Consider the following 53171-nt stretch of genomic DNA (forward strand, 5'->3'; position numbering starts at 1 on the left):
GGTTCAGCCATGTCTTTTGGGGGCTTGATAGCACATTTCTTTTTTGGAACTGAGTAATATTCAATTCACTTGGGTTAATACCAAGACATATGGTTGGTGAGTCATATGGTAAGGCAGTTTTTGCTTTAAGAAAAAAAAAACAACACAAAAAAAAAACTGTCAAATTTTCTTCCAAAGTGGCTTTACCAATTTGATTCACACAAACAATGAATGAGAACCTCACCAACATTTGGTGTTGTCAGTATTTTGGATTTTAGTCATTCTAGTACATATGTAAGAGTGGTATCCCGGTGTTTATTCAAATTTGCAATTCCCTATAATGGTGAGCATCTTTTCACATTCTTACTTGCCATCTGTATCTTCAGATGTTTATTCAGGTATTTTGTCTATTTCCTAATTAGGTTATTCCTTTTCTTAATTGTTGAGTGTTTTTAGTTGGCCCTTAAACAAGAGGTGGGGGTGTTGGGGAACCCACCACCCAAGCTGTCGTAAATGTGGGTATAACTTAAGCCGCCCTCCAACATAGAAATACACTTGACCCTTTAACAAGGTGGGTTTGAACTGCGTGGGTCCACTTAAAAACAGCTTTTTAAATCCCATATTAGTAGTCCCACAAAGTACAAAGCCAAGTTAAGGGTCAAATGTATTTTGGATAACAGTTATTAGACATATCTTTTTCAAATATTTTCTTTCAGTTTGTAGCTTCTCATTCATGTGACTATCTTTTTACCATATGTGATCATGCAGTATGTATAATTGACTTTTTAATACAGCACTATAGCAAGCATTTTCCATTTTGCTTGAGACTTCCCCATCACCATTTTAAAAGGCTACAAAATAAATAATTACATTTCTCCCTCCACAGCCCCAGAGATTAGCCTCAACTTACAAGTGAAGAAAGAAGAGGGTAATTTGCCTGAGGGTCTAGGTCTGCTAAACGAAGAGCTCAGAATCCTACCCTCTGGTTAACCCACCCCCCGGGTAACCCATCCTCTGGGTAACCCCCCCCCCCCCGCCCCCCGGGCAACCCACCGGCGCTGTCCACTCCGCCGAGCGGCCTCTCCGGTGGCAGAGGTTTCTAGGACCAGGTAACATTTCCTCTTTCCTGGCCTCCCAATCCGCTTCAGAGTGAGGCTGGGATGCTAACGGGGAACGGAGCGCCGCGGCGCAGGGCGGGCGCTCGCCTCGTCTTCCTCCACCAGGGGGTGGAGGCAGAGCGAGCAGTCCACGCCCCGCCGCCCGCCCCGGAGTTTCGCTCACTTGAGGCGCGGGCAGCGCGGACACCGAACCCCGACCCCTGGGCGGCTCCAAAGCGCGGACACCGGACCTGGACCCCTGGGCGGCTCCGCAGCGCGGCGGTCCCGGCCCACACCCGCAGGTGCCGAGCGAGCTGCCCACTGGGCGCGGGAGCGCGGCCCACCGAGCCGGGGGCGGTGAGCGCGGAGCGGCCGGCCGCTGCGGTCCAGTCTCCGAGCTGTCCCTGCGGACTCCGTCAGGCTCCGGCGTCCTTCCCGGGTGCGACCCTGCGAGGCGGCGCGAAAACAGAGTAACCGGATTCCATCACTGTTTCCTTCGGCCTCGAACGGGGAGAGATTTGCCGCGAAAACGAAAGTACATAACTATCTGGTACGTCTGCGCGGAGGCAGCGGCGGCAACGGGCAAGTTCCGCGAACTGGGATGCCGGAATGGGGGGGGCCTGGGATGGGCGGGGCTCCAGGTGGGCTGGGGGCGGGGCCCCGAAGTCGAGCGGCGAATGGCCCATCGGGTGGTGGGTGGGGCCCGCGACGTTCCCGGAAGTCGTTGTGAGTGAGCCGGGATTCCCGGAAGTCGGACGAGTTTCCCTTCCCCGCTCTTTCCTGCTCCGGAGGATTAGGTCGCGGGCTCCCCGAGATCTTCCGGCCAAAGGACCCCAGCTTGACTCTTAAAGCGAGTTGGGAGGACACAGGAAAGGAAATGTTACCTAGTCCTAGAAACCGCCGCCCGCGCTCCCGGAATTCGGGCGCAAGGCCGACTGTCCAAGGCTCAGCCACTTGCTCCTCGGAGCTTTTGGCGTAAAGCCGTACGAGGGCGGAGACCTCCCCTCCGGCCACGAAAGCTGTGTGACGTTGGGACAGGACCTGGGTTTTATTATTTTGGTGGCAATGATGAGCTTTCATTGCGGTTTCAGTAAGTTACAGTCGCCTTTGCTGTTGCCATAATAGGGTTAGTAGGTGTGTCTGCCTTGGACTTCTTACCGATCTCTGAAAGGACCTTTTTGTTGCACTCGGGGACACAGCGGGTTGCAAACACAATCAAAAGCATTTCCGCATAATTTTAGGCGTGAACTAGCAAATGGGAAAGAAGAGTCAACAGCCCCATTGCCCAAAGCGGCTGATGGCATAACCCTAGGAGACCTCTTCGGTGGTCAGTGGCATTTGCTTTTATGAAGAAGATTAGTTCCATCCTTAAAAGCATTTGACAAAAACCCGCCGGGAGTGTTTGTGTGTGTCGGGGTGAGTAGGGGGTGACGCTCCTCTTTGTGTCCTGCTGATGGTTTGTCTCTTCCTTGCTCAGAACTTTTATTTCTAATAAAGCCTGAGGCTGTTATAATCAACCAGCTTTGCAGAAGTCCCTTTCTTCCCTGGTTTACACTTGAAGAAATCAAGGCTCTGAGTCAACTTTGGAATGTAGAGTGACAGTACTTGATTTGCAGTTTGTAACCACCTGGTTAGTGCTAGATTAAGGAAGAAATGGTAGTCAATTAGAAATGTGGAAAACCGAAGCTCTTCTGAACACAAAAAGTGGAGACTATGCCTGTTCAAAATTTAGGGTGTATTGTCATCGTTATTATTACTAATAAAATAGCAATAACAATTATTTAATTTTCATTTCCCTCAATCTGCCCTATATTGACCACTAGAGATACGTTCCACTTTCAGGATTGTGAATATTATTAATAAAAGCTAATAAAAAGTCTTAAAATACCAATTTCCAAAATGGCAAACTATTATTTGGTGCTTATTAATCCATAACATGTTAATACCATTAATATGATCTGGGAATTTGAAAAATATACCTTTGTATGCTTTGGTTGGATATTATACTCTGGCAAAAGTGATTGAATTAACCTGTAGAATATTTATTTTGAACCATATATTTTCATGTTTTTAAAATTTAGTCTATATTCCTCATATTTGTGATTTTAGGATACTGATTTAATATAGGTGAGCAGGATTACAAGATTGGGTACTTGCATCTGATTTTTAACAAGTACAGATTATAGTTTGCTGTCTAGATGAAGTAGCATGTTGTTAGTGAATTAACAGTGGAAGTTTGAGTGAAGAGTCAAAGGCTCTGCCACTTCAGGTGACTCATTCAACTCCAAATTTTAGTTTCTTTGTTTGTAAATTGGATTAATGAGACTAAAACTTATTTCACGGTGTCACAGTGTGCTAATGGACATGGTAATGTGGCTAAACTTCTTCAGCCTTGTCTCGTGTTCATCATTTGGCTCTTCCTTGCTCAGAGTTCTCATTCATCTGGGGAAAGCATTAAGCTATATAATCATAAAACTTTAGAGAAGTCCAAGTTAGATACATGAGTAAAGTCAGAGTCTTATTAGCAGGGAAAGGGCAGTGGGTGGGTGGGGGCAATAATAGGTAAGCAACCAACATTTTTTTGTCAGACTCATTACGGTCATTGAATTGAAAAACTCATCCTCTACCCCTGAAAGGTTAAATATATTTTCTAAAGTCTTTAAAAAACTTATTTTTTGTTAATCCTCTCCTGAGGATATTTTTCCATTGATTTTTAGAGTGGAAGGGAAGGGGAGAGACCAAGAGAGAAACATCGTTGTGAAAGACACACATCGATTGGTTGCCTCCACATGTGCCCCAACGGGGGCGGGTATCAAACCTGGATTGAGGTATGTGCCCTTGACCAGAATTGAACTTGGCCCTTCAACCACTGAGCCAAACTGGCCAGGACTAAAAAACTTCTTTATTGATGTATAACATGTAAGGAAAGATGTACAAATCATAATTGTACAGCTGTATGTAGAATCACAAAGTGAACATTACTCAAATTAAGAAAATAGAGCATTGCTAGGCCTCCTGAAACCCCCCTATACCTCCTCTCATTCACTATCTCCTGTCTCCCACCTGTTAATACCATAAATTAATTCTGCCTGTTTTGGGGGTATTAATTATTTTTCATTTATATTTTTCCCTGGTTTTATTGAGATATAATTGACAAACATTAATTGAATATAGGTCTGAATAATTTAATATACAGACTCCACTGCCTTATAGACAGATACTTCATGAAATTTCTTGGAATTTTTAATCAATATCAGTGGAAAACTTTTGCTTCTCTGAGTCCCTGAATCAATATCCATTTATCCCACTACAGTGGACACAATTAGTTGTCATAACATGAGATAACAGGCCAGTGTGCTTTCCTTAATTGCTGTGTAACGTGGCTTTATAAGGTGGTTTATACCTGCCTACTGGCAGTGTTTCTGTGACTCATGGGTGTGTAAACCACTGACAGGGCCTTCCTAAGATACTCAGTGCTTATAAAGTTGAATTGTTAATGGAAGAAAAGGGAGTAAGGAGTAAAAATTAGAAATCATTGGAAACAATGCAAAAGTTAATAGATTAAGAAAGATCAGACTAAACCAGCAAACTGCCGGACTTATAAGGAGAATTGACTTGGGACGGGAACCAGCCTCACAGAGTGCAGTGGACTCACCTGGAGGCCTTCACGAGAGCACCATGCTCACAGGAGACACTTCAAGTCTTAGTTGTCTTGGCAGATTTGGGGAGGTAAGACCTGAGCTGAAGGAGAGTTCCAAATAGAACTCAGAAAACTGAAGTTTTATACCCCAGTAGGTGTATTTCAGGACATGTTTCCTTAATCTGAGTTTTTCTTAAATGTTTTTAAATATTCACATATAAAATCATTTTTGAAGCCTGCTAGATGTATTTCAGAGTGTGAATGGGCCATAACTTATTCTTTCCTCTGTATATGTAAATTGTTCTACATGGTTTTTTTTGTTCTCTGTAAGGCTACTGGGAACATCCTTGTATGTACATAATTTTTATCAGCATCTCTGATTTGATTCCTCAGAATAAAGAACTTTTGAGTTCCTTTAAAAATTGTCATTATTAAAGTAATTTGTATTTATTATAGAAAATTTATGAAATCTAATAAAAGTGTAAAGAAGAAAATAAAAATCATCCTGCCATCCAAATATATGCCTTGCTAACATTTCGGTATCTTTCATTACATATGTATATCTAACTTACAGCCTACAATTTTGAATGGTTAAATAATATTCCATTTTATGAATGTGCCATAATTAACTATACCGTTTATTTTGGAACAATTAAAGAATTCTTTAAAAAAATAATTGTCCATTCAATGATCAACTGCCACATATCAGGTTCTGTGCTAGGCACTGGAGACAGTAAGTAAGTGTGTCCTACCTTCTGTGAGGTTTCTTTTTTTTAATTTCTTTATTGATTAAGGTATCACATATGTGTCTTTATCCCCCCACTACCTCCCCATTATCCCCCCAAACCCCCGCACTCATGCCCTCACCTCTGTGAGGTTTCTTAGAAATCTCAAATTACAGCTGTCTTAACTCTTTCAAGGGAGAAATACAGGGTTCTGTGGAAATGTCTAATGGGAAGACTCAGGCTGGCTTCCCTGAGGTATGATAAAGTCTGAGACCTGAAGGATGAGTAGCATGTAGCTAGGAAAAGACTGTACCTAAAGGGGTTGTAATGGAAGAGTGGGGTAAAATACCCTCCTAAGATGGTTTCTGTGTGCTGCAGAGGATCTATAGAAATGGAAAAGGAGGCCTAAAACAAATGCTGAAATAGGTTTTATTTCTTACACCAATTCACAAGGATTGGTCAGTGGAGAACTGCTGAGCAAAGTGATGTCAGCTGCCTGTTGCCATTTGCAAAGCCTAGAAAATGGGATGAATGTGGATGAATGTGGGCAGCTGGGCCAACCAGAGCCAGAGCCATAAAACAGGCGACAAATGTGTTTTCAAATGTTTGTTCTTATATAATCCTTATTGGTCCTGTGACACCGTCATTATTTCCTTTTGAAAATGAAAAAAGTGAGGCTTATGTGAAGTGCCCAAGGCACAGAGCTAATAAACTGCAGAACTAGATTTCAGTCACGAGAAAGGAAGGCCAGTGCTTCCCCCATCACGATGGCCTCCACTCCCTCACCTTCAGTGCCTGCTTGACCCTGTGTCCTCTCAGTCTTCATGAGTGAACAGCCTCCCTCCTCCCCCACCTCTGACCCACAGATGGGCTACTTTTTCAAGGGTGCTTCGTCTTGTTTGGTGATGACTCATATTACAGATGATGACTCACATTACAGGAAGGTGCCATGGTGTCCACTACTGTTCTGATATGTGCACGTGGTTGTGTGGCAGGGCCCACCCACAGCCTTTGTACAAGGTGTAGAGGCTGGTGACCTGAGCCCAACTGCAGCCGGCCACCACACAAGACCACTGTCAGCCCAGGCATTTTCAGAAACCCTTCCAGGTACTTTTATTTTTTAAAATTTCCCCACTCCTCAACATCTACACAAATAAAAGAGAAAGATGCAAATTGACCATACCTTCACAATGCCCACCAGCCAATCAGGGGTGAGTATGCAAATTAGCCCAACAAAGATGGTGGGTTAATTTGCATATGCAGTTGCTGAGTGCCAAGAACGGGGTGGGACGCTTGCATTCTGCACCGCCCCAGCTGCTCTGGGCCTCTGGGCAGCGTGGGAAGGCGGAAAGGCGGCTCTGGGCGGAACGAAGGCAGAAAGGCTGCTCCAGGCCAGAGCGAAAGTGGTACCAGCAGCCAGGGGAAGGAAGGCTCATTCTTGCACGAATCTTCATGCATCGGGCCTCTAGTTTTATTATAAAAACTTCAAAGTTAAAAAGTTTTTACAGTGAACTCACACATATCCACCATTAACATAATTTTACTCTGCTTGCTTTATTGCATAGGCATCCATCACTTTTCCCTTTCTCTATCCACCAGTCTGTCTGCAAAGTAAGTCAGAGATATCAGTATACTTCCCCCTAAGTATTTCAGCATGCATCCCACTTGCCAGAGTTCAATATGTTTACACATTTTTCTTTTGATGTAAAGTGTACCTGCAGTTCCGAAGAGTATTACCCGCTGAGTATTGGCCAATGCTTATGCCTGTATAACCCTAACTCCTTACTGAGATGCTAAAACATTGCCTTCACCCCAGAAAGTCTCCCATGCCTCATCCCACTCAATCCTTACTCTGGCCCCGGCAACCAGTGTTTCTTTAACAACACAGATTAATTTGACTGTTCTAGAACTTTATATAAATGGAATTATGTAGTATACATTCTTGTGTAAAAGGCTTTACTCAGCACAATGTATTTGTGATTCACTCACATTGTTGTGGGTATTGGTAGTTTGTTTCTTTTTATTGCTGGCTAGTATTCCATTGTACGAATATACCACAGGGGCTTTTTGCCCATTCTCTTATTGATAAATAGCTGTTTGCAGTTTGGGGCTATTACCAATAAAGCTGCTATGAACACTGCACAAATCTTTTGGGACATATGTTTTCATTTCTCTTGGCTTGGAATTGCTGGGTCATAGTGTAGGTATATGTTTAGTTTTATAAGAAACTGCCAGACCTTTTCCCAAAGTGATTGTACAATTTTATACTTCTACCAACACAATGGGAATTCCAGTTGCTTCATATTTTCGCCATTATTTGTATATTCTGGTGAGTGTGTAGTAGTGTCTTGTCCTGCCCCATGGATTTTTATTCTTCATTTCAATTTAGGGAAACTGAATGAATACAATGAATGGAAGAAGAGTAGAAGGATGAAGCAGATAGTTGTTCTTTGAAATTGTATGCATTGTATACTTCATAGCATTGATGTACAGATTCTCCAAATCCTCATTTTTTTCACATCTTCCTGTTCTTTTTAGATAGTGCATCGTTTTTTTGATACTCTTATGTTCATAATTATCTTAGAGCTATTCAGCAATTTAATTACCTGTAATGCCTAATATTCAGCTCAGTCTGGTTCATGATGAACTTTTTCTTTGTGTTTTATAATTTTGGAAAGGAAGCCTACGTTAACTTAGTTCTTTATTTCTGGGAATCTTGTCTGGCCTGGCTGGATTGTGTTGTGTTTGCTTTAGGATTATAATCCAGGGATGCCATCAGTGTGTGACTACTTTCTATGTAAAAGTTCTTGGTTTGGGGAGTCATGGCTATAAGAATCCTGGCTACATTCAAAGCTCAAGTCTATTTGAGGACAGCCCCAAGGTAATGAATTCACATTTTTTATACCCCAGGCCCAGTGTAAGATGAGTTCCTTTGCTAATGGGCTGCTTTTTTTCTAGTCCATCCTTTCATGGAAGAGTAGGGGAGCACACCTAGGAGTGCCGCGTTAAGGGAGATCTTTCTTTCAACCCTCTTCTTGCATTTCCTGACCTCAGCTCTTGTCCCATCTGGGTTTTCGTCCCTGGCTTATGGATAGCGAGTTAGTTGTGCCCAGGGGGCCACTGTCTTAGTCATTTCGCTGCTAGGACAGATTTCAGACTGGGTGTCTTAAACAAAGGACATTTATTTTTCACAGTCCTAGGGCCTGAGAAGTCCACCATCAAGGTGCCAGCAGACCTGTGTGTGGCGAGGACTCCCTTACTGGCCATCTTCTTGTGCCCTCACGTGGTCGAGAGAGAGAGAAGGAAACTAATCTCCACCTTCCTGACCGAATTACCTTCCAAAGGCCCCACCTTCTAATACTACTTATTGGACTTCAATGTGTGAATTTGGGGCTGCCCCGAACATTCAGTCCACAGCAGCTACTGTGTGGGCCACGGCTTGTGGCCAGTGCCCTGTGTGTGTTCAGTCCCTGGGGTTTCCTTCCTGCTGGCCTAGCTGTGCATGGGAGTGCGTGTTTGTATTGTGTTACCCGACATATATGGGTCCTTTGTAGCAGGAGGGTTTTCAAACTTTTCTAGTCCTGTGTGTTGCCAGAAATGCAAATCTAAGGAATCAAAATTGTGGTCTTCTGTGGTTCTTAGAAATATGGGGAAACGTTCATTATAAGTCTAGCCTCAAAAAATCGTCCACCAACACATGGTTTTAGTATAATGAGTTTTCTGCACTGAGGTGGTTTCTGTTTTCTTTACAGGGCACAGCTCTGAGGTGAAGAAAAGGTGGTGTGTTTTTGAGCATTCTGAGCATCGGAAGGAAACCAGACATGTCCTTGGATGACATTAAGATGAAATCCAGTGACTTCCTGGAGAAGGAGCACCTAGACAGCGGGGGCTTCGGGAAGGTGTCTTTGTGTTTCCACAGGTCCCACGGGCTCGTCATACTGAAGAAGGTGTACACGGGGCCTAAGCGGACAGAGTGAGCGGGGAGCTGGGCGGGCGGCCCCGCCGTGGGCTGGCCCCAGGGGTGGAGGCTGCGGAGGTGCAGGGCTGCGGTGGGGAAGGCTGGCACTGGCTTTAGAATGAGACAGCCCATGGTGTAAGTGTCATTATACGGGCTCATGTCCAACAGCTCTACAAGGTGGTTACTGTCCCTGTATAGCTGACAAGGATTTTGAGGCTGGTTGATGAAAAGGTTACACCTGGTAAATAATGGACAAGAAATGAAGGGAAGAAAGTAGACAAAGCCCAGGCTGGTGTGGCTCAGTGGTTTAGCATCGACCTATGAACCAGGAGATCACAGTTCAGTTCCCAGTCAGGTCACATGCTTGGGTTATGGGTTCGATCCCCAGTGTGGGGCGTGCAGGAGGCAGCTGATCAACGATTCTCTCTCATCATTGATCTCTCTCTCTCTCTCTCTCTCTCTCTCTCTCTCTCTCTCTTTTTCTCTCCCTTCATTTCTCAAATCAATAATATATATGTATATATATATATACATATATATATACATATATATATTTTTTAAAGTAGAGAAAGGGAAGGAGATCAGGGTGATGAGGAAGGTGATGAAAAGGAAATGGGAGAGATCAGTGAAAATAGACTTGCTCCACATGTTTGGTGAGGACTAGCCCTAAGTATGGAAAAGAAAAGAAAGTGCTTCATTAACTAGCGGTTCCAGGAACCCTCTTTAAAACAGGTGGTAGTGCTGTTTCACTTCCCCTTCTTGCCACAGTGGCTATGAGCGAGGCTGCGTTTTCCTTACACTGTCCAGCACAGTCCTTTTCTCGGACCATGTGTTGCTGCTGCTCTTCACATTACTGTCCCCTCATTCGCTCAGCAGGGTGGCATTTCTTAAGGGCTGCCTGCCGGCCGCTGGGAAGGAGAAACCACTCTGCCTTCTACAGCTTGTAGTCAGTGCCTGGCGGAGACCAGTACAACAAGGAGTGACAAAAGCACATGCGCCGGGATGCCCGGGAGACGTGGGCTGCACTGGCGGGCGCACGAAGGGAAGAGGGGCTAACTGCCCATCCTCACAGCACCTTTCCCTCCCACAGGTACAACGCGTCCCTCCTGGAGGAGGGCAAGATGATGCACAGGCTGAGACACGAGCGGGTGGTGAAGCTGCTGGGCATCATCATAGAGGAGGGGAACTACTCCCTGGTGATGGAGTACATGGAGAAGGGCAACCTGATGCACGTGCTGAAGGCCGAGGTACGGCTCCCCCCAGAGCGCATGGCGACTCCGTGCCCTTGTCTGAGATGGTTGTGCTTCGTGTTCTTTTGTAGATGTTGGTGAAAAATAATCCCTTCGCAAATTGTTAGATATTTTGGATTTTCTGGTCAGTCCTTCATTAAATCCTCCGTGACTCTCCCTGCTCAGAGAGGGGCCGGGCCCTTCTCTCCTCCCTGCAGGCAGTCTCCTGGGTCCCTGCTGTCAGCCACTCTGAGATCCACAGCTCAGAGACAGACCCTGTCTGCATGAAGCACAGGGTCTGATGAGGGGTACATGCACAATGGATACCAATCACATATTAATTGATTGATTAAAGACTGTATTCTATCAAGGCCTGTATGAGAAGGGGTATTAATGATTGCACACTGATACCATTTAAGAAACTTACAGCTTAAATGTACAGCATTAGAGGCAACAACACTGGAGAAGTAAGACTTAAAACAGGAAAATAACAAGTTTACCAAAACCAAATAAGTCTAAAGCACTTCTAAAAGCTTATGTATCTGTGAAGAGGAAGGCCTTGTGCTAATTGCTCAGGAAGCAGTAGCAAATAAGACATAGACCAGTAAAGGGGGCCGATAGTGAGTGATGTTTTCATAGACCACTTCATTGTGTGCTGTGGGAACACGGAGGAGAGAACACGCTCTCGCATGGGGCAGGTAGGAAAGGGCTCCAGAAGGAGGATGCTTGAGCCAGAATCTGAAGGAAAAGTAGAGGCTTTGAAGCAGAGAATTAGGGGTAAGTGTTGCAGGCAGAGAGAATGGCATGTGCCAAGGAACAAGAGTATGCCAAATTTGGGAAACTGCAAATAACTGGGTTTGGCAAAGCATAGATTGCCTGTGGCGGTGGTGGGATATGACTGTCTCTATGGCAAATATCCTCCACTTTTCCATTTTCTCCCCTGGCCTCACAGCTGCCGAAGCTATGCCAATTCTTCTAAGTCCCAGACATCTCTCACGAATACCATGGGAGATACAAGATACAAGATAATCACTTGTACACATTCTATTATCACTTGATCAGATTGCTCTTCTCTCCAAAACTAGTTAAGATCAGGTGCATGAAGGAAGCATGCAAAGATAAGGTGCACTAATAGGCTCAACAAGAAAATCAGAAGGACGGAGGGAGAGAAACAGAAATAAGGATGTGAAGGGGATCTGCAGTGCTTGTCAGAATTTTTTCCTAACTGCAAAGGTGCACCGTGGAAGAAGGGAGGATCTCTGGCCGTTTTGGTATGGTGGTGATGAGGCTATAAATACTGCAGTTCAGCTGCGGAATGACGCAGATATGGTTTGGGGGCTTCACTTGGGAGTCTAACTTCCAGCATTTGAATGTGCCAACAGGCACATACATTTTTAGGAAGCAGCCTGTTTGTAAACTAGGGAGTGTGCACTCGCACACAGAGTCTGTTTCACGATGTTAAGCAAATCTAATGTTTAACTACTATAAGTAAAAACTGGAATTCTCTATATTAACATAGATGTTCATGTAACTAGAATATAATTACAAGAATGACCCGAGAGTCTACAAAACCTGAAGTGCCTGATAAAGTCATAAAATAGATATTACATTCATTTCAGCATTAAGGACCTTATATTATCTCATTGATTAATCTTTCCATGTTTCTAATCAGTGTGAGCCCATTCCCTTGTATTTTTTCTTTTAACATTATTTCATGCACACATTTCCATGACATTTTTCGTATATTTAATACATAGTAGAACATCATATTAGTATACCATAGAGAATGTTTGTTTTTTTGTCTATTTACCCATTCATTCACCAAACATTCCAGGATGCTAGGTAGTAAGCATGCATCCTAAACAATAATAATCCTATATAATACAGAGGTAATATGCAAATTGACCCTCATGCCCTTACAAGATGGCTGCCTATTACTAGGCCGGCAGGGGGGTTAGTGAGGGACGACCAAACGACTGAACAGCAGGTTGCATGGGGTGACCAGACTGGCATGGGGGCGGGAGGGGAGTAGTTGGGGGCGACCAGGCCAGCAGGGGGGGCAGTTGGGGGTGACCAGGCCGGCAGAGGGGGGCAGTTGGAGGCAACCAGGCAGGCAGGGGGGCAGTTAGGGGTGACCAGGCTGGTGGAAGGGTTCATTTGGGGGTGACTAGTCTGGCAGGGGGGGCAGATGGGGGCAATTAGGCTGGCAAGGGTGGCAGTGAGGGCAACTAGGCTGGTGGGGGGGCAGTGAGGGATGATCAGGCCAGCAGGGCAGGGCAGTTTGGGGTGATCAGGCCGGCAGGCAGGTGAGCAATTAGGAGCCAGTGGTCCAGGATTGTGAGAGGGATGTCCGACTGCCGGTTTAGGCCCAATCCCAGGGATTGGGCCTAAACCGGCAGTCGGACATCCCCCAAGGGGTCCTGGATTGGAAAGGGTACAGGCTGAGCTGAGGGGACCCCCTCTCTCCCCCCCATGCATGAATTTTGTGCACTGGGCCGCTAGTAATAATAATAATAATAATAATGATAATCTACTTATATAAAAACCATGGGTGGTGTTCGTCACATACAGACCAACAGTGACCGAGCAGAAGGAAGTCAGTCCTACGGGGGTTGTCTTGGCAACGGCTGCGCCCTCCCCTAAGCTGTTTCCTGTAAGGGCGGAGTTTGAGGCAGGAACATGCCCTGGGAGCGTGGAGGCAGATCTTTCTAAAGTGTGCTGCACCAGCATGGGGTGAACCTGAGTCGGGAGGCTGAAAGGCTTAGAAAAGACAGGCAAGAGAATGAAAGCAAGGTCTCAGTGGGACGCTGCTTCTCTGAGAGACAGCATCCACGCCCACAGCCATGCCTTTATTTTATAGCAGATGCTACGAGCCAAAGTAAGGGCGTTACCAAGATGTTTACAAACATTCTCCGGGGTTTCAATCCTACTCAACTACATGCACCTGAACTCTATCAAGCCCACGTCACTCAGGCAGTGGGGCCACGTGTTCGGACCATAGGTTCAAGCTTACAACTACAGCTGTTGGCTATAATTGTGCTGGGAGGGCCCTGCCCTCCAAGCTGGGACTTGCATGTGGCAATGAGAGGACTGTGCCCTCTCATCAGTCCAAGGCTTGAACCTGTCCAAAACACTGTAGCGGCTCCCCACAATAAAGTTTTAATTCTCTTTCTTTGTTACTAATGTTGTGGCCCCACCCCATAACAAAGAAACAAAGGAAAATTTCCCCATCGAATTTCTGAATAGTATTACTCCTTCGGGAATGCTGTGTCATAAATTAAAATTGAAAGTGGGTGCAATCATCATGCTATTGAGAAATCGAAGCTGAAGTATTAACAGGATCTGCAGAGGGAGAGGCTGTTCTGATTCCAAGAATTAATTTGTCCCCATCTGACACTGGCCTCCCATTTAAATTGATTTGACGACGGTTTCCCATGATGCCAGCATTTGTGATGGCTATTAATAAATCACAAGGACAAACTCTAGACAGAGTAGGCATGTTCCTACCTGAACCCGTTTTTGCACATGGTCAGTTATATGTTGCTTTCTCTCGAGTTTGAAGAGCATGTGATGTTACAGTTAAAGTTCTAAGTACTTCATCACAAGGGAAATTAGTCAAGCACTCTGAAAGTGTTTTCACTCCTACTGTGGTGTACAGGGAGATATTAGAATAAGTTTAATCACTTTATCAGTCATTGTTTGCATCACTGTTGTTTTTAATATCATGTTTTTGTTGTTTTCATATCATGTTTTTGTCATTTTTATATCATGCCTCTGCTGTTGTTATATCATTTTGTTACTGTTTATTTATTAATAAATTTATATAGTATTTTTATATACATTTTACTAATTTCCTTTCATCTCTCACACTTCTATTATAGAGAAAGGGCAAATAGCAATGTTAAAATATCTCTGCTAATTCATTCCCTTTTTAAAAAAAATATATTTTATTAATTTTTTACAGAGAAGAAGGGGGAGGGATAGAGAGTTAGAAACATCGATCAGTTGCCTCCTGCACACTCCCCACTGGGGATATGCCCGCAACCATGGTTCGTGCCCTTGACTGGAATCCAACCCAGGACCCTTGAGTCCGCAGGCCAATGCTCTATCCACAAACCAGTTAGGGCAATTAATTCCCTTCTAATGTGCACGAATTTCATGCACCGGGCTACTAGTAATAATAATAATAATGTTTTATTCTCAAGGAGCTTAATTGGATATCATTTTTATATATTAGCATATTGTCATGGAAGTTTTAGTTTTACACTGAAAAGCACGCCATTAATACCTTCAGCACCTATGACGAACTCTTTCTTCAAAAGGGGGCCTGTTTTGCAATGTCCTCAGCGCTACAGAGCGGAGAGGAGTCAGGTAACTGCATCCTCAGGTGCAGCCCCTACTACTCCTGAGTGAAACAGTTGCTTTGGCGTGTTTGATTGCCTTTCCATTTCATACACTTAATGTTACTTGTTTTAGATCAGCATCCCCCTTTCTGTAAAAGGAAGGATAATTATGGAGATCATTGAAGGAATGCTCTATTTACATGGAGAAGGTGTAATACACAAGGACCTAAAGCCTGAAAATATCCTCGTTGATGACAACTTTCACATTAAGGTAAGCCATAATCCAAAGGCTGTAGAAGCTTGGGTGATTTTAGTTGTAACTCTTCACTGTGAATCCATGTTGGTACATGGTGACTCTAAAGGAAGACCTGCCTCGGTTTCTCATGGTGACGGCGGTGCCAAGGACTGAAAAGAAAGACACAGACTTGATGGAGTTTATATTTTTTATGGATTTATGTACTTTCATCTGCATTTTTTATGTTTCCTTTTGAAAACTCCAACTCTTTTCATCACAGGAAAGGAAACGAGAAAGGGATTTTGTTGTTGTTCACTATATATTTAAGTAGGTGGGGTCAGCATAGCTAATTGGCTCTCGCAGCAGGGATCCAAGTGCAAAAATCTGAAAGGGGAAGAGGCCTAGGGGTGAGGACTGTGGGACTGCTTTCACAGACGTTCCTCTTGGCTAGAGGGTTCTTCTAACACTTCATCCTCATCTTTGATGGGTTTTTATTCCTGTCTTAAGAGGAAAGTTCCTTCTTTACATTAATAACATATCTATTATGTTAGAATCTGTGGGTTTTACATAACCACGTGCCAGAATTCATCTGCAGATGCTGGATTCCTAGAGGCAGAAGTGAAACTGACACCTTTGATTTCTCAGTCACTGTATTGTTCTGTCGTTTTGCCCCGCCACTTCTCTCTGTTTTTGTGTGTGATGTTGGTGTTTTTCTCTCTGCTTTTTGTCAGTTTTTCTCCTCCTTCCCCTCCCATCTTCTCTTAGGTTCAGTTGAGGCTACCCACTCAAAGCCTGTAGCAGCACAGCCCTGTCCTCAGTGTCTTTGGGACCCTTGGAGACTAGCATCCATGGGCTTTCGGACACCGTTTTGGAAAATAGAAGGTGCAATACCTCATCACTGTCTGCTATGTAAGCATGCTCAGAAGAAATTATTGTTTTTCCTCCAGAAATAGTTGGAAAACAATTGCACAGTCAATGAAAAATTAGGACAAATGTGTTTTGTTGTTCATGTCAGAAATGTCTTCTGTTTCACCTCCTTTCCTCCCCTCCCACCAACTGCTCCAGCAGATTTCCTGTTTTTTCCAGTTACATAAGAATTGAGATACCAGAACTTCACATGGACATTTCTTAAGGAAGGTTTTCTAAATGACTGAGAAAATACAAAGTTTCTGAGTCTGTTCAGAAGTAGCTATTTTAACACTATCCACTGCAACCATTTCTGGAAAGTTCACTATACCTCCAATCTACTTGGTGAGTCCCGAATTTCAAGACAAATCTGATCTGCTTGCCATCTTCATAGAACAATCCCGTTGGTTTGATCACTTGCAGATAGCTGACCTTGGCGTTGCGTCCTTTAAGACGTGGAGTAAGCTGACTAAAGAGGAACACAATGAGCAGAGGAAAGCGGACAGTCTCTCTAAGAAAAATGGTGGCACCCTCTACTACATGGCGCCCGAGCACCTGAATGACATCAACGCCAGGCCCTCGGATAAGTCGGACGTGTACAGCTTTGCCATAGTACTGTGGGCAATATTTGCAAACAAGGAGCCATATGAAAGTAAGACATTTATACAGGAGTGGGATTTGGGTATTCATCAAAATTATTAAATGAGATAATGGCCTTCAATGAAGTGAATTAAAATTTATAATGGTTTGTTCATTTAATTTCTGTCTTACCCACTAGACTTTAAGGTCTGCAAGGGCTGGGACCACATCTGATTTATTCTCTTCCATTTCCCAAGTATCTGCACACACACTGCCAGAAACATAGTAGGTGCTCAGTGAAGTATTATTGACTGAATGAATAACCTCAGTGTAGGAATCAGGGGCCACAGGACAAACAGGAGCCGTGATAATGCATCTAAGCTCAGGAGGTGCTGTGAAATTCCAGGACTCTTCCTGGACAAGAAAGCTTGCTGGCTTCTGCATGTGAGGACTTACCCTTTCGTCCTATAAGGCATGCATGTCAGATGACTTGTATCCATTCACTCCTTCATTCAAGAGTTATTTCATTTCAGAACCTCTATGGGCATTTTAACCAGAATTGAGAATGTAAAGATGAGATAGACATGGTTCATGTAGAACAGATACATAAGTAGTCATTCTTCAGTATGTTAAGTGCCTAAAGTAACAGACATTTTCCTACCCATTCTTCTTCGGGTGATTATGAGGTCCCCTGGTTCAATGATCACCTCTTTGCCCATGCCTCTCAAATCTCTTATCTCTAGCCCTGGCCTAGATATCCACTTGTCTGTTAGAACTATTCCATGTACCAGAGGAACCACAAAGCAACATTCCCCCATGCAAATTCATCTACCTGCTCTCCTGTAGCCCACTCAGCTTTGCAGCTCTTGTTATGTTCAGCGATGGCATCTACTGTGTCACCCAACCAGAAACCTTAGTCATTCAGCCTTGTTCCTCATCTCCCACATACAATCAGACATCCAAACTTACAAAGTCAAAGTATATATATGATTCAAGATACACCTTCAGTCCACCCACTTTTTTCTATCACCACTGGACTCTATTTAGTCAAACCCTTCATATTTCTGCAGTAGGCTCCTCATAGGCATCCATCACTCACACTGCAGCCCAACTGGTCATCCCAAAAGAAAATATGATCGTCTAACTGATCTGTTTAAAAAAAATCTTACAAGAGACTCTGGGGCCTTAAAGATAAAGTTCAAATTCCTCAGTATGAAATACTAGGCCCTTTCTGATTTGGCTTTTGCTTCTTTCTCTAGCTTTACTCCTCTTTCCTTAGGCAATATGCTCAGTCATACTGAACTACTCATGATTCTGGGATACATCTTAATTTATGGAACCTCCAATCTATTTATATCCTAATTCCCTAGCCCGTAGTCATCCTCTCTGAGTCCTCCTTCCCCATTCCTTACCTGGATAACTCCTTATTTTTCTGGACTCCACAAAGCTTTCTCTGACCATCTGGTGAAGGTTGTGTTCTCAGAACCTTGTACTTCCTGAATAGCAATTATCACTCTACATTTTAAGTCACTCATTAATATTCCACCTGTTCTACCAGGAGGCAGCTTTCTTGTGAATTCTGTCTTTCATCTGCAGAAATTAAAATGTTGGGTGGCTCCTAGCCACAGGGCCCTTCTGCCCTTGTCGGAGGAGCAGCTTTATGTCCCAGGCAGAGAGAGATTAGTGGCTGGTCCAAGTTCTGTCACCTCCCTGCCCAAGAAGAGCAGGACCTAAAAGAAAGTCTAAGCTGAGGCTCCTCTTTGCTTTACAGATGCTATCAATGAGGAGCAGCTGCTCATATGTATTAAATCCGGGAATAGGCCAAATGTGAATGACATCATTGAGTACTGCCCAAAGGAGATTATCAGCCTCATGAAGCAGTGCTGGGATGCGGACCCAGAAGTGCGGCCAACATTTCTTGGTAAGGGCATCTTTTAGGACTGTGTACACTCACTGATGTGGTGGTTTTCCTAGTAAGATGTTGTCAGGAAGTTGCTTTGAGTCTTCAAAAAACTGAGTTCCACTTGTGATTTCAAACTGATTTTCTAGATTTCAAACATTTGTTCTTCAATGAAAAGATGCTATCCCTCCCAAAATTTAATTTTTTTATAATTAACTTTTTATAAATTGTGTTAAAATATATATATATCACATTAGTTAGCATTTTAACCATTTTTAAATGTATAGTTAAGTGGCATTAAGTACATTCACAATGTTGTGCAACCATCACTACCTCCATCCACAGAACTTTTCCATCTTCCCAAATTGAAATTATGTCCCCATTAAACACTAATTCTCCTACCCCAGCCTTTGACAATTACCATTTTATTTTCTGTCTCTATGAATTTGACTACTCTGGGTTCCTCATTATAAGAGGAATCATACAGTATTTCTCCTTTTGTGATTGGCTTATTTCACTGAGAATAATGTCCTCAAGGTTCATCCATGTTGTGGCAGGTGTCAGAATTTTCTTTTTATTGTTGAGTGGTATTCACTGTATGCATATGCCACATTTTGTTTATCCATTCATCTGTTGATGGACACAACTTGGATTGCTTGCACAGCCCTTCTTGTTTCTTAGCTTCTTTTATTTCTTTCCTTTCCCTTGTGTAGCTGGCATCTTTGGAGATGTATTTTGTCATTTCGATCAGGCCTATAGTGGAGGCAGAAGGAAAAGGCATGGGTTTGTCCCCTTCCTCTATGTTACTAATGATCTTGCTAAGATCCTAGAGGCAGAGGAAAGAAGAAAATTGGGTGAAGAAAAAATAAATAGTAGGAAATCACGTAGGAGCCTTTAAAGCATTTGCCCTCCTGTGTCTGCTCTGAGAAAACAGAAATGATCCCCACCTACCACTTACCACCAGAGGATTAGAAGGGTCCTTTGATTTAGTGCCTATTTTCTTATTTGCTCAGTCAGCCTAAATCTTCTCCTGGCTTGATTTCTTTCCTCTCATGCCTTTTTCACTTTTTAAAAACTGAAGTTCTTATTTTGAGATAATTGTAGATTTATATGTAGCAGCCGAGACAGAGAGATAGCCCATGTTCCTTTTACCTAGTTTCCCCCAATGAAACATCTGGCCAGACTGTAGTACAGTGTTACAACTGGGATATTGAGAATGATACAGTCAGATACAGAGCATTTCCATCACAAGAGTCCCTCAGGTTGTCCTTCTATAGCTACACCCACCTCCCTCCCTAATCCCACTCCTTCCCCACTCTGGAAATCATTAAACTGTTCTCCATTTCTATAATTTCGTTATTTCATGAATGTTACATAAATGGAATCATAAAATGCCTTTTGGTAATCTGTGGGATTGGCTTTTTGCCACTCAACATCATTCTTTAGAGATTCATCCAGGTGTGTGTATCAGTGATACATTGCTTTTTATTGTTGAGTACTATTCCATGGTATGGATGTACCACAGTTGGTTTATTCACTCCTTGAAGAACATCTGGTTTGTTCCCAGTTTTGGGCTATTAGGACTGAAGCTGCTGTAAATATTCATGTTACTGGGTTTTCTGTGAATAGAAGTCTTCATTTCTCTGGAATAAATACCCAGCAGTGAAATAGCTAGGTTATGTGGTAGTTTTATTTTTGTTTGTTTGTTTGTTTTTAAGAAACTGCCAAACTGTTTTCTAGAGTAGTTCTACTATTTTATATATTCCCATCAGCAATGTGTGAGTGATCTAGTTTCTCTCCATCCTTGTCCACATTTATTGTCGTATTTTTATTTTAGTCATTCTGGTAGATGTGATGTAATATCTCATTGTGGTGTAAATTTGCATTTCTCTATTGGCTAATGACGTTGAATATCTTTTCATCTACTTATTTTCCATCTGTTTATTTTCTTTGGTGAAATACTGCTGTTAGGTCTGATAGAATAATTGAATCGATGCTCCCTCCCCTGTGAACTGACCTTTAGGCCACTTCACAATGGACATTCCACTTGCTTAGACCACATTCCACCTGCTATTATCTCTCCCCTCGGAGTTTCCCAGAATCCCGAACTGCACAGAGAATTCTCCTCCCAGAAAAAGCCCACCTAGACTCCTTTAAAAACCTCTGACTCCAAGTCCCTGGGGGCTCTAGTAAGATATATGGAGCCATTTTGGGGCTGAGCCCATCTGGTATCCAGAAAATCTAATAAATTCATAATTCTTCACCCCTTTTGGACTCATGCATTCCTCCTTCAGTGACCCTAACAATTGCTTTATGTCTTTTGTCCATTTTCTAATTGGATTGCTTATTTTTTTACTGTTGAATTGTGAGTGTTCTTTATATATTTTGTATAGTATTCTTTTGTTGGATATGTGGTTTGTACATATTTTCTCCCAATCTACAGCTTTTTTTTTCATTCTCAGCAGGGTCTTTCAGAGTAAAAGTTTTTTTTATTTTTATTTCAATGAAGTCTAGTTTATTAATTTTTTTGTTTATGGATTGTACTTTTAATGTCAAGTCTAAGAACTGTCAGGGTTAGGTCCCAAAGATTTTCTTCTATGTTTTGTTCTAAAATTCTTACAATTTTACATTTAGGTCTGTGTTGTTAATTTTTTTTCTATGATTGTCAAGGAAAATTCTTCATTGCTAACAGAACAAGAGCGCAGAACTAAATATTTGATTATCTTTCTTGCCAGTTACTTCTTTTATATCTTACTAGAGGCCCAGTGCACAAAATTCATGCACGGGGAAGTGGGGAGCCCCTCAGCCCAGCCTGCACCCTCTCACAATTCTGGACTCCTCAGGGGATGTCCGACTGCCAGTTTAGGCCCGATTGCCCCTAACCACTCTGCCTGCCTGCCTGATCACCCCTAACTGCTCGCCTGCCTGCCTTATCGCCCCTAACTGCCTCTGCCTCGGCCCCCGCCATGGTGGCTTCATCCGGAAGGATGTCCAGAATGACATCCGGAAGGTTGTTCAGCTGTCCAGTCTAATTAGCATATTACACTTTTATTATTATAGATTGGAAAACATGATCCATTTGGAGTTAATTTTTGTGTGTCTCTGTTGTTTGGTGCATATCTATTTAGGATTGCTATGTCTTGATGGATTTATGCTTTTATCATTATATAAATGTCCCTTTCAGTCTGTAGTAATTATTTTTGCTCTGAAGTTTACTTTATTAGATATTAATATAGTACCCTAATTTCTATGATATATCTTTTCTTATTTTCTTAGGTTAAGCTGTCTATAATCATATATGAAGCGAGTTTCTTATGAGAGCATATAGTTGGGTTATGATTTTTTAAAAAATATTCTGTCAATCTCTGTCTTTCATTTGGTGTTTTTGGACTATTTACAGTTAATGTAATTACTGGTATGTTAGGGTTCACATCTGCCTTTTTGAGTTCTTTTTCTTTCTTTTTTTTTCCTGCCTTCCTATGGGTTCTTAAATAATTTTTAGAATTCTATTTTGACTTATCTATAATATCTTTAAATATAGTGTTTCTCTTGGATGCTGTAGGTATTACGTAATCTATACATAATTGATCAGAGTCTACTAATATTATTTTACCAGTTTAAGAGAAGTATAAAAACTTTACTTCTCTTTACCTTCCCCTGTATATAATTGCCTTAAATATTTCCTCTATGTGCATTTTGAACACATGACAGTGTTACAGTTATGCTTCAACTGCCAAATATAGTTTAGAAAATGTAAGAGGAGAAAGAAAGTCTGTTGTATTTACCAATATTTTTTATTGCTGTGTTGTGTCTTTTTCTTTCAAAAATATTATTATTGGTTTTTAGAGAGGGAGGAAGAGTGAGAGAGAGAAACATCGATGTGAGAGTGAAACATGGATCAGCTGCTTGATGCACAGCCCCCCATCAGTGATTGAGCCCACAACCTGGCCTGTGCCCTGACTGGGAATCAAACTGGCAACCTTTTGGTGTATGGGATTATGCCCAACCTATTGAGCCACACTGGCCAGGATGTGGTGCCTTTTTTCTAATACTGCTTCTGGCACCAAATGTTTCACTGTGTGTCCTAAACTTCAACTAAATTCTAACACTATCTACCCAGAGTTATTGTCAGACTCCACAGGTTTAAGGGCTTAGTCCTGCTGCAAAATTATCTCCATTTCAAAGACCAAATACAAATAGGCAACCCACACTTTTCCCCAGCTGGAATACAAATTCGGGAGTCCTCATAACACTCCCTCAATATGATAATTCACTAGGACAGTGGTCGGCAAACTCATTAGTCAACAGAGCCAAATATCAACAGTACAACGATTGAAATTTCTTTTGAGAGCCAAATTTTTTAAACTTAAACTATATAGGTAGGTAGGTACTCTTAGGTTTTACGCCGCCGCAAGGAAAAACCGTGAGTCCAAACAGAGACCAGATTAAACAGGCTTTATTGGGAGCACACGGGCGGGTTCACCGGCTCAGAGAGGGGAGCCGGAGAAGCCGCGCCAAACCTGGGCAGGGGCAAGGTTTTATACTTTTCTGAGACAATTGTTGCTGGCCGAAACTGGTGGCAGTCGGGGCTTTCCAGGGTCAGGTGAAACCTGCGGTCTGTCCTGCGGTTTGGTCATTTTCCGGGAGCCGTTTGTCCGGCAGAGATTTTTCACCGGGGTGGGGTGGTTTCCAGACGTCAGTGTGGACAGGTCAGCTTCTCACCGGCCCAAGAGAGGGAGGGGGTCCTTTCGCCCTGGGGCAGGGTGCCAGCGAATACCAGACAGGTACATTGTTACTAACTTAATTAGGGTACTCCTAAACTGGCCTTTGCTAAAAATGTCCTCAATCTGAGGGGTTGACCTCAGTGAATGTACCCCCACTTCTTCTAACGCCACTTCTTCAAAATAGACTCACCCAGGCCAAAAACCTACTTCTGCACATGGGCCACGAAGTTTCAGTCGCACTGTATGTGCGCTCCCATACGTGGTATTTTGTGGAAGAGCCACACTCAAGGGGCCAAAGAGCTGCATGTGGCTCGCGAGCTGCAGTTTGCCGACCACTGCACTAGGACAACTCAAAGAACTCAGAAAAACATTTTACTTACATTTACTGGCTTATTATAAAGGATACAACTCAGGAACAGCCAATGGAAGGCATAAAGCAAGGTATCGAGGGAGTGGAGGTACCACAGAGCTCCCATGCCCTCTCTGGACATGCCACTTTCAGAAACTCAATGAAGTCACTGACCTGAAAGCTCTCTAAACTCCATTGTTTAGAGATTTACATGGAGGCTTCACTAGGTAGGCATGATTGATTAAATCATTAGTGATTGGACTCCCTGGAGGTGTGGTAATGAAAGGTTCTTTTCAAAATTTTTTTATTTAATATATTTTTATTGATTTCAGAGAGGAAGGAAAAGGGAGAGAGAGATAGAAACATCAATTGGCTGCCCCCTGCACGCCCCACAGTAGGGATCGAGACTGGAACCTGGGCATGTGCCCTGACTGGGAATCGAACCGTGACCTCCTTGTTCATAAGTCAACGCTCAACCACTAAACCATGCCAGCTGGGTGGTACTCAAAGTTTCAACCATATGATCATGGCAAGGCGTTTCTGATGACCAGCTCCCAACCTGAAGCTATCGAATAACCCCCCAACCCCACTTCTACAGCCTGGGGCCATTTCGTTAGCATATAAAAGACCTTATCATTGAGGAGATTCCAGAGATTTGGAGAGCTCAATGCCCAGAGCCAACCAAACCTGGGGAAAAAAACAAATATGTTGTTTTTCTTTAAATAATATCACACATTTTCTTTCTTCCTCCTTTTCTAGGTAGCTTCTTTTATCACTTTCTTTTTGTTTGGAGAACTTCCTTTACTCATTCTTTTATGGCAGCAGTTCTCAACCTGTGGGTCGCGACCCTTTTGGCGGTCGAGTGACCCTTTCACAGGGGTCGCCTAAGACCATCGGAAAACACATATATAATTACATACTGTTTTTATGATTAATCACTATGCTTTAATTATGTTCAATTTGCAACAATGAAAATACATCCTCCATATCAGGTATTTACATTACGATTCATAACAGTAGCAAAATTACAGTTATGAAGTAGCAACAAAAATAATTTTATGGTTGGGGGTCACCACAACATGAGGAACTGTATTAAAGGGTCTCGGCTTTAGGAAGGTTGAGAACCACTGTTTTATGGTGTATCTGCTGGGGACAAATTCTCTTAGGCAAATACCTACGGCCCTGAGGATTCTGGGTTGATAGTTCTTTTTTCAGAACTTAAAAAGTATTGTGCCATATCCTGTGGTCTCCATGGTTTCAGTTGAGAAATCCTCTGTCATTTCAATTGGGGTTTTTTTCCTTATAGGTATTAGTTTTCTCTGACTGCTTTCAAGATATTTTTCTTTGCCTTTATTTTTCAGAGGTTTAATTATTATTTGTCCTGTTATATATTTCTTTGGGTTTATTCTGTTTGAGTTTTGCTCAGATTTTCAAGCCTGTAGGTTTTTGTCCCTTGCCAAATTTGGAAAACTTTCAACCATTATTTCTTAGGGTACTTTTTGAGCCCTACTCTCTTTTTGCCTTTCCTTCTAAGATTCTGATGACAGAAATACTAGATCTTTTGTTACAGTCCATATGTCCCTGAAACCCTGTACATCTTTTTCTAAGTTTATCTCTCTCTTGATCAAGATTGGGTCATTTTTTTATACTCCATCTTCCAATTCACTGACTTTTCTTTGTTCCCCCTTTCTGCTTTTGAGCTCATCCACTGAGCTTTTAATTTGATCTATTGTATTTTTCAGTTCTAAAATTTCATTGAAATTTTTTTTTAATCTTCTACTTGTTTATTGAGACCTTCTATTATTATTTTTCTTTTTTTAGTTGTTTCAGTCTTGTTTGTATTTGATTATTGAAGCATTTTATTGTGGCTGTTTAAAAATCTTGGACAGGTAGATGGAAACCATCTCCAGACTGGTAGAAAGGGTGATGTTGCTAAAGACACTGGCCGAGCTTTCAGGATCTACAGGGCAAGAGTGAGGAAGGTTATCCCAGAGAGGAGAGCGGCCGGGTCCCCAGGCAAGGCACCCAGCTGAGACAGCTAGAGTCCACAACAGCCAGTGGTGGACCTTGTCACAGCCAGAGCTGAGCTGCCTCACAACAGCCACAAAGGGCTGGCACACAGTATTTTCATTCTCAGACACTCACCATAGATTTCAGTGGAAGAAGAGCAGCGTGAACTGGAGTCACCTGAGGAGAGACAGTGATAGAAGCAGCTGGGAGGACAGCTGTCAGGATACCTGTGCTGCGTTGTCACAACCCCTGATATTGCAGCAGCCATATCTCCTGAGAGACACAAGCCCCTCCCCGTGGCTAAAGCCTGGTAAAAGGCAAATACCCTGCCCCTAGGATAAAGCTTGCCCTACTTTAAGTAATCTTACTTCCTCTACCCTCTGTAACCCAGTTTGCTCCACCCTATACCAAAAACCCAGCTGAGGAGGCAGCAACCTCAGGGAGCAGCTGTCTCAGGAATGTCAGTGGCTGGCTGTGGGGAGGAGACATCCCCCCACATTCCTGGGAACATGGCTGGTGCTTTCTTCTCAGGTCAGAGCTGATAGAAATTCCTGGCTTCAAGCAGACCTAGCTAGCCTGCACAAAAGGGACTCTACCCAGTCAAGGACAGGGAAACACTCCAGATGCACACGCTCCACCTGCTTTAGGGCCCCTTGCTGCTGAAAAGTCAATTTAGGCCCTAGCTGGTTTGGCTCAGTGGATAGCGTGTTGGCCTGTGCACTAAAGGGTCCCAGGTTTGATTTCAGCCAAGGACACATGCCTGGGTTTTGGGCTCAATCCGCCCCTCCCAGTAGGGAGTGGGCAGGAGGCAGCCAATAAATGATTCTCCCTCATCATTGATGTTTTTATCTCTCTATCCCTCTCCCTTTCTCTCTGAAATCAATAAAAATATTTTTTTTAAAAAAGTCAACTTAGTTGCTTAGTTTGGCCCCTCCTGTGGGCAGACAAGTCAGGTGAAAGCAGCCACAAGCTGTGGATCACTTAAAGCTTCAAACAAGATGCGAAGAACCAAACTTGGATAGCTTCTGACATTGGCTGGCACAGAACTACCTTCCCTGACGCCAAAATCAGCATATAAAAAAGTTAGCCTGAGACAACATAACATCAGGATCCGAAGGGAAATCCTATTAGGCACTGAAATAGGCTGATACTGACTTTGCTTGGTGGGTGTGTGTGTGTTTTTTGGGGGCTGGGGGGGGTTAATATTTTTTCTTTTTTTATTGCTTTGGTTTTATTATTGTTATTTTTCTCTTTTTTCCCTTTTTTCTTTCATCTCTCTTATTTGCCTTCTTCCTTTTCTTACTCTATTTTTATTCTTTCTCTCTAATCCTTTCACTTTATCTTTCTTTTTTTCATCTTTTCATAATTTTTTTCTTTCTCTTCTTTTTTACTGTTTTCCTTTTCCTATTCTTTACCCCTATCTTATTTCTCTCCCTTCTTTACTTTCAGAATCTTTTTTCTTCCCCTTTTTCTCTTCTAGTATTGTTTTTATTTATATTTTATTAGTAGTATTATTATCTTTTCCTTTTTTGTTTTGTTTTATTCTTCTTTTCCTCTTTTATAGTTATATTTTCTTTTGTGGTTGTTTTGCTTTTGGGATCTCTTGTATGTCTTTGTTTGTTTCCTGTTTGTTTTGTTTTGTTTTGCCCTGTCAGCACCAGAACAACAGCTCATTTGATGTGGCTGGGGCTGAGCTTCTCAGTTAACCCAGCCTGAAAGGAGGTCCCACCCACAAACGGGAAAATAACAATCAAGACCCAATTACAACAGGAGAGCCCAGATAACCCACAAAAGGGTCATTCCTAGAGCATCTAGTTCAGCCGTTTAAGGAGACTACACTACTGGGTTCCACAGGACATTTTCTACAAAAGTCCACCCCATGAGGACTGGGAGTCATCAGTAGGCTTATCTAATACATAGAAATAAGCATGAAGAGACAACTAAAATGGGGAGACAAAGAAACAACCCCAAATTAAAGAAAAAGAGAAATCTCCAGAAAAATACCTAAGTGAGATGAAAGTAAGCTATTTATCAGAATGGTTATAAGCATGCTCAAGGAACTTACTGATAACTACAAGGAACTTAATGGGAATTATAAGGAACATAGTGGATACTACATCATAAAATAGGGCATAGAAACTATGAATAATAAGGCAAAAATGAGGAATACTATATCTGACATCAGCAATACTGAAAGCAATTAAAAGCAGGTTTGATGAAGCAGAAGATGGAATCAGCAATTTGGAAGACAAGGTAGAAAAAAATCTCAATTAGAGCAGCAAAAAGAAAAACACACTTAAAAAACACAAGGAGAATTTAAGGAACGTTTGGAACAACATGAAATGGAACAAAATCCACATCATAGGGGTACCAGAGGGAAAAGAAAGTGAGCAAGGGATAGAAAACCTGTTTGAAGAAATAATAACAGGAAACTTCCCTAACCTGGTGAAGGAAAAAGTCACTCAAGTTCAGGAAGCACAGAGAGTCACAGTCAAGAGGAACACAAAGAGACCCACACCAAGACAAATTGTAATTAAAATGGCAAAGGTTAAAGACAAATCTTAAGGGCATTAAGAGGGAGATAGCCATTTATCTACAAGGGAGCTCCCATAGGGCATGTCAGCTGATTTCTCAACAGAAACACTACAGGCCAGAAGGGAATGGCATGAAGTATTCAAAGTATTGAAAAGTAAGGACCTGAAACCAGTATTGCTCTGTCCAGCAAAGTTATTATTCAAAATTGAAGGTGAAATAAAGAGCTTCCCAGACTAAAAAGGACTAAAAGAGTTTATTAACACAAAACAGCATTGCAAGAAATGCTAAAGGGACTATTGTAAGAAGAAGAAGAAATAGGAAGAGAGCAAGAAGAACACAGGATAAAAAATGGCAATAAATAATAACCTTAAATGTAAATGGATTAAGTGCTTCAATAAAAAGAATAGAGCAGCTGAATGGATAAGAAAACATGACACATATATATGCTGTTCACAAAAGACCTGCCTCAAAACAAATGACTCACACAGGTTGAAAGCGAAGGGATTAAAAAATATTTTTTAAGCAAATAGAAACAAATAAGCAAAAAAAGCAAGGTAGCATTACGTATATTTGACAAAATGGACTTCATAACAAATGCTACTAGTATAACAAGAGAAAAAAATCACTACATAATATTAAAGGGAATGATTCCACAAGAAAATATATCCCTTATAAACATATATGCACCAATAGAGGAGCACCCAAATATATAAAAATCTCTTGATGGAATTTAAAGGAGAGACTGACAACAATACAGTCATAATGAGAGACTTTAACACCCCCTGACATCACTGGATAAATCTTTCAGACAAAAAATCAACAAGAAAGCAGGACGTTAAATATCACACTAGATCAGATGGATTTAATTGCTATTTACAGAACATTTCATCCTAAACCTGCAGAATATACATTCTTCTAAAGTACAAATGGACAGTCTCAAAGATAAACCACAAGTTAGGACACAAAATAAGTCTCTTAAAAGTGTAAGAAAAATGAAATTATATCAAGCGTCTTCTCAGAACACAACGGCATGAAGGTAGAAATCAACTACAATTAAAAAAACATTCAAACACATGGAAGTTAAATAGCATGTTATTAAACAATGAATGGGTTACCAATGATACCAAGAAGAAATACAAAACTTCCTGGAATAAAAATGAAAAAACAACAACACACACACAACAATTCAAAATCTATGGGACATAGCCAAAACAGTACTGACAGGGAAGTTTATAGCTTTACAGGCCTACCTCAAGAAAGAAGAAAAAGCTCAAAGTAACCCTACAACTAAAAGAATTACAAAGAGAACAGCAAGAAAAGTTCTGAGGAAGTAGAGGGAAGGAAACAATAAAGACCAGAGTGGAAATAAATGACAAAGAAACTAAAAAAATACAAAGGTTCAATGAAAACAAGAGCTGGTTCTTTGAAAAGATAAACAAGATAGGTGAACCTTTAGCCAGACTCATCAAGAAACAGAGAGAGGACCCCAATAAATAAAATCAGAAACAGAAGTGGTGATGTAACAACTGACACCACAGAAATACAGAGGATGGTAAGAAAATACTAAACATCTATATATGCCAATAAACTAGACAACCTGGATGAAATGGAAAAATTCTTGGAAACATACAATCTTACAAAACTCAATCAGGAGGAATCAGAAAACCTGAATAGGCCGATAACAGCTAAAGAAATTGAAGAACTGAAAAGACAACCAACCAAACAAACAAACAACTCTCAGCAAACAAAAGGCCTGGACCAAAAGGATTTACAGGTGAGTTTTACCTAACATTCAAAGTAGAACTAATACCTATCCCCCTCACACTATTCCAAAACACTCAAGAAGAGGGAAGACTTTGAAGCTTTTTTTATGAGGCCAGCATTATCCTAATTCCAAAACCAGATAAAGAAATTACAAAAAAGAAAATTATAGGCCAGTATCCCTGATGAACAGAATGCTAAAATACTCAATAAAATATTAGCAAATTGGATCCAGCAATATACTAAAAAGATCATACACCATGATCAAATGGGATTTATTCCAGGGATGCAAGGCTGGTACAATATTCGCAAATCAATAAATGTGAATACATCACATAAACAAATTGGAAGACAAAACCACATGATCATATCAATAGATACAGAAAAAGCATTCAACAAAATCTAGCACCATTTATGTATGTATGTATGTATGTATGTATGTATTTATTTATTTTTATTGATTTCAGAGAGGAAGGGAGAGGGAGAGAGAGATAGAAACATCAATGATGAGAGAAAATCATTGATCAGCAGTACACCCCCTATTGGGGTTCAAGTCTGAAACCCAGGCATGTGCCCTTGATTGGAATTGAACCCAGAACCTTTCAGTCCTCAAACTGACACTCTATCCACTGAGCCAAATCAGCTAAGGCTCCAACACCCTTTTTTGATAACAACTCTAAGTAAAGGGGAATAGAATGATCATACCTCAACATAATAAAGTCCATATGTGACAAACCTACAGCCAACATTGTACTCATTGGGCAAAAACTGAAAGCATTTCCCTTAAGAACAGGTACAAGACAAGGATGCCCACTTTCACCACTCATACTCAATATAGTCCTGGAAGTCCTAGCCACAGCGATCAGACAAGAAGAAGAAAATAAAAAGGCATCCAAATTGGAAAGGAGAAAGTAAAACTGTCATTATTTGAAGATGACATGATAGTATACATAGAAAACACTAAAGACTCCACCAAATAACTGCTAGTTTTAATATATAAATTTAGCAAACTAGCAGGATACAAAATTAACATCTGGAAATTGGTGGCATTTTTTTTTAAATTCCTTTATTGGTTAAGGTATTACAAATGTGTCCTCATCCCCCCATTAACCCCCAACCTCTCCCCTAACCCCCCCCCCCACTCATACTATCATCCCCCTGTTGTCTGTGTCCATTGGTTTGGCTTATATGCATGCATACAAGTCCTTTGGTTGATCTCTTCCCCTTATCCCCACCCTGCCCTACTTTCCCTCTGGGGATTGATAGTCTGATCACTGTTTCTCTGTCTTTGGGTTTGTCCCTGTTCATGTTGTTCTCTATATTCCACAGTCTGTGTTGTTCTCTATATTCCACAAATGAGTGAGATCATGTGGTATTTATCTTTCTTTGACTGGCTTATTTCACTTAGCATAATGCTCTCCAGTTCCATCCATGCTGTTGCAAATGGCAAGAATTCCTTCTTTTTTACCACAGCATAGTATTCCATTGTGTAGATGTACCACAGTTTAATTGGTGGCATTTTTATAGACCAATAATGAACTCTCAGGAAGAGGAACTAAAAAACAATCCCATTTACCATTGCAAAAAAAAAAAAAAGATACCAGGAATAAACTTAACCAAGGAGGTAAAAACCTATACCCAGAAAACTGTAGGACATTGAAAAAAGAAGTAGAGGAAGATACAAAGAAGTGGACGCATATACTGTGTTCATGGATTAGAAGAATTAACATAATTAAAATGTCCATGCTATCCAGAGCATCTACAGGTTCAACACAATCCCTAATCAGCTGCCAAAGGCATATTTCACAGATCTAGAACAAATATTCCAAAAATATATATGGAACCAAATAATACTTTGAATAGCCACAGTAACTCTGAGAAAGAAGAAGAAAATTAGAGGGATCACAATACCAGATTTCAAGTTATACTACAAAGCTATTAAAATCAAAACAGCCTAGTACTGGTGCAAGAACAGATACATAGATCAATGGAACAGAACAAAGACGTCAGAAATCAACCCAAGCCATTACACTCAATTAATATTTGACAAAGGAGACAAGAACATACAATGGAGTAAATGGTTTTGGGAACGTTGAGCAGATACTAGTACATGCAAAAAAAAAGAAACTAGATCGCCAACTTATGCCATACACAAGAATAAACTTGAAATGGATAAAAGCCTTAAATTTAAGTCATAACACCATAAAAATCCTAGAAGAAACCATAGGCAGTAAAATCTCTGATGTCTCACTTACCAGAATTTTCGCAGATACATCACCTAGGGCAGTGGTTGGCAAACTGCGGCTCGCAAGCCACATGCGGCTCTTTGGCCCCTTGAGTGTGGCTCTTCCACAAAATACTGACTTCTGTGCATGGGCCACGAAATTTCAATCGCACTGTACGTGCGCGCCCGCACATGGTATTTTGTGGAAGAGCCACACTCAAGGGGCCAAAGAGCCGCTTGCCAGCCACTGACCTAGGGCAAAAGAAACAAAGGAAAAAATAAACAAATGAGACCACATCAAAATAAAAAGTTTCTGCACAGCAAAGGAAATCATCCTCAACATGAAAAGGGAGCACACTGTATGGGAGAACATATCTGCCAAAGATACATCTGATAAGGGGTTAAATTCTAAAACATATAAAGAACTCATACAGTTTGACAAAATGAAATCAAACAGTCCAATTTAAAAATGGGCAAAAGACCTGACTAGACACTTCTCCAAAGAGGACATAGAGATGGCTGAGACATATGAAAAAATATTCAATGTCATTAATCATAGTGAGGTTCAAATTAAAACTACAATGAGGTATCACTTTACACCTGCCAGAATGGCTACCATTAATAAATCAACAAATATCAAGTGCTGGTGAGGATGTGGAGAAAGGAGAATCCTAGTACACTGCTGGTAAGAATGCAGACTGGTGCAACTGTGAAACAGTATTGAAATAATTAAAAATGGGCCCCAGCCCATGTTGCTCAGTGGTTAGATTGTCAGTCCATGCACCAAATTGTCATGGATTTGATTCCCAGTCAAGGGCACATATCTGGGTGGCAGGTTTGATCATTGGCCCCAGTCAATTGATTGCATCTTACCTCTCTCCCTCCTCCCCTCCCTATCTCTCCCCCTCTGTTCCTTCCTCCATCCCTCCCTTCCCCTTCCCCCCTTCCATGCTTTCTAAAAATCAATGGAAGGCCGCCTGGTGTAGCTCAGTGGTTGAGCATCCACCTATGACCCACATGGTTTGATTTTCAGTCTGAGCACATGCCTGGTTGCAGGCTCGGTTCCCAGTGGGGAGCATGCAGGAGGCTGCCAATCAATTATTCTCTCTCATCATTGATGTTTCTGTCGCTCTCTCTTCCTCTCTAAAATTATATATATATATATATATATATATATATATATATATATATATATATATATCCTATCTAATAAAGCAGAAATATGCTAATTAACCCTCATGCCATCACAAAAGATGGCGGTGCCCACAGCCAATAAGGAGGGAATATGCTAATTGACTGCCACACCCTAAAAGATGGCAGCGTCCAGTCCCCTCATCCCCGCCAGGGTGGCAAGTGCGGCAAGGCCAGGCCTGCCCCCTGGCCTTGCTGCACACCTGCCTCTGGAATCCCCCAACCTCCCAGGGCTGGCCCGAGGCGCAGGCAAGCCTCGGATGGTGGCTTCCCAGCTGACACCTGAGGCACAGGCAAGCCATGGATGGCAGCTGCCCAGCCTGCCCAAGGCCACCTGAGGCTCAGGTAACCAGGGACGGCCAAGACTTGCGCTGCCGGCAGTGGCAGCAGCAGAGGTGTGATGGGGCATTTGCTTCTCGTGATCGCCAGGTTGCCTCTCGCCCCTGAGGGCTCCCGGAATGTGAGATGGGGCAAGCCGGGCTGAGGGTTTCCCCCCAACTCCAGTGCATGAATTTTCATGCACCAGGCCTCTAGTATTTAATAAAATAAAAACCAATGGAAAAAATATCCACTGGTAGGGATTAACATGCACAAAAATAATTAAAAATGAACTGTTTCATCCAGCAATCCCACTTCTGGGACTATATCCTAACAATCCTAAAACATCAATCAGAAAGAATATATGCACTCCTATGTTCATAGCAGCGTTATTTACAATAGTCAAGATCTGGAAACAGTCCAAGTGCCTATTAGTAGATGAGTGGTAAAAAATGCCGTGGTACATTTACACAGTGGAATACTATGCAGCTGTAGAAAAAAAGAAGGATCTCTTACTCTTAGAAACAGCATGGAGGGATCTGGAGATTATTATGCTAACTAAATAATATAAGTCAGTCAGAGAAAGACAGATATCACATGATCTCAATTATATGTGGAATCTAATGAACAGAATAAACTAATGAACAAAATAGGTCCAGAGACATGGAAGCATGGAACAGACTGACAGATCTTACAGGGAATGGTGGGGTGGTGCGGGGGATGGGGGGAGGAGAACTTACATGCATATATGCATAGCCCATGGGCACAGATAACAGTGCAGTGAAGGCCTGGGATAGGACAGGAGCCAGGAGGAGTGGGGCAAAGGGGCCAGGCAGGGAATGGGATGCATCTGTAATACCCTCAACAATGAAAATAAAGTTTAAAAAATCTTTGAGAGGTAATTCTAATATCTGTCATCTCACTGTTGGCATCTATTGATTATTGATTGTCTCTTTTTTATTCAGCTTGAGATCGTCCTGGTTCTCAGTATGAGAGTGATTTTCCCAATAAAACTTACGTTGGGCTTTTTTTCCTTAATGTGTTAGGAGATCTGGGTCTTCTTTAAGCTTTCAGTTATAGGTGGCTTTCTCTGGCATGGTATTGTCTGTGGGATGGTTTTGCCACCTTGTTAGTACCAGGTTGAGGGGAGTCCAGATTCCCCACTTAGCCCTGCTGACATGTGAAGTAGAGCGGGCTCCTTGTTTACTGGTCAGGGGTGGAAGTTCCTGCAGCGTCCACATGGTCTCCATGGACACTGCATTGGAGGTGACAGTTCTAACTCCCCATTGTGCCTCCTTCTATACTTCCCCATCGGGACAGAGAAAGGGCATTTTGTTACTTCAAGGTGAGGTTGCAAGTCCAGTCTGCCTTTTAGTCTACTGACCCTACAGGGTGGAGGGGCGCCTTACCATCCGGCAGAAAGGAAAGTCTCGGCCTCCTACGTGGACCTCTCTGACATCATCTTTGTTGGAGTGTTGAGCACCCTGTTACTGTCTCATGAGGTTGGATGTATCCATTCACACTCAGCCTTTGCTGGTAGGGATGGAGATGGAGCTACAGTTTTTCTGTGTAATTTGGTCCCAGTGTGGAAATTGACTGAAGGTTTTCTGTCCTGCTAGGTTGCCCCTTAGCAATTTTATGCAGATAACAACTTGGCATTCTGGACCATTCCTCCTTCAAGACTAATGAAATAAGAGAAACTATACACATGTAAGATGGTTTCATGTAATATGAAAAGAGCAGCACAATTTCTCTGGAATAGAATAGGAAGTATTTTATTGGTTGGGGTTTGTTTGGGCTTTTGTTGTTGGGTTGCTAGCTTTTTCGGGTGCAAGTTTGGAATCTGTGAGGCAAAAGGAAAACCCAGTGAACTCATTGTCATGTCTTTTCTCAGATCCCAGAGTCCCTATCTGGTCTGCCTTTGTCTCTCCTCCGCTCAGAGTCTTCTTATATTTGTTCTGTATATAATGTCTAGGGGTCCCCATTGTGCTTAGCAGGAGAAATAAGGAAAAGTACATCTACTGCCTTGTCCAGAGTGTGGCAGTTGCTTTTTTCTTTCAAGGCCAGCAGTTGTAACTCTTTATACCAAATCCTCAATCTGAGTTTTGCATCCTATGTAAATCTGATGCCACAGGGGCAGAAACAGTGCACCCATCCCGGCTCATTTGGAGGTTAGCTCACGGTGGATAGGGCTCTGTGCCGTATAGCCAGAGAAACCACGTGCTGTTAGGCAGGAGCTCTCGGTCTCCAGTGTTACACTGTCCCTTATTCTGTCTCCCTAGTTATTAATCTTGTTAGTCTTTTCCTGAAAGTCAGTGACTTGATATTTACATTTTTATTTTACTGTTTTCTCACAGATAAGGTTAGTAATTCAAAGATAATAGATTACTAACATTTCAATTTTATTTTACAAAATACTAAAGAAATTTAAAGTACTGTTTTCCTTATCTAGGCATTGAAGGACAATTTAGGCCTTTTTATTTACATAATTTAGAAGAAAATATAGAAGAGGACGTGCAGAGTTTAAAGGTAAGCAATAGAGCAGATGCTAAAAATGTTAATATATCAGAGCATATATATTTTTAGTCATGAAAGCCAAAGCAATATAATGTGTTACTGAGATTGGAGGTAAGCAAGCTTGGTAGCCACATAAAAGAAAATTATCAATTTTATGACGATACCAACTTGGCATTCACATTCTGGACCCATTCCCTCTTCGAGACTAATGAAATAAGAGAAACTGTACACAGCAATGTGAAAACAGAAGCACAATTTCTCTTGAATAGAACAGGAATTTCCCTAGGTGCATCAGTCAATTGGAAGAGGTCTTTAAAAAGAGAAAGCCAACAGAATTACATTTGCTGAAACGTAACAGAAAAGGCAAACACAGAACACAATGCTGATGAAGTACCAGAGGAACAAGTCTTGAGTCAATATAGAGAAGAAACAGCGTGGCACCTAAGACACTGGCAAGGAGATCACTCGGGGTCCACAGTTCTATCAGTCATACAAGTTGGCTCCTCCCCCTAATTGCCTTGTGCTGAGCAACAAATGGAAGCAGCAGCTGCTTTGGGCTGAAGCGGTAAGTCTGAAGGCTGGGGTCAGAGAGGTGTGTCAAAGACAGTACCAACTAACCAACAAAGGGGAGCAGAGACCTGCCCTTCATACACACTCGGGAAAGGAGCTACTGCCATTAGTCTTCCAGCAATATACTGCTGGAATCATGAAAAGGAGACTACAGTGAATAAAATGGGCAGGCAAATAGCAATTTTAAAATACAAAAAAGGAAAAACATTTCGACAGTTAAGAATTGCCAGACTTTCACACTTTAAAAGAGAGCCACCTACTGCAAGCCAAGAAAGCCATCAAAGGGGGATCATGAAAGATAGTCACTAAGGCAGAAAAGCATTAGCACAGTAATCAGTAATAGTTCATATGATAAAAGGTTCAATTCACGAGGTTGATAATAATAGCTTTAAATATGTACATGCTCATGAAAACATGGCCTCAAAGTATGGAAAGCAAAAATTGGCAGAACTCAAAGAAGAAATAGACAAATCCACAATCATAGTTGGAGATTTTAATACAAATTTCCTTCTAATTTGTAGAACAAACAAACAAAATTTGTCAGTAAGGATATAGAAACTTTGAAGAACAATTAACACATTTGACTTAATGGAAATATCTAAAACTGTGTCTGATAACTGCAGAATACTTATCTTTAAAGGCTTTTCTGAACATACAGAACATTTTCACAAATTCACCTTGTACTGGAATATAAAACAAGTCTCAATCAGTTTGAAGAATTGTGATCACATAAAGGGTGATTGCATTCTCTGACTGCATTTCAGTTATGCTAGAAATTAATGAGAAGATAATTAGAAAATTCCATTGGTTAGAAGTTAACAAATATACTTTTAAATACCCTTTGGGTAAAAAAATAATAATAATGGAATTTAGAAAATATTTGGAGCTAACAAGATGCTACATATTAAAATGTACATAATTTGCAAAGGAGTACTTAATAGTAAAATATAGTCATTGATTTGTATATATATCAAAGTCTGAAAATGAATTAGCCAAACATTCATCTAGAGAAGATAGCAAAATAAATCTAGAGCAAATAGAAAGCAGGAAGAAGAGAAGAGCATAAATTAGTGACAAAAAAAGCAGCTAATAGAGGATCAAAAAATTTAAACGTTGGTTCTTTGAAAAGGCTGATAAAATCAACTAGTTAAGACTAGGGAAAATAGAAGACTGAAATAGTGAGTTAAAGAGGCATCACTATAGCTCCTGTAGACATCAATGTGGTATTAAGAGGATATTGTGAACAGCTGTTTGCTAATTAATTTTAGAACTTAGATAAAATGGGCAAATATCTAGAAATAAAGTATAACTTAGCAACTGACTCAAATAGAGTTAAAAGCCTGCTATTCCTGTAACCACTAAAAAAGATAGAATCAGTGATGGAAAATTCTTCCCATTAAGAAAATTCCACAGCCAGGTAGCTTCATCAATGATTTCTACCAAATATTCAATGAATACATTATTTCAATCTTATAAATTTGTCCAGATAATAGAGCAGAGAACTCTCCCAGACTCATTTTATGAGACTAGCATATCCTTTTTCCCCAGACTTGAAAAAGAAGATACAAGAAAGGAAAATTACAGGCCAATCACACTTAATATAGAAAGATGGTCCTGAATAAAATATGGCCAAATGAGTCCATCAATGGACAATAGAAAAGATATGTGGCCTCATTAATAGAGAAAAGCAGAATGAATTGATTATAATTTTTCATCACTAAGATCAACATTTTTATTTTTATTTTTGACAGAGAGGAAGGGAGAGGGATAGAGAGTTAGAAACATCGATGAGAGAGAAACATCGATCAGCTGCCTCCTGCACACCCTCTACTGGGGATGTGTCCGCAACCAAGGTACATGCCTTTGACCGGAATCGAACCTGGGACCCTTCAGTCAGCAGGCCAATGCTCTATCCACTGAGCCAAACTGGCTAAGGCAAGATCAACATTTTTAAAAGATTGGTAATACCAACTGTTGGTGAAAATGCAGAGTAAGAAGCACTCCCCATGCACTATTTGTTAAGAGTGTGAATTGGTTGCCCTAGCCAGTTTGGGTCAGTGGTTGGAGTGTCAGCCCATGGATTGAAGGGCCAAAGGTTTGATTCCGGTCAAGGGCATGTACCATTGCAGGCTAAATCCCCAGCTCTAGTCAGGGCATGTGTGAGAGGCAACCAGTGAATGTGTCTCTCTCACGTCGATGTATTTCTTTCTCTCTCTCTCTCTCTCTGTCTGTCTCTCCCCATCCCTTCCACTTTTTCTAAAAAAATCCATGGAAAAATATCCTTGAGTAAGAATGAACAGCAACAACAAATGGAGTGTGAATTGGTGAAGTTTATTGAAAATGAAGCATCTATGAAACTTTTAAAAGCAAATAATTGTTGTAGCAATTCTACTCTTAATAATCTACTCACATGTATGCTCAAAGATTTAGGTCTAGGAGTTCCTTGCACCTTAGTTTTTTAGAGTAAAAAATTAGAAACAACCCAAATAATTTACAAGTAAATATATTAGATTATGATTCATTGAAACTACAGAATATATAGCCATTTAAAAGAGATAGAACTGACATATAATGATACAGAAAGATCTTGAAGACTTGTTGTTAGTGAAAAAATGTCAAAATATACTTAAAGTATGATCCTTTTGAATATATGTGTGTATATGTACATATGTACATATTTCAAAATACATATGCAAATACCTAGAGAGATTAAAAGGATGAACAACCTACTCTGAGTAAGGATTACCTCTAGGGACTGGAAAAGAGTGGGTTGAAAGAAACAACATTCAGGTGTTGCTCTGTGTGATTATGCACAATTTGAGTCTTTTAAAAGGAATTTGTACTTATATATTTTGTGTAATAAAATGTAAGTATCAAGACAAAACAATCCTATATAATGAAACCCTAATATGCAAATTGACCGGACAGTGGAATGACCAGAACGACTGATCACTATGACGTGCACTGACCACCAGGGGGCAGATGCTCAATGCAGGAGCTGCCCCCTGGTGGTTAGTATGCTCCCACAGTGGGAGTGCTGCTCAGCCAGAAGCTGAGCAGGAGGGCGGTAAGGAGCGAGGGGTTCCAGACTGCAAGAGCCCCAGACTGTGAGAGGGATGTCTGCCTGCCGGCTTAGGCCCGATACCTAGGAGGATCGGGCCTAAGCCGGCAGGCAGACATCCCTCTAGGGGTCCTGGACTGCAAGAGGGCACAGGCTAGGCTGAGGAGGTCCCGCACCCCCAGTGCACGAATTTCATGCACCGGGCCTCTAGTTACTTTAATAAATTAAAATAACATAAAAATGCTTATCAGGTTAAATAAAAAGCAATCTATAAAATGCTACAAACTTTGCATATAATTAATATCCTCTAACAGTCTCCCCCAAATCACTCATGGTTTGTTTAGTGAATATTTTTAACCATCTACCTATGTAGCTTGCAGTCTATTAGGAGCAAAACTCAAATATGACTAAGAAAAAAGACTTGAAGAAATGCCATAATGTTAATTTTTTTCTTTGAGTGAAGGCGCATGTGTGACTTTCTTTTTAAATACAAATCCCTACATTTTCTATAATGAGTATTATTATTTTGTAGGAAAAAATTTTTATTATGGTAAGTAAGATACATAAAATTTGCCATCGTAATAACCATTTTTAAGTGTACAGTTCAGTGGCATAAGTACATTCACAATGTTGTGCAACCATCAGCAGTTTCCATTTCCACATTTTAAAATCCCAAACAGAAACTTTGTACCCATTAAACTCCACATTTTTTTCTCTTCCCAGCCCCTGGTAACGTCTATTTTACTTACTGTCTCTATGAATTGGCCTATTTTAGGTACTTCACTGATGTGTGATCACACAATAGTCATGTTTTTGTGTGTAGCATATTCACTTAGCACAGCGATTTTCAGCCTGTGTGCTGCAAGAATTTTTAAAACATGCAATACCTGACTGTTTAGTCAGGGACAGTGACCTCTTTTTCCTTATATTGTGAAATTAAAAAATGACAACAGCCAGTACAACAGTAGTTGTCTGGCATGAATGAATCAAAATACCTTTTTTAAAAATCAGATCAGCAAAAAATGTAATATATTTTTGGGTGTGCCACAGAACTTAGTACTTATTTCATGTGTGCCATGAGATGAAAAAGGTTGAAAATCGCTGGTCTATATGTCCTTAGGCTATACCACGTTGTTTTAATTACTCTAGCTTTGTAGAGATTTTTGAAATCAGAAAGTGTGAACCCTCCAGCTTTGTTCTCTTTTTTAAAAATTGTTTTGACTATTTGGGAGAAACATTTATTCTTTTAAATATTTACTGCTTATAAGAGCTATGTAAAATTTCTACCTTCTGAAAAGATTCATTCTTCTTAAAATAATTTTCCAGAACAATTTTTGCTGTTTACTAAAATATGTATTTTGCTCTGTATTATAGAAAGAGTATCCTAGCCCAAATGAAGTTGTGAAGAGAATGCAGTCTCTCCAAATAGACTGTGTAGCAATACCTCCAAGCAGGTCAAATTCAGGTAACTTAGACTATGGTTGAAAATCTGTTTATCCACTTATTTTTTTGCTCATACATGCACTTTACTCTCTAAAATATTATTCACAACCGCATGAAAAACAGAAGAAGCTATACAATTTATTATTATAAATTACATAAAGGAATTTATAATGTATTCGGAGCCAAGATACATATATTTGAAATGTTAAGTAACATTGAGTTCACCAAAATCATAAACTCTCCTGAACATGAGTCCTAAAATATCTGATAGGGAGAAAATGACGGCTCAGGAAAAAGACATTTCCCAAGTCCTTGAGAAAGCCAGAGATGACTGGACCCGGAATACAAGCAGAGAAGTTGGTCTCAGAGTCAAGCAGGGATACTTTTTCCTTACAAAAAAAGGGAAGGCAGACTACAGGAGTTTTAAGCCATTTATTAGCTATCTGTTCTGGGGCAAATCACTTAACCTCTTAAACCTCATCCATCAAATCATGATAATTACTCCTACTCTTACAGGGCTTTTAAAGAATGAAGGAATCCATGGAACATGGTTAGCACAGAGCTGCTGCTCTTTTTTGTTGTTAATCCTCACCCAAGGATATTTTTTCCATTGATTTTTAACCAGTTAACTGCCATGTGTCCAAAACATAATTCCCACACGCCACAATATTTTAAATTTAATTTAAAAAACCAATTTACAATGAATATTATAAATATATTACTCACAATTCGGATGTTCTTGAATATTTTCAGCTGAAAATTCTCACGAAAAATGATTTTAAAGTTTGTCAGGGCTGCCACTTAGGGAAATCTTTTTTTTTTATAGACACATGTGGCGTGTGGGGAAGGTCCACTGCTTGTGTCTACAGACGTTTATGGCGTACAATGGGTTAAAGAGAGTAGAAGGGAGGGGAGGAGGGGGAGAGAGAGAGAGGGAACATGGATGTGAGAGACATTGATTAGTTGTCTCCCATATGTGCCCCAACCAGGGCTTTGGATCAAACCTGCAACCAGGTATGTGCTCTTGACCAGGACTAGAACCCACGACCCTTAGGTGCATGGGCCAATACTCTAACCTCTTAGCAAAGCCAGCCAGAGCCAGAGCTGTTGCTCTTATTTTCCAACCCTGGATCACACCAAGGAGACAGCCACCTCACTGCGGCAACACAAGTCCCTTTCTTCCTTGGTCATTCCTGTGATACCCACCTTATTGCTTGTTATAACTTCCCTAGTGCTCTCTCACTGTCAGGCAGGGGCTCCTACTCATCCTATCTAATAAAGAGGTAATATGCAAATTGACCATCACTCCAACACACAAGATGGCCGCCCCCATGTGGTCAAAGATGACCACCCCAAGATGGCCTGCAGGGGAGGGCAGTTGGGGGCGATCAGGCCAGCAGGGGAGCAGTTAGGCATCAATCAGGCTGGCAGGGGAGTGGCTAGGGGGTGATCAGGCAGGCAGACAGGTGAGCGGTTGGGAGCCAGCAGTCCTGGATTGTGAGAGGGATGTCCCAGATTGGAGAGGGTGCAGGCTGGGCTGAGGGACAACCCCCCATGCATGAATTTTGTGCACTGGGCCTCTAGTTCCATATAAAAGAAGAGGGCCAGCCATAGCTGGTTTGGTCAGTGGATAGAGCATCGACCTGTGGACTGAAGGGTCCAGGGTTCGATTCCAATAAGGGAATATACCTCGGTTGCAGGCTTGATCCCTGGCCCCGGTCATGCATGCCGGAGGCAACCAATCGATGTATCTCTCTCTGTCTCTCCTCCCTTCCACTCTCTCTATAGAAAAATATCCTTTGGTGAGGATTAACAAAAAAAACAAATAAAAGAAGAGGGCCACCTAGTATATGCTTTTTACTTATTCTTGGTGTTTTCATAATGAATCTCAGGACAGATTCATTATGGGGCTCGGGTTTCATTTTACTGTTTAATGTTTCATGAAACTCCAATGTTGAACATTTCTTCTCAGCCACAGAACAGCCCCGTTCACTGCACAGTTCACAAAGTCTCAGGATGGGTCCTGTGGAGGAATCCTGGTTCGCTCCCTCCCCAGACTACCAGCAGGAGGAGAGTGAGCGCAGCCTGCAGAATAAACTCCAGGAGGAAGCCAACTACCATCTTTATGGCAGCCGCATGGACAAGCAAACAAAACAGCAACCCACACAGGGTGTGGCTTACAACAGAGAGGAGGAAAGGAGACGAAGGGTCTCCCATGACCCTTTTGCACAGCCAAGACCTTATGAGACTGTTCAAAACCCAGGGATGAAAGGCCTTGCTTCTTCTAACACAGCCAGTCCTGGGAATGCAGTACACCAACTAGCTGGACTGACCTGCCAATCCCAAGGACTCCACTGGACTCCATATAATCCGTATGATTTTAGAGCAAGACCATTGGGTGCAGGAACAATAGATTCCAGATTTTGGTCTGGGCCAAATGCAAGCCAGATACCCAGCCTGCATAAAACTCCAGTGCCTGAGACCAACCTGCTGGGAAACACTCCCACCATTCCATTCATCTCCCTGACATCAAGAGGTAAATAGGCCTTTCAGTCCAATCTTGTCTTTTTTTTTTTTTCCCCTGAAAATAAAATAGCTGTTAACTCTGTTGTAGACTATAAAGTAACAAAGGGGCAAATTGTTCAGTCTTCAGCTGCCAGATGCAGCTTACACCATGAGGTCTCCATCCAGCCATGTGGCCTGGTAGTACAGTTTGGGTAGGACTCAGTGCAGCTGCCTACACGTGTTGGTTTATAGGCTTTGTAACTGGTCGACATCTTCCACTCTAACCTGAATCACATGGTCCCATTATACCCAATCTCTGGTGCAAGCAAAGGTATCTGCTTATATTCTTTTACTTGCTTGCTGTTTTATGAAGATAAGAAATAAGTCTTGGATATTTTTATTTCTAATCTCATATAGGCCAAAGGCTAACATTTGTGATGAAAACCACATTGTCACCATCATCCATTTCCAGAACTTTTTTCATCTTCCTGAACTGAGACTCTACTCATCACACAACAAATCCCCATTCTCCTTTCTCCTCCCAGCCCCTGGCAACCAGCCTTCTACTTTCTCTGTCTATGAATTTAATTACTGTAGATACCTCACATAACTGGAATCAATCATACAGTATTTATCCTTACTTCAGTTAGTATAATGTTCTAAAGGTTCATTCATGTTGTAATGTGTGTCAGAATTTCCTTCCTTTTTAAGGCCAAATAATATCCCATTGTATGTATATACCACATTTTGTGTATCCATTCATCCACTAGTATTGATGGACACTTGAGTGGCTTTCACTTTTTGGCTATTGTGAATGCTACTGCATAGGGATGTAAATACCTGTTTGAGACCCTGCTTTCAATTCTCTCGAGTATATACTCAGAAAAGAAATTGTTGGAACATAGGGTAATTCTATTTTTAATTTTTGGAAGAACTGCCATACTGTTACCACAGCGGCTGTACCATTTTGTATTCCCACCATTAGCACGCAAGAGTTCCAGTTTCTCTACATCCTTGTCAACACTTGTTATTTTCTGTTTTTGATAGTAGTCATCCTAATGGATGTGGTTCAGCCACATTTTAAGAAGGAAAATTTTACAAGGTGGCATAGAATAAAGAGTTTAACTTAAACATTTGGAGTGAAGCCCTGCCCTTTACAGTGTTGCATTTTTCACCTTACTTTCAATTTAGGTGTGCTTACCTGTGTGCTTCTCTCTATTCAGATGAGACTGCAAAATATGCCATATACAACAGTGCTGGCGTTCAGATTGGAGACAATAATCGTATGGAGGTTGGAGTGAGCTTGCCATTACTGGACAGCACATACGTGAACTGGAACGAGCCAGCTTCTAAGTACCAAGATACCTTTGGTAAGATGCCCCTTAAGGGCCCATTGTCTAGAAACCTTGTACTTTCTTCCTTGTTGAGAGGGATGTAGTGGAATCCTGAAGTGTATCTGATTATTCTCCCTGAAAGTTGTTCCCTGTTTCCTCTGTAAAATGTCTGTGTAATTTCCATATAATGTCTTTGTAATTTACTTATGTTTAGTATGGGAAAGCTAATTCATGGATTGCTGTGAAAATTAAATGAGTGAAGATGTATAAAGAGCTTAGAACACTGCCTGGCACACAGTAAGATCTACAAAAGGATTAGATCATCGTCATCCTCAACATCATTATCCAGACCTAGGACAGAGCTCCTTCAGGTCCTCATCAGAAGGAATTGTGTAAACGATAGGAGACTGTGCCCTTAACAGCACCTCTGTAATGAAAATGAGGACTTTCTCGTAGAGGGTCCCACTATGCAGGCTTATAACATTAGTCCCAAAACACCACCTGGAGAAAGCAGTCATCAGGCCAAAACAATGTGATTTAAGAACTTAGCTTTCTGATTAACACTAGGGTTGGCAAATTTTTTTCTATTAAGGTTTAGATAGTAAATGTTTTAGGCTTCACTGGCCTTGAAGTCTCTCTTGCAACTACTTACACGGGAGTGCAGTAGCAGCCACAGACAATGTGTGTGCAGATGGCTAGGTTCCAGTAAAACAGTGTTTACAGAAGTAGGCCACAGGCCAGCGTCGGGCCACAGACCTGGTCTAGCCCACTTGAAGGATAGTTTTTAAAATACCTAGAGCAGAGGTTCCTAAATTTGGGAGAGACAGGGGTATCTTTAAGAATCTGGTGAAACCTAGGGTTCCCTCTTGCAGAGAGGTAGTGACGAGATTTGTCAAATATCTCGGGAGGTTTGGGGACTGCTGAGGCCCAGTGGTGATGGTAACAGCTGCATTACGGGGAGCTGAGGAAAGAGTGGGAGTTAACGGGCAAAACTGAGATGTCTTTTTCCTTATATTCAGCTTTCTGAGGTAGAATGGGGATCGAGGAGTATGGTTTGTTTGTGGTGATTATTTTCTATCTCTGTTTCTTTTTGTCATTTTTGGGAAGGCCTAAAGGCAGGAACCAGTAGAAAGAGGGAGGTTATGACTATTGGAGAAGAGAGGACAACAGTTGGGGCAGGGAGGGATGGGTCCAGAAATAGACCTTGAGGAGCATCCGTGCCTCATCCCTTAAAAGACAGGGGAGACATTGTCATTGAGTAGGTAGTTTTGCACGTGATGGTCTCAGTTCCTTGATTAAGAGGAAAGAGAACTGTTGGGGGAAGGGCTCAGGAGTTGAGTGACCTTAACTCTGGCTATATGGAAGTGAAAAATGCCCGAAAGGAAAGAAATGGTGTTTCCCCTTGACAGCAGGAAGATCTAGTATAAACAGGACCGCTGGCTAAGGTTGTCTAAAACAGCCTAACAGTCAGGCAAGGGTTTTAATCCCAAAGCCATCCGCTGCAGCTCAGAGATGCATTTGCTAGGAGGAAGAGGTTCCTTATTTTAATTCACAAAAATTCCCCTAATGTAAAGTACCCGCCAATGAGTCAATAGCCTTATAATGAAGAAGTTATCTTTCCACTGGACTCCAGGTGCTCTTCACTTTATACAGGTTTTTGAAGCTAGAATGTTCAAATGGGTTTCAGCTTGACGTCTTCTCCTTTCTTTTTGGCAGAAAATACCACTAGTCTGACTGATAAACACCTGGACCCAGTCAGGGAAAATCTGGGAAGGACCTGGAAAAATTGTGCCCGTAAACTGGGCTTCACCGAATCTCAGATTGATGAAATTGACCATGACTATGAGAGAGATGGATTAAAAGAGAAGGTTTACCAGATGCTCCAGAAGTGGCTGATGAGGGAAGGCAGTAAGGGGGCCACTGTGGGAAAGCTAGCTCGGGCGCTCTACCAGTGCTCACGCATAGACCTTCTGAACTCTTTGGTGTCTATCAGCACGAACTAACTAGAAGCAGCTTCAGCAGCATGAAGTCATCTCCTCACTTAGTGGGTGAGTCACTGAGAACGGGCTGCCTCAGACCACCCGAGAAGTCAACCCCCACTTAGTGAGTGAGCCACTGAGAGTGGGCTGCCTCACGGACCTGGGTTCTCTGTCTACACAAAAATCATTCCCTGCATTTCATAACTGGAAATGGGAAAGAAACCTACAGCAAACAACCCGCTAAACTCAATGCCTGAGGCTTGATGAAAAAAGAGCCTGGCCCTAGCTGGTTTGGCTCAGTGGATAGAGCCTCGGCCTGCAGACTGAAGGGTCCCAGTTTGATTCCAGTCAAGGGGCACATACCTCGGTTGCAGAATTCTTCCCAGCCCGGGCCCTGGTCAGGGCGCATGCAGGAGGCAACCATTTGTTGATTTAAGAAAGCTAGGTTCTTAAATCACATTGTTTTGGCCTAATGACTGCTTTCTCCATTTGTTTCTCTCACATCGGTATTTCTCTCGGTCTTTCCTTCTCTCTTCCACTCTTAAAAAAATCAATGGAAAAATATCTTCAGATGAAGATTTAAAAAAAAGAAAAGAAAAAAGAAGCCTGATGAGCTTTGAAAGGGAAAGCAGAAATATTTACGGGAGATCATTTTCTTTTACTTTATTCCATAACCTCTAATTATGCTAAAAAATTTGGAGAATGTAAACTAAACCAACTTTCTTATTTTGTGCTCTTTTCTCCACATAGGCTCCTATTATAAACAAAGTATAGAAAAAAACCTAAGTTTTCTTTTTTTTTTTTAATATATTTTTATTGATTTTTTTACAGAGAGGAAGGAAAAGGGATAGAGAGTTAGAAACATCGATGAGAGAGAAACACCGATCAGCTGCCTCCTGCACACTCCCCGCTGGGGATGTGCCCACAACCAAGGTACATGCCCTTGACCGGAATCGAACCTGGGACCCTTCAGTCTGCAGGCGGACGCTCTATCCACTGAGCCAAACTGGCTAGGGCTAAGTTTTCTTCAAATAGATTTTTTGGTATCACTACCACAGTTCATTCCAGTTACAGGGTCTGTTAACATCAGTATGAAATGCTGTATCAGTCACTACAAGCTTCAAGAATTGCATGCAATATCCACACCACAAATTAACTGAAGGGATTTTAAGGTGTACTAAGAAGGGGAAAAATATATAACAAAAACATCACAATTTCCCAGGCAGTTGCTGCAAGAAATTGCTACTAATTATGACAACTACAAAAATTCTTGATTAACTTTTTAAGTTCTTTTTTTTAACATCCTGGCACTTTAGGCACTTTCCCAACCTGTATGCCCTGAGGAGTCGGCAGGCTATGACCAGAGCCTCAGGGCTGATCACTGTTGAATAGCTCCCCAGTTTACCACCACCATGCCCCCCCTCTTCCCCACAGTGTGGTCAGTCTGACTGTCAGACAGATTCTAGTATTTGGTGAGGGCTGATAACTGTATTGTTGGTTCTGATTCTAAATCTCCCCCAGCAGTTACACACACACACACACACACACACACACACACACACACACACCAGAAATGGGACTGTAGAGCAGAATTTCTCCATCCCAGCACCACTGGCATCTTGGGCCGGATCGCTCTTTGCTGTAGGGCACTGTCCTGTGCATTGTATGATGTTTAGGAACAACCTTGGCCTCCACCCACTAGATGCCAACAGGCCTGTCCTCCCCCTCCACCCCTCCTCAGTTGTGACACAGTCTCTAGTCTAGACAGTGCCAGATGCTCCCTGGAAGGGCAAAATCACTCCCGCTGAGAAGAGCCTGTGATAAAGTGATGAACTTCAGTTTTCTCACCACACATTTGCAGGCTCACCACTTAGTTGCCGCACAGTATTGATCACAAAGACCAAAAGGAAAATGAGGGGAAGGGGTCCCAGGCTTTGCTAGTGGGGGCTGGGTGAGTTCTTTTCTAAATGTATCCCTGTACCTCTGTCTTAACAGTGTTGTAAAATCTCTAGCTTCCAAGGTGATTGAATGATTATTATAAGAGGCAAAAGTGGCAAGTGTTTTCATTGAGTTTTTAAAAATAAAATTTTGTACATTAAATGTAAGCCATTGAAATGATGTGTGTTTGTATACATGATACAGTTTAGGGTTCTCCACTGGGACTTTACCACTTAGGTTGGCTGTTCCGATACAAAATCCTCTTTTCACTACCTGCTATTGGCAGCAGAAAGAAAGCTGATGGTAAAAAGAGCATTTTGTCTCAGGATGAAAGCTACACTGCCATCCCTCAGACACGGCTCAGAGGCTGTTCCTTCCGCCACCGCTCTCTCAAACCTGGGCTGAAAAGCGTCTAAATGGTTTCGGAGGAGTTTTAGTACAAGGCACAAGCACCACAAAAACACTAGTCTTTGGCAGAAAGACTAGTGAGATGACAGACCACAAAATGAGAAAGAAGAGTATTTGTGATTGGTTCCAAAAAGATATTTAGACCCTAAGGACCGATGGCAAATAAGACCCACTTCCAGCTCAGTCTTGCTTAGCAGATTGCCCACTTGTTGCTATGGTCATAATCTTTGCTTTGAGTCCAGAATATGAAGTTAGGTCTTCAAAAATAAGAAAAGTTCTTTCTTACAAAATGTTTTAAATAGTATTTTGCTGAATACTATAATGTGTGTTATTTATAGAGAACAGTTTTTCTAGTTATAATAATATAAATAAAAATAGGTGTTTAGTCCTGGCTGGTAAGTGGTTAGAGCATCAGCCTGTGGACTGAAGGGTTGTGGGTTCAATTCCCAGTCATGGGCACATACCTGGGTTGCCGGTTTGATCCCCAGCCCCAGTAGGGCGCATATGGGAGGCAACCAATTGATGTGTCTCTCTCATGTCAATGTTTCTCTCTCTGTCTCCCCCTCTTCCCTCTCTTCCACTCTCTCTAGAAATCATTGGAAAAAATATCCTTGGGTGAGGATTTGTAAAATAAAAAAGGTGTTTATAGGATGATTGCAGAGCCTTCTGATCACAAAATTGATCAGAATGGTGATGCTACTGCAGTGAATTCTATAATATGCAATAATTCACATGCAGGATTCTAAAATTGGGCAGACAAATCCCGCTCTGCCACTGTTTAGTTAAGTATCTGGGGCCTGCTTCCTAACTCTCTTAGCCTCAGTTTCCTCATCTATAAATAGAGAGGGCAAAGTGTATAAGATTGGTGTGAAGAATAAAATAAGATAATGCATCATAAGGGGCCTGGCAGAGAAATATAGTTATTTTAAAACTACACTATAATGTTAAACTACACTATAAAGGACTAGTTCTCAAATGTGTACTTTAAATTGTAACCCCAATAATCTAAAACGTCACAGTGCTGCCATTTTGCTTACCAGTAGGATAACTGGTGTTAAAATTATAGACAATTATTTTTAATCCCCATCATCTCTGACAAGAAACCCCAATTAACATTTCAGGAAAAAATAAAATGTTGGCTCTACCAAAGATTTGTGACATTCAAATGACAGCAGCCAGTTGAAATATATATATATATATATATTCTTTCTATTCAGGAAATTTAATGGCGTAGATTTCTGTTGAAAATAGAATATAAATATTTTTGCATATTCCATATTAAGCCAAACCTGCCTTTACTGATCAAGAAATTATAATGGGCTAGTGAGGACCCCACAGGTAACAGAATTTTCTATGGCTATAACACTTAGAAGCACAAGGGTCTCTTGGAGGAGAAATAATATATGCAAGGAAGCTGTAGTCATCTTGAATAATTCAAGCCAAGACTAAACAGCCACGAATCTGCCAGTCATTTCCAGTTAAGGTAAAGCAATATGGTAGAATAAAAGGGGTGCTGTTTTTCTCCACTGAATCTTCAAATGTTAATAACCTTTATAAAGCTTGAATTATATGGTCATGAAGAAAAAAGTTCTAATTTGTTAAAATACACATGACATAAATTTACCATCTTAACCATTTTCAAGTGTACAGCTCAGTGGCCTTAAGTACATCGACATTGTGCTAACATCACCACCATCCTTCTCCACGACCTTTCCATTTTGCAAAACTGAACATCTGTCCCTATTATACTACCTACCCCCTGCCCCAGTCCCTGACAACCACCATTCTACTCTCTAAAGAATTTGTCTGCTTTGGGGACCTATATATAAGTGGAATCATCCAGTATTTGTCCTTTTTTTGACTGGCTTATTCCACTGAGCATGATGGCCTCAAGGTTCATCCATGTTGTAGCAGGTGTCAGAATTTCCTTTTTAAGACAAAACAATATTCCATTATAGTCGTACACATTGTATTTATACCTTCATTCACTGATAGACAGTTGGGTTGCTTCCACTTTTTGGCTATTGTGAATAATGTGCTATGAACTGGAGGTATGAATATTAGTGTGAGACCCTGCTTGTGATTCTTTGGGGGTACATACCCAGAAGTGGAATTGCCGGGTCATGGTAGTGTTACACCAGTGAGACGACAAGACCTCGGTTCTTGTCTTCTTGGAGGAAACATTTCAATTAAGAGACAAAGTGCAGCAAAATTTACTGGCTGCAGCAAACACACACTTAGGACAGTGAGACAAGGAAGAGCATAGAAGAAGCAACAGGAGAGCCTAGGCCAGTGATGGCGAACCTATGACACGCGTGTCAGGTGACACGCGAGCTCATTTTTTTGGTTGATTTTTCTTTGTTAAACGGCATTTAAATATATAAAATAAATATCAAAAATATGTCTTTGTTTTACTATGGTTGCAAATATCAAAACATTTCTATATGTGACACGGCACCAGAGTTAAGTTAGGGTTTTTCAAAATGCTGACAAGCCGAGCTCAAAAGGTTCGCCATCACTGGCCTAGGCTGTCTGCTTTGTCTCTCTGAGCAGTCAGGGAAAGGGGGGCCTTGGAGGCAGGTCCAGGGGGTTAGCCTGGTGAACTGCCACTGCCCATTGCTCCCCTGGTTGCGAGGTTTGTGGGTCCCTTAAGAGGGAAGAGGGAGAGAGGGAACGGCTCAGGTGTGCTCCCCTGGGGAAGAGCCAGCACTGGGTCCTTTGTGTTGAGGGGATTTATTTCTCTCTGTAGGTGAGACTCTTAGGGGAGGTCTCAGGGGAAGGTCTCAATAGAATATTCCTCAAATTTCCAGGAGTGCTCTTTCAGGGTCATCATCTCCTCTGATTGGTCAGCACCAGGGCAGGGGGTCATTAGTCAATGCAGCTGGTCCTGAGGCAGCCAGGATGTCACTTGCCTGGTTTTGATGTTATCGCTCCAGACACAGCGGTTCTCAACCTGTGGGTCGCGACCCCTTTGGCGGTCGAACGACCCTTTCACAGGGGTCGCCTAAGACCATCCTGCATATCAGATATTTACATTACGATTCATAACAGTAGCAACATTACAGTTATGAAGTAGCAACGAAAATAATGTTATGGTTGGGTCACAACATGGGGAACTGTATTTAAAGGGCCAGAAGGTTGAGAACCACTGCTGGAGGAAAGGTGTGTGTGGTGGAAGTGGGGAGGGGTTGGGGGGGTGGGAGGGGGGAGCAGTTCGGGGTATTGTCTAAACCACCTGACCAGCCAGATGAAAGAGCAGGGGTCCACACCGCATGACCAGGGATATGCTGGTTGAGGAAAGGTTACCCTGGGGACCGGTTCCTGTTTTCCCAGTTTTGTCTCTTGCTAGGCCCCAGGAACTTTGCTCCCTGGTAACCTTCTGCACCTGGTCCATGGTCCATGCTCTGCTCATGTCTATCTAACTGCCTATAACAATAGTACTATTTCCCATAGCCACTGCACCACTGTACAGTGGGGCCTTGACTTACGAGTGTCCCGACTAACGAGTTTTTCGGCCGATTTTTTGCTTTGAGTTTCGAGCTAAAATTCGGGTTACCAGCCAGCTTCTGATACCCCACCGCTAGTTGGCGCAGCGAATGTCACAGTGAACGCCACAACATCAGCCCAGCATCACGTGTCTCACTCGTTCACTTCTTGATTTGACATACGAGTAATTTGAGTTACGAGCTCCGCAGGGGAACGAATTAAACTCG

The 53171-nt window shown here is 41.7% G+C and overlaps 1 protein-coding gene across 1 annotated transcript; it reads left to right on the forward strand.

The window, feature by feature from the left end:
* Positions 1-1246: 1246 nt before the first annotated feature.
* RIPK1 (receptor interacting serine/threonine kinase 1) lies at positions 1247-49214 on the forward strand. The gene is made up of 12 exons (XM_081086214.1): positions 1247-1626; positions 9194-9414; positions 10490-10646; positions 15105-15242; positions 16536-16764; positions 18463-18612; positions 36156-36232; positions 41226-41316; positions 43267-43830; positions 45023-45169; positions 46850-47151; positions 48086-49214. The coding sequence occupies exons 2-11, from the start codon at positions 9263-9265 to the stop codon at positions 47134-47136; spliced, it is 1992 nt and encodes a 663-aa protein (XP_080942340.1). The 5' UTR covers positions 1247-1626; positions 9194-9262; the 3' UTR covers positions 47137-47151; positions 48086-49214.
* Positions 49215-53171: the final 3957 nt, after the last annotated feature.

Source organism: Myotis nattereri (genome assembly GCF_964212035.1).
Source record: "Myotis nattereri genome assembly, chromosome: 3".
NCBI classification, from domain to species: Eukaryota; Metazoa; Chordata; class Mammalia; order Chiroptera; family Vespertilionidae; genus Myotis; species Myotis nattereri.

Coding starts and splice junctions, on each gene's coding strand:
- RIPK1 (XM_081086214.1), top strand. CDS start 9,263: ATGTCCTTGGATGACATTAAGATGAAATCCAGTGACTTCCTGGAGAAG. Junction 16,765..18,462: donor AAACAAGGAGCCATATGAAA/GTAAGACATTTA, acceptor TTTGCTTTACAG/ATGCTATCAATGAGGAGCAG. Junction 18,613..36,155: donor AGTGCGGCCAACATTTCTTG/GTAAGGGCATCT, acceptor TTCCTTATCTAG/GCATTGAAGGACAATTTAGG.